The 72,089-nt window shown below is 37.1% G+C and overlaps 1 long non-coding RNA gene across 2 annotated transcripts; it reads right to left on the reverse strand.

Annotated features, from left to right (window-relative positions):
- Positions 1–22,876: 22,876 nt before the first annotated feature.
- On the reverse strand, positions 22,877–42,010 carry LOC310912497. 2 transcript variants are annotated; one of them, XR_014590677.1, is made up of 4 exons: positions 41,899–42,010; positions 39,748–39,906; positions 25,296–25,374; positions 22,877–24,689 (listed from the first exon to the last, which is right to left on the reverse strand). It is a non-coding gene; the product is annotated as an uncharacterized lncRNA (long non-coding RNA). The 2 variants fall into 2 exon arrangements; XR_014590678.1 differs by lacking the exon at positions 22,877–24,689 and having other exon boundaries at positions 24,712–25,374.
- Positions 42,011–72,089: the final 30,079 nt, after the last annotated feature.

Raw genomic sequence — 72,089 nt, forward strand, 5'->3', positions numbered from 1 at the left:
GCATGTTATTTTCAAACTTTCTTGCCCTAAAGAATAACAAGCTTTCTATTGTAGCTAGAGAAAGTAAATACACAATAATAAAACCACAGAAATGTCAGATGACTCCTTTCTGGTGTGCAAAAATAACACACTAGCCAACATTTACTGCTTTATCCTTATTTCTGAAAGGAAGTTCCTTCAATATAAAGCAGCCGTACAGCTTCTGCCACTTACGTTTGATAATTGAGACACAGAATACATATATAAGGTATGTATTTAATCTGCGCTCTCAGGGAAGGAAACATAGTTACAGGATGAACAAACCTCTAAGACCTACCAAATTAAAACAAGGAGATACATCTTGAGTCTTACAATATTTGTTATTATGTAGTATATTAAATGGTGTTACAAACTGTTTATACCAAAGACAAAACCAAACTATGTTTTTTTCTTCAGTCTTTCATTCTCACCAACATAGATTAAAACAAGCAAGCAGACATATGACAACACATAATTATATAATTAACTCCATTCACACCTTCTACTTATTCCCTGCTCCCAAAGCAGATTCTGTGGCAGCAGAATAGCTTCCCCTATGGCTCATGGAAGGAATTTAAAGATGCTCTTTCTGAGGAACCCAGATCACTTCCAGGTTCATGCTCATTTGAAGATCTTGTGACCCACCATCGTCATGTCCATTTTAGACTGAAAGAAAATGTATTGTAGTCATGTTTGAATACTGCTAGTTGCTAATTTTATTCCGTGTGGAACTGAAGTAGTCAAGCTGATGCTTGGCTCTCCTATTTACAGGCGGCCAATCAAATATACAGTTTTAATCTAAATAAAACACATTAAAATATATATTTTGTGTTCCATCATTATTGCCATCATTGTGCATAATGTTTCTTAATGAGACGGAAGGTATGAATGTTCTTTTCACAGTTTAGTACGAGGTTGAACAAAGTCACATTTTAGTACTATGCTTAGTTTTTGATGAAATGTTGCATTGCTGTAAGAAAAAAAAAAAGAAAAAAAAAGAAGTTGGACAAGTTTGAACTATTTTCCACTGAATATTACCTTCCTTTGGAATGGCACTTTCAAGACATCCAGATATGTCTAAGAAAAAAAATCACACAAAATATTAAAATAGTTTTCCTCAGTTTCAGTATCATTTCTGGAGTCCACCAGACTCCAGAAAAATGGCTGTGAATCATAGTCTTACAGCACAAAAAAAAAAAGAGTAAATAATAAAGAAGACTGGAGTAGACATGTATTTTGAAAAATGCTTTTCATTATGCTGTTTTCCTCTGATCATCAGTATATTTTTCTACATCTTAACAAGAGTCACAGAAATACATTAAGTAATATGAATTCATGATGAGGAAGTGGAGGGAGTTGAGTGAATTTAGCTGGTCATAACTGCAAAGAACAGCAGTCTTTCCTCCCTATTCAGTGCCTCTCTGGAATGGAAAAATCTGTCTCTAATTTTCCACTTACCTTCAGTGGTAGATTAGAAAACATTCCCAAGTGGAATTGTAAATCTTTGACCACACTCCTTAAGAAAGCAAAGACTTTTGGTTCCTTTCAAAAATGAGTTACCCAAGTTTATAGTGAAGAGAATTGATTTTGTCACATTCTAGTATGTGCTTAATCTAAGGTATTTAAAGATTGTGCAAGAGGAATTAGCAAATTTCAGTGTAATGATGAGCATGAATTCTTAAATGAATCAAATGCTCAGCTTTATGAAATGACTTTGTACATTATAGTTTGTTAGCACTGACAAAAGGCTGCTTCTTTTCTCAAAGGCATCACACACCCTCACATGCTCCCCTTTTAGCAGAAAATTATAAGATTTCTTGCACATAAGGAAGGGTCACTGTGCAATTTCCTTTTGCTATAATTTGAAATACTGCAAATATAATTTCTCATCATACTCTGGGGAACATAACAGTTTTGGCAAATTGCAAAGAAAAGGTAGAGTAGAAAAAGAAAGTTTAAAAACCCACACTAAATTCTGCAAAGTATTTAAGTGGTTTTGTTCTAGAAAGTCATTAACTATCACCAGACTAGCTTGAGATATTTGGATTTTATTGAAAGAAACAAAATTGTGTAAATATATGACCAGAGAATATTTGGAGTTAAAATGTTTTGACATTCTTCCAAAACCTATTTAACTTTGGAATCATACCTTCCATACATTAAATTTTCTTTGCTTGTTTACTGAAGCATGAGAACTACAATTTTAAATATCAAGTTAGCACTATGCCTAGAATTTAATAATACAGATTCATGAGAAATTTAGCTTACATTCACAAACTTAAAAGTAACTGTGTTATCTATTTTTGAGCATCTATCCTGAAAGACCTAAACACTGTGTTTCAAAAACATTTTACAAACAATCAGAGGTTGTTCATTGTAAATTATTTCCAAATATTTACTCAAGAGCCAGCTAGTTATCCTAGGATGCTGTAGCCCACTGTTTTTAATGATAATATCACTTCAGTGGCTAAAAGGATCAGAATTCTCCTGGCTATTCTGAGTTGGGTATCCAGAGAAACTGCATTTTCAGAAGTTTAAAACAGAGAGAAGGTACTATCCAGAAAATATGGCCATGTATGAAACTGGAGGACAGCCTCCTCACAATCTTCATATTGTGCTTCTTAAAGGAACAAGGATGGTCACATAATGAAGTCAGATATTAGTGGATGTAAATATGTTGAGAATTTTGTGTCTTACACATATAAGAAAGCTTTAGAAAATGCTGGTGTAGCTCATCCTTTTAAGACAGGTAAATGCAGTCTGCTAGTCGGGCATCCAAAGGTTCTGAATGTCTTTTCTTGGCAGTCATGTTTATTAGAACTACTTGTCCAACGTTCTTGTTGTGGAGCTGTGAAATGCTTTTTGTTTCTTAGGGTTGCAGAACTGTTTCTAGAAAAAAATCATCTTGCATTTTTCCACAATGTACACTACATAAAAAGAACAATAATGCAATCTGTGTCCAGTTGGTAGGAAGGGAGAGCTCTGTGTTATTCCCTCCTTCTCTGGTCTCTTCCAAAGTTAAAATTGGGAACACACTGTAAATCCACTCCTATCTATTTGTGAATGTCTTGCTAAGAGAATCGGGAAAACCAAAAGAATTCTTGCATGGTTAGGTCTTAATATGAAGAAATGCAACAAGAAACTAAAACAAAGCATGTCAGAATAAACAGAATAAACTTCTCTGGTATCATCATCAGTGCCTGGTGACCAAACAGTCAACTTCCTGGCTGATCCTCTAAATCCATGCCTGTTTTGCACACATTCCCAGAGTAGGACTGATGTTCACTTTACGTATCTTTTTGCTTTGTAACCATGCTGGAGGCATCTGCAATGATTAAATTGTCTGTCATACCTGCCAACATTTGCTTAAAATAGGAGATGAAGTGGGCTTCTGCAATAGTTAGGCAATAATCTTGCCTGTTAATTTGTGAGACCTTTCAGGCACCGCAAGTTTTTCTGCTTTTCATGGCTTTGCATCATTGCATCATTGTATGTAAGAAAATCAGCAAGAATTCTGACTATTCCATCCAGAATGGTTCTGTCCAGAAACCTTTGTCTATGGAGGAAGGCTGAAGTGTTAATGACACATATTAACTTTATTTGTACCTTAACTCATGCTTCCACTAACTCTTGTGATTTGTTTTGTTTGTCGCATCCTCTGCCAGAAACACTGGTTCAGATTACCTCAGGGTTCTCCTTGATCAATAATTTGTACAGCAGTTTGAGCAATTTTGGTAGACCTTTAGACCTTGTTCATAGCATTCAATCTTTCAAATAGAACCCAAAACTTTGCAAAACCATGCTTCAGAGTTGTAGGTTAAAAGAATATAATACTACCATAAGCCTGTATATGAGAACTGAGAGTGAAGTCAACAATAAGGACAAAGAGCTTCACAGTAATATGATGCCAATATTTTTCTTGATGCAATCACATATAACCTCTGGATCCTAGAATTATGTTCCATTTCCGTTACTCCTGCTTTACATCTTTGTATGGGACAGTTAGTCAATGATCTATAAAGCATAAAAATGATAGATAGCCAAACCTTTGGGAAATAGCATCTCACAGCGAAAATGACTGATTTTTCCGCAAGCTTTCAGGAGTTCCCAAGTCCTTTTGGACCTACTTGGATTCTTTAATTGGTCAGCTAAACTTCTAAATTCTAAGCTTCCTTTTTAGCATCCCTTCTTGCTTCAGATTAATGTGGGACAGGAGGAGCACTTCCTGTAATATCCAAGAGGCATTTATCCCCAACCCAACTCAACTGATACATCAACATCCTCTGGTGTGTTCTCTTTCTTTCCTAAAAAATGTGTCTGTGAGGTGTTGTTTTTTTGTTTTGTTTTGTTTTGTTTTTTTTTTTTTTTTTTTCTGTTGCTGAGCTTTGTAGAAAATATTTTATCCTGATGGGTTTCAGGGTGACAGCACGTTTCACCCTGCCCACAAATGCATTGTACAGAGCACTGGAAACGAGGAGGGTGGGGAAGGACACTATATACCTCAGGATGGGCAGCTGTTTCATCTCTAAAAAGAAAAATCAGTGTTTTGAAATCCTTCTCTGAAGTGAGAAACCCTTCTTTCTGGATACAGGAAAGAAAGCAGTGATTGTGCACAAGCCATGCCTCACTCAAAGGCCACTCTCCCCTCCAAAGGGTCTCTCTGCAATGTTCTGAACATCTGACTATGGTCACAATCTCTCCTCACCTGCTCCAGTGAAAATAAGGACCCACTCCTCTTTTTACTTATGGGATTTTGTGGTCTTAGGTGACACAGACAGTTTTAGAAATGCAGGATAAAATACTCAGAGCTTCCTTTTCATGTCTCCTTTCTTTGCAACATGTTTTCTTTAGTAACAGGCAGAGTATAGAAGGATGGCAGATCAGATATGAGAGCCAGGTGATCCCCTGGCTGATGAGGAGGTTTGGGTTGTCATTGCAGGCACCACTGAGTGGCTGAATGCCTGGCATTTCAGAAAGAAGCCTGACTCTTATTTTCTTTCCTTGTATTTGAAGGAACTTCACAGTATTTGACAGGTCTTAAAACTGTGCATATCTGCTGCCATGTAAGAAGCTTGCCTCTAATTTAGAAAGGTACAGTAGATAAATATTACCACAGTAGGGCTTACTAAAAGTCTTTCTTAAATCAACAACTATGCAGTGTAGTTATAACTATATGCATGCAGAGCAATTTTAGGTTTTTTGACATCTTCACAAAGCCAGTGGTGGATACCCATTTTCACTCTGAGAATGATTACATGATATCTTGGCAGGCCAAGATGACAGTATGCAGCTGGTAAGCTGTTTCTAGCTGTCATAATAGGTAGTGTTTGAAAAGGAAAAAACAAAGGCTTACTTTAATGAGGCCTACAGCAGCAGCAAACTGAAGTTATAAACACATTTGCTGCTATTTTGAAATTTTCAGTGAACTTTTTTCTTACTTCACATTCCTTTTTTAAACACATTTTGCTGTCTGCCTTTATAACTTCAACCACTGCTGTGTGCCGTCTTGTGTAAAACTTGCTCAGAGAGATTTAAGGGGGTTTTTTTGTTTGTTTGTTTTTGGGGTGTTCTTTTTTATCTTTATCCCATGTCTCCTTTGAATTTTTCCTTGAAGAAAGAAACTGTTTCCTCTAAATACAACCATTTGGTTGAGTGTAAAAGTGTTAATTGGGGCATTTATTTACTCTGCCGAAATAAATTCCACAGTGATTCTACACAGAGCTTCAGCAAATCCAGTATTTTTTCTTCTGAAAGCCTATGCAGGTGGCGTCAGTACTGGATATTCTGTTTACAAATCATTAATGAAGTGATTGTGGCTTTTTTCATTTGCTCACACTTTTGAACTGCTCAGAGCGACACATTCCTAAATAGGGAACACAAGAGTAGAGAGAAGCACACAATAGCCTTATTATGGGGGCCACACAAACACTGGTAGTGCTGAGGGTTTATATTAACCCAATCAATTAAAGATGTACGGAAAGAGTTCAGCTAGTAGAGGACTGGGAAAAAACGGTACACAGCAATGAGTTGCTAGGCATGCTAATCTGGACTCTGAAATTTTCGCTTAGTGCTATATCTGAGCTTTCTTCCTGCACAATAAAAGGTCCCTTTCAAAGCTGAGAGTCCTTAGCAGTGCAACCATTGGAAGTCACTGCATTCTCTGAATGAAATAAATGCCTTGCTTTAATTTCTATAAGGCTTGTGTAAATTTCCTTCAGTACTAAACCATTAGAATTCCGAAGGAAAAATGCATATATTAGACTATACTGTATCCCTATTGTGCACTAAACATCAACTCATGCTACTGATATGGACTTTAAAAGCTTAAATAAAGTGCGGAGCTCCTGCTGGGCAAACAAGCTAAACTGGCCCAATGAAGTAACCTTTTTGTTAAGAATTCTCATTTGAATAAACAGCATGGTAGAACTGCTGAATGCAGATGGATTAAGTGTTTGGGTTCTTCTGGAAAAAATAAGTCTTAGTAGTTTTACACTTTCATGAATTAAATCATATTTATGAAGGAAAAGTGCCCTAATTCTCACAGACTTTATGGCAGAAATGAAAGGAGTTTGTAGTTAACTGGTTCATTCTGAAGGCTGTATCAAGAAAAAACAAATATACAGATTTTATTCTGTAATTCTCCTGTTGCCTGTTTGTCTATGCAAACACACGTACAGACACTTGCGTGCAGAAAGACATAGCTCTAAAAGCCATCTAAATTCTCCAAGGACTAAATTAAATCCCTGTGCTCAGGTTTGGCATTATTTTTGTGTTCTGCACTTATCTGTGCAGAGCTATACTTTTTTAATTAGACGTACCATGAAGAGCTATGAAAGACTCAACACAGCACAAAGTCTGCTTTAACATAGATGCTTTGCTTCAAATTTTATTGCATTCCCTCTCATTTGCTAAGTAGGTATTTTCCTTCCTAACAGAAGAATGCTAGCCCTGTTTGCTTCCTTCTTCTCTGAGAGTGCACAGGTGATAGGGAATGCTGCTGATCATGCAAAGAGCTCATAGTTTCATCTTGAATGGAATATAACATCTCAGACATACAAACATTAATTTGGGATGCTATTTAATGGGATGACATTGTGCAAATAGAATTGAGAGCTGACTGTCCTCAGCTGTCCAATAGATACTGCATTCTCTGCATCTTTTATGAAAGGTGAATAAGCTATTAATTGTTGTGTGAAGCATCAACCAGCTATTTCTACAGGTTTCCCTCCCTGTACTGTAAGGGCAGCTTCAACAGACAAATATGAAACACTGAGAAGTGGGGAAACAATAAAAACACATGTCAAAAACCTATCTTTGAAAGGGTCTGCTGAGTACAGGAAATGTCTTATATAGGGAAAATAAAAAAGGTAATTGGCAAAAATTAGGGAAAAGAGAGGGAAATTTTTTCAAGAGTCAATCAGAATCAAGAGTAATCTGATTTACATGAGAAAATACTGTCTAGTTATCAGCATCTGTAAAACTAGGCACTTTCATGTTGGAAGAGAAGAATGGGCACTGCGCACCAAAACTCTTCAGACAGATCTTTCCTTAACTGTTTTGTTGCCTTTTTTTCCCATAAAGGTGAGGTAAATTTCTACCATGTTGCAATAGCGCTAATTTTTATGTATTTGTTATTATTCCACTTTTCTCATAGCACTTTAAAGAGTTCTGTAGGTCTGTGTATTTGAACTTGTCGTGGTTTAACCCCAGCTAGTAGCCAAGTAACCACAGATCCATTTACTTCCCCATGTGGGATCAGGGAGAGAATCAGAAGAGTAAAAGTGAGAAAACTCATGGGTAGAGATAAAAACAATAAAATAGGGAAGCAAAAGCCACACACATGCAGAGCAAAACAAAAAATGCTTCCCGTAGACAGACAGATGTTAGCTATCTCAAGGAAAGCAGGGCTTCATCATGTGTCATGGTGACTTGGAATACCATCATTCCAAATGTCCTCCCATCTTCTACCCCCCACTTTGTATATTGAGCATGATGACATTCGCTATGGAATGTCGCTTTGGTCAGTAGGGGTCAGCTGGACACTTTCCACCAGACCAGGCTGCTCAAAGCCCCATCTCATCTGGCCTTATTTACATCCAAAAAGATGAACTTCTGTTAGCCCAACCAGAGCTAAATACCTTGCCAAAATGAGGTCTGTGTCTGTATTAAAGACTTCCCTCAATTAAAACTATATAAGAACATCTGAGAACAAAATGTGTGTTTCTCTTTCAAATCTAGACACATAAATAAATAGTAGGAAATAAACTATATTAAATTCTATTGTGCATTATTGCAGATTAAAAACACATTATAGACCATATTACCCATGGTAGACCACTTTACATAGCAGAAAAAATTAATCTAATGACATTTAGCCTAAAAACCACTCTGAATACCTCAACTTCCATCAACTTTATTTAAAAGCTGATGTGAACTTATATAATTGCTCCTCACTGCTCCTCCCACTGCTCTCATTGCTCTGCTGTTGCCTGTATGGTCTGCTAATTTTTTGTAGGCAACAGGCTGTCCAAAGTTCACATCTCTTGACAGGGTCCACACCACTTGTTGGGTGAAGGAAAACTGTTAGCCCAAGAGCAGCAGGATATCCAACATTTTGAGGTGTGCTTTAAGCTGAAAGACTTTGGAAGAAAGGTATAAGGTAGCAATTTTCATGCCAGGAGAACATGCCAGGCCAACAAGAGCAGGAGCAAACATTCCCTAGCTGTCTCCCAAGATAAGAAACAGAAGCCCAACAATTTTAAATGTACCTATACCAATGCACACAGGCTAAGAAACAGACAAGGAGGAACTGGAGCTCCTGAGCCTATCAGAAATTTTGATATCACAGGAATAACTGAAACATGGTGGAAAAACCCATATAGGCTATAGGCTATATGGAAAAACCATGATGGATGGCTATAGGTTGTTTTGTAAAGGAAGGAAAAAAGAAGAGGAGAAGATGAACTCTATATCAAGGATAACCTTGAATGTATAGAAGTCAACAATGGTAGAAGTCAACTATGGTTGATTTGACTTCATCCCACTGGGGTCAGTCAACACCACCTCAAATCTGAATTCATTCAAAATAAGAAGTATAATGACTAAACTCTAATAAAATGCTGAGACATTTCAAGTAATTCAAAGAAATCTGAGAAATGGCTTAAATAAGGTCAACATTTCTGATGCTAAGCCTAATTGGAGGGGAAAGAGCAGCTATCCAGTGTGTCACTCATCAAAACACCTAGTGAGAAAGAAGCAGAGTTTGATTCTGAGGCTCAAGATGGGCTACTGGCATATTCCTTGTTCTAAGAGATGCTTTGATTGGACTGAGCCATCCAGAAGGTCCTACGTGACATGCCCTGGAGCTTTGAAATGCTAGACATCTCCTTTTATGTGAAAATTATGATTCTGCTGTCATCTTTTCCCGTTATATGTCTTTTTCTTATTCTTCTACCTGACCTCTATTTTTTTTTTCTGCTCTCTAAATATATCCCTGTCTTGTGATACTACCATGACCAAAAGGACACTGAAGTGGTCTGGCCACACAAGCAGAGAAGGAAGCTTTCAGATGTCAGTGTCTCAGGGAATGAAATACAAAATGCCACTCGGGACACAAAGGTCATCTTTTGGAATATTTCCCATACAGATATATACAGCCAGAGAACTGTGTGACAGCAGAATTCTTAGGCAGGGCAAACGTTTCTTCTCTCTGGTAAAAATTATTCACTGTTTGTTGTCTGTGTCTAGAGGGATATCAATTCCTTGGTTTTGTGCACATTTCTGTATTCCTCAGCACTCAACAACTCTTCATGTTTCTAATTCTTTCCCTGTTGCCCTCTGAAGCATGGCTGCTACCCCTTCCCATCAGGATCTTCACTGATACATAATGTTAGAACATTTATTCAACGAGAACTATACACAAAACAGAATAAAAAACTTGAACAATTCCTTCAATGGTAATAGATTTTACATAGCCCCCTAATATAAAAGTGAATGATATTAATATGCTACAGAACTTGGAAAAAGTCAAATATTATTAAAATATTGTTGTTGTTATTATTGAAAATAAATAAATACTCTTAATATAATATAATAATCTTAAATATAATCTTAAAATTCGCTGAAAATGCATTATTGGTTATTAATTAATACATATATATCTGTTCTGAAGTAAAGTTTCACAAACAGGCTTCTGTGCCACTATAACCTGGAATAACTTTTGCAAAGTGACACCAAAATAGTTCATAACCAAAGTCATCTGACAAATGGCCAGGACTCTTGTGAGCAGGGTCAGATATCAAAGCAAGATATGAAACACTTCACAAATCTGGCACTTTTGCTATTACATCTACAAGAAGTCTCTCCAGAATAACTCTCTGCTTCTTCCAATCCAAAAAGAGTTTTGAAAGGATAAGGAGTGAAGTATCTGATTTTTCCCACAATCACTACAATTAAGACATTTTTTAATGTGATTTGCATTGGGTTCCAGCAAGGGCTCATTACAAATCTCTAAATAATGCTAAACTTGGAGGTCATCACAGATTGGAAACTTTGACTTGTTCTTGAGACTGTGGAAGATTTGAGGAGATTCATATGATAAAGAAAGAGGATATCATTCTTTCACCTATGAATGAAATTAAACACCTCCTCCAGTGCTGATGTCTGTCTACCAGCAGAATAACAGAGAATCTGTCAGCAAATTAAAGGCAGTTTGCAGATAACCAAGAAAATGTGAGAAGACAAAGAAGACCTATGCCTAATAAAAGTATTATTTGGTTTTGTGGAAACACAGGTTAAAATGGTAAGTTGAAACTTGTTTAGATTGCAAATTGACAAAGAAATATTCAAAATACCGTTTTATTTAAAAATAATCAATCACTTTGATTTGGATTGAAATAATTTTTAAAATATGTTGCAGCATGGATTTCTTTCCAGTGAAGCAGCAAAATTATACCTGGGAAAAATAAAGAGTTACTTTCCTTCAGGAGGAAGAGACTAAAAAATTGAACACATACAGATGGAAGTTCAGGAATGTAATAGTGACATGGAAAATGGCAATTTACCTGGACATGTGATTTTTTTCTTGAATCCTAGTAAAGACTTGCATTAATAATGAAACTATATCAAAGGAATCTAAAGGATTATTAAACCAATTATTAAATAAATAACAAGGATCAAAGCCTAAATTATTTTTAATAAGAAGCTTTTTATTCTGACAGTTACATTAATTCATGTGTTACGGAGTAGAGGAAGTTCAAAAGACCCTTGGAATAATTCATCCAATGAGAAAACAGAAAAAAATTACATGAAGTGGTATGAGAAACCATTCATTAAGTACTAAAACCTAAGTCAGCCTCCCAGCCAACCTGGCAGAAGCCCCATTACTTGATATAAATGCAGCTCAGTTTCACCAAGATCTCACACCTGAGAAGATCTATTATCAGACTTTCTGATGTACAATTTTGCCAACACAAAAAGTTACTTCATGTGTTTGGTCTTGAAATTCTCAGCCAAAAATGAAGTGGCTTTAATACACAACTTGCTCTGGGTAATGTGTTGCTCAGTGTGAAATTAAGTTCACTTTCCACCACCTCTTTTCTGTTGCTAAAAACTGTCACTTGTTACCAAGCATACCATAACTGTGTTTCCAACAAAGATTACACTGATATTTCTGTTCAGCTACATGTCCTGCAGGGCTGTTCTGCGGTCTTCTGATCAGTAAAAATGTAATAACATTTTCACATAGTCAATATTTAATTCTGTAAATGCAACTGGTAGTTGTAATCTAGGTTATTAACCACACGGTGATTTATGAGGGAGGGCAGACAGTGGAGGGGTGCAGAGCACTAGGAAGGTCCTCTGGTGACAATAAAAAAGTTATAAATTTCATAGCTCTGCCTGAGAAATGTATTTATATCCTATATTAAGAATAGCTTTTTATAAATTTTAATGATCCGTGTTATTAATGGTGCTGTCATCATTACTGCCTGTGCAAGACTGCAGTCTTTTTTTTCCTCTTATACTTTTCCATCAGCTGAAGGTCTTACAGATTCTAAAAAGCTCTTATTAGCAGTTTGCCAAAAAATCCTAAAGAGTTATAAGTCTATCTTTGTTTCATTGGACTGCAAAGACTGCAAGGAAAATTTTGCATAAAGTTTAACAGCCAAGGCAAAGGTTGGGCTAATTGGACAGAAAACAATTGCTTCTCTATCATGTTTACAAAGCTTAGGTCAATACATAGGAATAAAAGTAGCACCATATCAAAAAGAGGAATTTATACATGAAAATTGTCCTTAAACAGTGTAGTATACACTGTTGGGTAACTATAAGATAGACAGTTATATAACAAAGATCTGATATAAATATGTGTGGCTCCACAGACTCCATTACAGTGTAAGTCAAGGTTAGTATTTACAAAAAAAGCTCTCCACATTTTTACTCCATTTACATTACTTTAGAATGCTCTGTCACACTTGGCTGGGTTTGCCAAGGGAAGGTAAGCTATGGCAATGCCTGATAGCTGAACAACTTTCACATTTTTCTGACCTTCATACAAGAAGGTCAGAGACACAAAAAGAAGTTTGGGAATGGATCAAAAGACACAAAAGGAAAAGAAAGCAGAAGTAGCACCATTTCATTTCTGAGTATTTCCCATTATCCACCTCTAAAAGCAGAAACAGACACCTACAGCAATCTCCTGATTTAGTGCTCTCAGGGATGGAGGCAGCTTTTCTGAAACTGTCAGAAATCTTTACAGTATTCAGAATCCCTCCCACTGTCAGAAGCCAACAATAAAAAGTGGTACACAAGCCTCTGATCTGTTGGCAACACAGAGGTGTTCAGTAGGGAAGAAACACAACCTTACATGATTGTACATGTAAGTCACATAGATCCTCTGATTTACAAGCATAGGTACTTTTAATCATAAAATCATGAAAATAAACCTGAGCCTTATGGGCTATCGGGCACTCTGATGCTTTGGTGATAGCAGCTGTACAGTTAAGGCAGGCATATTAAAGAAGATATGTGAGCTGGAGCAAGGTCTTGTGGTATTGTATGCCTTCTGTTTAATTTTAAAATATTCACCAAAAAATGAACAACAAACACTATCATTGCAATCTCCAGACAAATGTACCTGCTATTTTACAGGTATTAGTGTCAGTTATGATTTTTGCAAGGATGAAAACCAATCTCCGACACTGAGCCACTATTTTCCAAAATTATTCTTCTTTACAAAGGGCTGAATTATCATCTTTTGTTTTCTTTGTTTTTATACCTATTCTGTTTCAATTGATATAGTGAAAGTAATTTTCCCCCTTGTCTTTTGACTACTTATTCCTGGGATAGGAAACATGAATATTGCTATTTGGTAAAGCCAACATTCCACTGCAAACACTGCACTTTACTTTTGTGCTTCAACTTTTGAAAAGTTTTTTCACCTCACTACCTACAAATTATAGCTTGAATCCCATTCTTTAACTTTTATACTTCTCTGTCACATTGGCGTGAAGTGTTACATGCTCAGCTTAAAAAAAAAGGTAAGCCATGAACAGAGAACATAATTTCCAATAACTATGAATATAGAAGATGACTAAGGACAAATTGGCTTCCATGAAACAGGAATTCCCATGCCATTCCTAACTGAGGGGGAAAAGAACATCTTCCCTAGTTCTAAAAGATAATTCAGTCTCGCTGCAGCCTAGTTCTCTTCATTAAGCAAATTCTGCCAACTAGATCATAATATATTCCTGTAAACTCATAAGAAAAATATTTGAAATGCAACTGCATTTTTATTTGCTAGAAACTCCTTCTAATGAAATCAGCTATAGAACTTAAATAAGAAACCTGAGAATTATTTTTAAGAATAATTTTTCTAAGGGTTTTTTTTGATTTTGGCTTTTTGTTTGTTTGTTTTTTAAATAGGACCTGCACAACACTTAATATTTATCTGAATTTCTGATGATTCTTTACAGTAGGGATGCTGAAAACTATTTTGGGGAGATTGAATAACAGTGATTGTTAGGCTACTTATGTCACATATGCAGAATGCCTCAGCTCACAGCATCTGTCTCTACAAGATTAAGTACAAGACAGACTATGAATTACTGAGAAATAAGTCTGTTAGAACACTCTGCTAAATTAAACTTTTCACAAAAAATGTTTGCCTAAACCTCTAGAAGAGGGGAATTCAGTGGTTCTTAGGTAAAGCTAATAGAATTTGACATAAGTCTGGCTTAGAAAAATCCTATTTTGTTTTTCATGATAAGTTGTTTTAGGAAACATAACAATATGCAGTGTAAGAATTCTAAACAGTACTTTTCTAGTTCATGAATGAGAAAAGCTTTTATTCAAGGTGATTACAGAGTACTCTGTTGATGTAACTAGTGGATATTTAACTTTCCTTTATATTACTAAAAACCCAGGTAACAGCATGATTTCAAAATGTAACTGTAGAGTTCCAAGAATCTGCATCAGTGCACTGAGGCTATTATCTGATTTTATGGAATAAGCAGGCAAAAGAACAAATATAGATGTAAAGGTAATGTGCTACTACTGCTTATTCTGAAGACAAATGAAGGAAATCAAGGCAAGAGTAATGCTTCAGCAAAGAAAATAGGAATGCATCTTTGTGGGAAGACGTTTGCTTCCCCTGAGGTTCGCATTTTAGCTAACTTAAAGTACAACAAAAATTATACTGACTGATACACATGTGAAAGCTGAGGGTGGAAAAAGTAAAGGGAAAAGCAATTTCTCAGTTGTAGCATCGTATGAAGATAGTCTAGAAAGAAAGCATCAAACTGGAAAAAAAACCTGAAATGTCAGGGAATCTCATTGTAATTCTGTAAACTCTCTTTGAAAGCTTCCAGTAGTGTTTTTAAAAGTATGCCTAGACATAGTCACTGTCTCAGGGTGTAGTAGAAGACTTTCTATTCAGCAAGGTAAAAAAGCAAAAAATGTGACCAGCAAAAGCTGGCTTGTTTACTGGGAAGCTGCTGAAAGTGTTCAGTGTGAAGCATCAAGGAGAGTGTGACTTGAGGCCACTAAAGAAAAGTTTTGTGAGAAACAGGTGAATCCCTGATACTCAAAGCAATAACCTCTTTTTCCAGCCAACCTGGTTCTCATAAAGAATCTGTGTCAAAGGAGGTTGGTGACACCCTTTGTCATATCAGCCTCTTGGTTACACAACAGTGGTTCCTAAACCTGCTGGTCTGCTGTAAACTGTGTTTCTTGGTAATCATTGATCTCTACTCAAACTTGAGATTCAAACATTTCTACAGCCTTGATGCAGAGCTATACCATGGATAGTAAGCTAAGGACTACATCTGGAGGGGCTTATGGCACAGGACCCACCCAGGCTATATGGGGCTTTTCTTGGGTGTTGTAAGCATCAGGTTATACACACTGTGTTCCTCGATGAAGATGCTCTTTTTCCACCTCATGCTGATTACTGAAAGAAGAATTTACGTCTCTTCTACCAGTTTCTCAAACTATTGTTCACTTGGTTATTAATTTACTTTTCTCTTCTACTAACAGAGTCTGAAACAGTGAGGAATATGACTTATTGTCAAGTTGTTCCTTGTTGTTCCACGTGGGAATGCTAACAGGTGTCTTAGGGGGATTAGAGAAAAACAATCTATTCAAAAAGGGCTCTGAAAGTCTCACTGAAGTCTTGCTTTAGCTCTCAACCTTGCAGCCTTCCATGTCCTAATCTGTCTTGCCCTCCTGTATCTTTTAAGTTCATTTTCCTTCAGTCTGCTTTTTCTTTCTTTTTCTTGTTTTATTCTTCCTACTGCTTTCCTCTCCACCTTAGCTGTCCTAACAGAAATGGAAACAAGAAGTCCATTCACACTGTTAAATTACTTGTCTCTGCAACTTTCTATATGATTCTCTTCCATTTTATTTGCTTTTTCATTCCATGTGACTACAGTTACGAAAGCAGTTACACTATTTAGGGTATTGCCACAACCTAGATCACCTTTTTGAAAGAATCCTACTGTTACATACATATACATACATACATTTTCAAGCCCCAAAGGCCTTTCATTTTTTAATGAGAATGAAAATCTGGGGTGACTTCCAGAAACTACACAAGAACTAGACAAATAGTGTCAGATCCCATGTTGGCAAGTGAAAAAAGACCACCACAAATCCTCATCCTCCAATTAGAATGATGAAGGAGTTTCAAGACAAGGAAAGAATTGGACTGAACAAACTCACACACACTGAGGGTTGGGGCGAATGAGTACTTTTTATTGTTATTTTAATGGTTTGAGGTTTCAATAAGTAAGTAACTGAAAAGTGCAGTGGTTCGGCTTCTCCAATGGGTGCAGCTCCGGCCAGCCCTGCCGCCACTACAACCCGGGGGCCACTTTGCCAGAGGCGTGAGCAAACCCGACCACGGTGCGGATAGTGCGCAGAATAGAAAGGCGGGACTCTCAGGGTGTGCAACCAAGGGGTGCGTGGTCCCCAAGGCAGCGCTCCGAGGAGAGACGCTGACCTCGAAATGGCACGGCTTTTTATTGAGTGGGTTACAGGGGTGGGATTGCGTGGGACCAATCACAACCTTTTGCCAACGTATAATGAGGGAATGCACAACTTTTGAACCAATAATAAGTAACTTGGGGAGGAGGAATACATGATGAGGGGGTGGGGAAGTTATATAACTTAAAGATTGACACTTAACAGAAAAGTGGTAAACAACTATTATGGGATAGGGTTACCAGGACAACCAAGGTTTTGGCGGGAAAGTCTGGGGGAAGGAGAGAAGGGGAGAAGGAGAGGGAAGGAGAGGCCATCTTAAACAATAGTAATAATTACAAAATTATAAAACACAAATTATAAAACCAAACTGGAGCAGTGAAAACCCAACTGGAATTGAATTTAAGCACCACCACAGAAAAGACCATTGAGAATTAAAAATAAGACTGTATTAATAAATGACAAAAGATCAGGAAAAGAAAAAAGCAGCCTGAACCACAAAAATCTTGTGGTAGCCAGAAGGACCCACTACAATCTGTGATGGATCTCCCTTTGACTTTTTTGGTACACTTGCAATATTCCAAGAAACATAAAATGGAAAAGATTTTAAAACAACTATCAACTGCATGCTCCACCTACTATCATCAACATCCATATCTCTGCACTTCTTGCTGAAATCCATTAAAGTCCCAATTCTGCAAATATGTGCTGCATATTCTGCAGCTACAGAGATCTAGTGAAGTCTGAAATGCATGTCCATATAAACCATATTACTCATAATAGAAAGACCAGGACTTGAAGATGCAAGTTCTTTACAGCAGAAATCTTAACCAGCAACCCAGCCCTCAAAAATCTGAATTGATTCAAAGAACAGGACTAGGATAAATCCTTCAAATTTCATTCCTACTATTTTTAAGTCCTCCTCACCCCAAGATGATTTTTTTAAACAAAATAGAAATGCTAAAAAATGGGGTTTGTGAGGTATTTTGCATCTCTTCTCTAATACCACTCTGCCTAGAATTCAAGTTCATCTAAGACTTACGAGGCTTTATCTACTGTCTCTGCTTTTCTGATCTCTATGCACGTGGCAGCTCTCCTACTCCCTGAGTAGTAGAGTTTGGAGAAAGAATGACCACTGCAGAGCTGTGACAGACAAAACACCCTTCTAACCATCACAGATCTAGAAAAATAAGAAAGTAATAGAGCTCACTGACTAGTGCCATTCCATTCATCTTCAATGTTCTGCCAGTTTTAACCAGTTGTTTTATAGATCGGCATAAGAATCACTCAATGCACTGGCACTGCTGCAGTTTATCATCCAATTGAAAATGTCATAGCTCAAGTGAAAGGTGTCCCAGAAATTCCTCAATTTAAATTTAATGTGAGAGAATGAAAATGTAAAATGTGCTGCTGTAAGTGAAATTTTTTTGCTAAATTTGACTTTCTTGGAAATAAAGTAATTTACAAAGGAAATCTAGAAGTGAATGATATTTTATTATATTTATTCATATTTTATTATATTCCACCAAATTTTTAATTATCATTTTACTTACAGATTTTAGCAATTTACAGTATACTTGTCTTAAATTATGTTCTAAAAAATTTAAAACTAGTCCATCTATCCCAAAAATGCCAATGCCGTCATTCAAATCAAGTCAGATACTGAAAATAGACCTGAAATCCAAGAAAAATACATCTTCCTCACATATTTTTCTAGGGTGAAGACCGCATTTTGACTGATTTCGAATCAGAATGAATACTTATCTTCTTTATAACCATAAACCAAGAACTTTTCACCTTTATATCACAATAATGTTCCAGGAAACATAACAGATGTGCAAAAACACATCTTAAAAATTGAGTTGTGTTTTCCTTGACTACATTTTCCCTCTTTATGATATAGATATACTGTCTCATCATTGAAAAATATACATGCTGACTTTTTAAAGTCTAATGAACATTGGTTTTTTATTATCACTTAGGCAACCTAAAGCCTCACAGAATATGCTGTATCTCTGGATGATTTGGATGGAAAAGAACTGGAGCTTGATTATGCAAATCTGTTTCCAATGCTGCAAGGGCAAGAACACTCCACAATTCTCCACACAGTTCTCCAACCCCATTCATTGAAAGTGAGGAAGCTACATTTGTTCATCAAGGTAATAGTGGCTACCTGCTTGCCAGCTGACATGCATTTAGACCCAGACATGTTGCACAACATGGATAGTGACAGTGAGAAAACACTGAGAAAAAAATTTCTAACCTAGGTATTACAAGCAATCAAGTTACACCCAAGTCAACCTTACTCTGACCTTAAAGAAACATCCCAGTAAATATATGCAAAGTCTGATTTAGCTCTCACTGCAGTCAGGTAGGATGTAATCTCTCAAGTCAAGGCATTTAAATAAGTGAAATAAAGTATAAAGGCCAAACCAATGAGTAATGCTAAGTATAAAATTAAAAAAAAAAATTGAGACATTTCTGAGAATGGGTTTAGAAGATGTATTCTTTTGGCTTTGAGGCATACCTTTAAAGAAGGAATTCAGATATACTGTCACATCATTTATTTAAATTTGACATCTTTAGAGTTGGTAGCAAAACATGGAATTTGGTGGGAATATTGCAGGTTTATATTCTACTAATCCTAGAAATGCCCACTCAAACATTATCTGAGGAAACTTCAGTTTGCATAGATGCAAACAAACTCACACCCTCTGCAGCCTATCTCCTCTGAGCATCCTTCAGCTCCTCACAATTCTCACATTGGAAGAAGCCTGAGCACATACTGTGCTTACAGAGCAGTTATCTACCTTTCACTTCAGACTGTGGGAGCAGATTTAGGAGCAAAGCCTATCTTGAGAAAGTGGGAAGAGAGTGCCAGAAGCCTGGCAGGTGAACAGAGTAAAAGAACAGGAAGAAGCATTGGTTTGGGACTCAGACCAGAGCTTCTTCGACAGCTAAGGGCTCAGACCTCAGGACAAGGTCCATTGATAGGTAAGACAGTTATTTGTCAGTAGCCAGTGTCAAATAAAACTACTTTTTCTAACAGGTACAATTCATTGCTTTTACTCTTCTGTCGATGCTGCTGAAAACAGCCCTTTTTAAGCCTCATCTGAGGGCAAGCCATCCTTGGTTATATAATCCATGCTTACTGCAAAATATGACTAACACAGACATGTTACTTTTGCCCAAATGAATTAGCTTTTTAGTATTCTCAGATCTTAAAGGCAGGTATAGAGCCTCCTTGCACTGCCAGAAGAGCAGTTGTTCAACTCTACCAATGAGTTGAGTTTACATGAATATGAAGCCACATTCTTTGTATAAAGAGCAGAACTATGGAGGATAATCAGCTCTGCCATATGAAGAGACTCTGAACTTATCTTGAAGGCAGAACCTATTTTGATAGCTTGGCATCTCATTTTTTCACCCAAACAGGACTTCTCCTGTGGAATAACAACTCATTACTATGGGAACATAAGAGTTTTAGAAAGCCTTGTGCTGGATCAGCTACAACAGGGGAGTTACTGACTGCAAAAGAAACTCTGCTTCAGAGTAGAAAAGAATCTGAATAAAATGTATCTGCAACTTTTTTTTCTTTGCACTGTCATTTTTTGTCTTTGCTTGTTTCTGCATCTATTACATCAGTTGCAGAAATGCCTCAATGACAACTCAAATATGAGCAGCAGGGCAACCCTTTAAAGCTGGCAGAAGGACAGCCCATGGGTGACTACCTGAATGCTTTATAATACCCACAAAAATAATGAAATCTTTATTATTATTATTATTTGGACCTATAACCAAACCAATAGTACATATGACCAGATCAAATCGATATAATGAATCCTGCCTATTAATCAATAGATAATTAGAATATGCATAGTATTTGTGAGAACATTATCTCTTGATAATTATGATATTCTCTCCATGGAACTAGATAATATTAAAAAAATTTGGAAACCACTGTCTTCCACATGCATCCAGGTGTGTATAACACTGAGAAAATATTTTACAGATCTCTAGTCTTGCAAGTGTAATTCTTTATCTTTCTTCCCAGAACCATAAAAATGATGTAGTTCATCAAAGTATATGAGTGAACAAAGGAGCTCTTCCACATCATTGGTAAACCACATGTCAGAAATAATCTTTATTGATTAGAAACACTGAGATAACAGAGAAAGTCAGAGTAAAGGTGTCATTTTAAAGGCATGTTTCAGCATTATAAACATCTCTGAAAAACACCAGTGCTTGATTCTTATCCTCACACGACATTCTTACTTTCACGTGAACTTTCAGGCAATTATCATAAGAATTTAATGAAATAATTTAAAAACCGGTGTACTAGGTCAGACCAAAGGCACCAATTATATCTGGTCTCCTATGGCAAAGAGAAAAGAAGGCCTAAACATTGCTGAATAGTGACTCCACAGTGGTACTTCTGCTAATACCATTCCAGTTTTGAACAATTTACAACATGGGCCTTCTGAGGCAGAGGTAATATCTTTGTGCTTTACAACCTTTTTCATTTTCATTCACTCAGCTGTTCACCTCTTGAATTCTTGTAAATATTTTAGCACGTGTAGTATTCTTATGTTGAAGGTCCCTATGATGCTGTTTTACATCACAACGACACAAACTCCGAACTTCAGAAGGCTGAAAATGACTCCTTCATTTTTAGGACATGTCTCCCTCACATACTATTTTACACAGACCAATTTGATTGGTGACAAAAGGACAAACCTCTTCACTCACATTGGTCAGACCAGAGGGACATCAAGAAGAAGTCCCTCCTAGGAAAAGGAATGAAAATAAAGTACAGATTACAAAAACACCTCTCTTGTTTACAGAAAATTCTCTGGGAAAAGAATTTGAGAAAACCAAAACATCTCAGGCATGAAACCAGGGCTACATCCCTAGAGTAGATATATGTTATGACAATATCATGGACATTTCCACCATTTGTTTCTAAGAGGTCGCAGGCTGTTTTATACTGACAGACCTTAGATCTTGTATTGGAAGACTAAGCAAATAACCAAACCTTATTTCCCTTTTCCACGGTTTCATAGATGCCCACTACATAGCCTCGAAAAGTTCCTCCTTTTCTCTGAGCTGAAGAGCCCCTCTCAATTAATCTGTTCCTTATGCAAAGATATTCCATGCATTTGATCTTCTTCGAAGTGAGGAAGGGTGGCAGAAGGAATCTGACCACAGCATTCAAGACACAAGCCATCTACACATGTATTTACAAAATGATGCAATATTTTGAGGTTTATCTTGTATTCTCTTTCTGGAAATCCCTAACATTTGATTAGAACTCATTGCACTACTGAGCACTGGGCAGACTTTTCACAGAACTAGGTCTTAAATTCAAGATCTTCCAGAGTGGTAGTGGTCATCCCAGAGCTGGGAATCACATTTTATGTAACATTAGGACTTTTCACGCTGTCAATTTTCTCTGAAGAGTGAGCAAGAGTGATAACATTATCACAAAACATTCTTTCACATCACTTAAATTATTCCAATGGTTTCTGGAGGATATCCACATCTTTAATTCATTTATATTCTAAGGCATAACTCATCTTCATAAATCTGCACCTGATATCCTTAATGCATTTTGGAACTGGCTTTGGTTTGTAGGGGTGGTGAGGTGGATAGCACTTTAATTTAGTATTCCAGTCAAGGGTAAAAAAAGTGAATACAGGAGGATGAGATCTGGGCTTTTCTCAGAGGAGAGAAGAGTGTGGTAGCATGTGTAATGAGAAGACAGAGTGTCTTCTGAGTACTGAATCAGCTGCTACCATTAGTTAGGATCACTTATGAACAAGATCTGCCTTTCAAGTAAACAAACCCAAAGAAGAACACACAGAAGAAATGAATTATGGACAAATACAGTCTGTACATTGAATCTTAGCCTGAAAGGATTTTGCTAAAAATGCTAAGTCCAAATTAATTCTCTGGCACTTGAAAATTATTTCCCTGCATTAGTCACTTTAAAGAGTAATATCTATAAGAGAGCACCAAGATGGCAAAGAAACTAGATTTGTTCTTTGCCAATATTATTGCTCAAAAATTCTGAATTTGGGGAAAGTATGTTGCACATTTCATAGTCTTTATGTGCCTCACATATCTGGGGGTTGTTTATGTACTGTCATGTTAAGATAGAGGACAGAAAGCATTTGCCTGTGTTAAATTTATCATCTATCTTTATTCACTTGCAATCTGCCCACACCACTCAGGACCTTTCCCTGCTATTTTGGCACCCACCAAACAGTTTCAAACCCCTATTATTTCCAGAAAAATGTCTCAGGTGAAAAATGCAAACATCATCAAAATATCTCTGAAATACTCATAATAATGACAACAATCAAAAAGTAAGGTGAAATATAAAGATTTATTCCTCAGTTCCCATTTTGCACTGGATGAGAAGAATTTCTGAAGAGTTAATTGCAAGCATTCAAAAACCTTTACAAAACATTGCTGCAATACATAGTGCAGAGTACACAACTCTGTTCAGGATCATTCATTGCTCAAGGAAGTGGAGAGGAATGTGCTAAGGATATGATTGTATTTTTCCTGGTCTTGGAATAATTATTGTAGCTGATAATAACTCTTTATTATAATTGCACCTGAGTAATTATTGAGGTCACAGACACATTGAGTGAGGCATTGTATGAACACAGGGAAGCTGCCCCTGTTTTAAACAGCTTACAATTAAATTAAACAAGATGTATGAAAATGACAGGAAGGAATAAAATTCACAAACTGAATAGCATGATTGCAGCAAATGTCAACCCATGACTGCTTTTCTCAGGATGAATTGGAGGCTATTAAGCATGGGCATAACACATGGAAAGAAGAATAGAGCCATCAGAAAAGGTAGGACCACTAGTGACTGAATGACACAAAATAGTTAGAAATAAATTCAGGGAAGGGCAGCGACACACAAATGACAGGTGTAACAGATTTGCCGCACACCTAAGACACTGTAAAGCTATCCCCTATGAAAATGGCCATAGAGGAACTGCTCTCACACTTTTCCAAGAGGGGCTGTTTGGGCATGCCCAACCTGGCATAGGCCCAGCGCCCCACACTCCAAGGGCTCTTACAGCCTTCTTGGGCTACTCACATATACAACAGTCAATCATGCCTTCCAGCAGGTATAGAAAGGAGAGGAAAATATGAGCAAGGGATGCATGGAAAGCATTCTTGCCACCTGAACCTGCCATATCCTGCCTTCACTAGAGTGTCCACTGCCAGGACCCACTCCCATACCCATCTTCTTTCTCAGAGTCCAGAAATGCCTCAAAAAAAAGGTGCAGTGCCCTTGAGCACAAAGAGGCTAGGGTAAGTGCTCCAAATTTTTTCAGTGTCTGCGGAAGGTCAGAAAGCTACTAAGCAACCTGAGGCACACTGTTCAAATAATGCTACTCCACCAAGGCTGTCCTTGAGAATGTCAGCAAAAAGGGCCCAGCTGGCCCCATCTTCAACATGCAGCGATGTTTATGGCATGGACAGAAAAATTTTTAGTGCGAGTCAAGTGCCAAGTTTGCATCTTGGCCAGGTTCCTGAAAGAAAATTTCCCAGACCAAACTAATGACCTTAAGAAGCCAAGCCTATAACAAACCATCAAATTGAATCTATTCCTTCCAGGGTCATGGGCTTTGCAGTGTGCAGAGACACATCAGCTTCACATAGCAGGATTTTGAATTTCGTGTACTGCAAGGATCGTCCAACCTAAAAAGCTCCAGTGCTGTTCAGTTCTTATCTGGTTCGTGAATATTCTAATGCAGACTGGCTGCTCAGATATGCAGGTACAGCCAGGCCAGCATCTAAGCAGACACAAACACCACCCTGTAGGGCAGCTGGCAGTAGGTGTGGCAGGTTCAAGTAATCATGCACCAGAAACATGGATTAGGCCCCAAGGAAGGGAATATTATCTACCTTCATAAACACAGCAAATTTTAATTGCCTGGCAACATCAGTCATGATAACCAGCTGCTGGTATTAAAGTGGGAACTTCAGTGGTATAAATTGTGCCCAAACTCTATACAAAGTGGAATGACCTTAGTTTTGGAAGAGAGGGGCAGTGATGTAGAAATATTGGACTTTCCAGAAGCTTTCCACTTCTCACGATATGTGGCTGTTGCCTGATTCTGCTTCCAGCAGGTGCATGCACCTTCCCAATAAACATTGTCCTGTTTGTGGAACAACAGCATTTATATGTCTTGATTAGCACACAGTCAAGTCTTAAGAAAGATATAACCATAGGTTGTGTTAAGATGTATGTATTTTAAATTATTTATTTTTCACTTAATTTGTAAGTTACAACACTTTAGGTTTTTCTCCCCAGTAAATAAACAAACAATGCTTATTTTTCTACACCAGACAAAAAATATTGTTCTGAAGTGTTAAAATAGGGTTTTTTCCAACAATAACTAAACATGAAATTTATATTACTTTTCCATTTCCTCAATAATAATAATAATAATAATAATAATAATATCATCTCAGTCTTCTTTCTATAGTTTAAAAAAATCCATTATTTTTCTCACTCAAGATGACAAATATGGTTTCTTGCAAATGTGGGACTTTGTTTAGTTGAGTTTTTTCATTGAGATATTTAGATTTAAGTGGCACTGAGTTTAGCATTACATATTCAACAAACATTTATTAGTTTCGTCAAAACTGCAATTCTTGGCATATTTTCTTCAATTAGATCAACCATAAACACATGTTATGTGGGTGTGCAGTTATTTGGTTCATTTGTAAACATAGGTAATAAAATGTCTGTATTGCAATACCTCTGTGTGCAGAATATTCGTGTTATTTCTTCCACTGGAACTTGCTCATTAATCATGGTGACAGCTGATAGTTTTTTCACTGAAATGAGATATACAATTGTTAAAAAATTTGTTAGAAAGCTTAATATTGTCATTTATGATATCTGCAAAATAGAGAGAACCTTCATAGGAAAACTAATATGACAAATATTGATACCAGTGGTAGATGTCTTTTGTCTCACAAGTAGTGACCTCTTTGAAAGGCACTAAGGTGTTAAATGTGAAGAGCACAGACTTTTAAATGCATAATGCATGTATACTCAAGAAATTCTTCACACATAAACTCGAAATTATTTAACCGACACTAGATATCCTAAAGGGTGGGAAGGAGCAAAAGTTCTATTCTTATTAGGATGACATATGAATACAGACATGCAATAATTAATTTAACCAAATATGCTATGCCTTAGAAAAAATAACTAGAATTAAAGCAGCAGCTAACATCTGAAGAAAGGGGTGCGGCTGTAAACTGTGATCTGGTAAGGATATACCACCCTTGTGAAACAGGAGTAAAAACCATATCTGAAAACAGATAAAACTTCAGAGCTACCCAGCTGGACTGAAGGAAACAACCATAAAGAATAAACTCTCAGATCAACTGAATTTAGATTTCACTTTGACAGGATCCTCTATATTAAATATGTAGTATAATAGCACTACAAGAAGAATGATAAAACATTTGGATTGGTGATGTCCTCCTGTGACCTGAGGTGGATGAATACCAAGAAAAGCTTAAGAAAAAATCTAGTGACTCTAAGAGAACAAAAGTAAATTGTCGAAGGAAGCCTCAGGGTCAAATATGGAAAAGTCCTGATTTTTGTATGAGAAGTTGAGAGAGAAAAAACAAAAGCCTCTTTTCTATTTCAGTCAAGCTCTTGTCACAGATAAACTTGGCCACTCTAGAAAGACTTCAGCTTTCCCAGGCTGCTTCTGTGCTAGTGTGACTATGCATTTAGGATCAGAATCAATTTCCTTGGACACTTATAACTAAATTCCAACTCTCAATAATACTCCAGCTTGTATTTTCTTTATTTTAAATGCATTTTGAAGTGTTGCTGTATGAAGACTATCAGGAATGCCTAGGAAATTTGGTAACTGCTCATGGCGGTTTCCATCTTCAAAAGTCACCAGGAAGTTCCCGTTGGAGAAAAGACTGTTTTAATGCATCATGACCACAGGAGACAAAGTGCCTGATAAAGAAGCCAAGATCCCCATATTATGCATACTCAGAAAACTCAGAAATAATGAGTATGAGTTTTAGTGATCTGGCAAGGGAATCATTTAATTGTTATCAATTTCCTTTAGTTAAGAAATAGAAAGTCCCTTTGCAGATACCCCCCTTTCAATTTTTTTTTCTCCTTTTCTTTTCTTTTTTTTTTTGCAAAGAAGATTCATTGATATAAAGAGAGCTTTGGCAAGGACTAAGGAGACACACATCTCCTGTCAGTAAAACATATTATCTTAGAGATGTTGCTAAAAGACTCAAAGTAGAGTCTTGTCCTTGAATATACACGCCACTGCTGTTTACTTTAATGGGAGGTATGTGCCATATTCCAGTGATCAACCTTGGCATTTGCAGAGAACTCCAGCTAGGAAACCAAATGCTTATTTCATAGATGTGCTGCTCTTGCTATTGCTGGAGAGATGAGACACCAGCAGACTACACACACTTTCCATTTTACTTATTTTAGAGGCATAACTGGTTTAGGTTATGCTTGAAGAAACCTCACCTCCTTTATTAAACTCTCTCAGCACCAGCTCTTACACAAAAAACTCTGTGATTATCCCATCATCTTTTTTTCTTCAGAATGGTAGACTGACTTTCAGAACTCACTCTTAGATCCCTAGCACAAAATTCAGATGCACCATGTTCTTCAAACATAAAATTATATAAAGAATCAAATGGAAGGCTTATAAAAGTCTCTGAAATTAGTTCTGGATTAATCTTGTTTTGTTGTTTTTTTGTGAAAGCTCAAGGTATTAATAGCCCTAAGCTACTTATTTTATCATTGCAATTCTAGCTGCATTCATCCCTCTTTATTTCATATTGGTTTAAAACACCTAAAATCAAATATTTTTTTGGTTTTATCAAATTTCAGAGTCCATCAAGTTAATATATTAATTTGTTATAGGATGTAGAATATGTATGGTCAGGTAGGAAGAGACTGGGGAGTTAGTACAACCAATTAATTTTTGAAGGAGAAAAGCTTTATTCCCTGGAGATAGCATAGCAGGTATTTTGCAAGTGGAGGCATACTATTACTTACATCCTTGAATATTTTTGTCTATTGTCTTCAAAAGTAGAACATGCATTAGCCCATATTAATTCAACCTCACCATGACCCACAGCGACATATCACTGTCCTTAATCTTTATAAATGGCTTTTGCACTCTGCACCATCAAAAAACTTTCTTTTTGCTGATCAATACAAAGTGTATTTGAAAAGAGCATTATCTGCCTTTGAAAAAGCCTTCTGCACAATCAATGGTCTTCAGAAGCAGATGCTGATCAAGCAAGCATAGGCAACATTGTAGAAAGCTAGTAAATATTGATCCCAATTCAGAAAAGGAAATTGCCTTGTAGTTGCAGTGTCTGACTTCATTTAGCTCATAAGTTTACTGCAGGTCTGATTGGTTGATCTGGGAAACACTATAGTGCATCATCACTGATCTCTCTGTGCTTGTACGAACAACTTGCTTGTTTTCCCCGGTCACACTGTGAGGTAAAACTACCATTAAAAACAATTTCAAAAATGCTGATTTTTGTTGTAGAAAAACATGACTAATACTAATTGTTCACATGATTTCACAGTGGATTAAAGCAAGCAATACAAAAGCTCTGACACTAGCATTGTACTCCTTAACTAAAAAAAAAACCAACATAATATTCAAAATAATGTTTGATCATTTTTATATATCAGAGAACTACCTGAACTCAATTGGTTTGACAAAGTTACAGACTCAATTAATTTCTTTGTTTCCTAAGATTTTACTGAAGAACCCAGCATACATGAGAGCAGAAAGAGTAGGCCTAGATCCAGCCAGTACTACTCCACCAGTGCAGATAGAAGGAAAGATGCAAGGGAACCTCAGCAGATGATCCAAAGGGCCATGCAATGCATTACAATAAAACTTGAATTATTCTAGATTTATGAGGTTGTTTATAACAGAAATCTTGTTTAGTACTTCCAAATTGTGAGAGTCACATAATTAGCTGTCAGAAAAGTGCACTGATCGTCATTCTGCAAAAGATATTTTAGCTCACAGCAGGGTATAAATCACAAGAGGTGACGGTCATATCCTGTGTCACTGAAGTCAATAAGACTTAATTGATATTCAGCAGCCTATCTGAGCATTCCTTCAGAATATTGTAGGAAAGGCTGTCCCTCTAAAACAGAGGGCAAAAATACACTAATTGCAGGTCTTAGATTCAGAAGGAAATAGACTAGTAGAGGTGCCACAAATATGTGATCAGCCCAGTCAGCTTGCTTGCTCTAGTGTAATGACCAGCCCCAAATTCTCAGCAGTCAGAGGATGGATCACTTATCTTTGAGCCAGACACAATGCTGGGCAATAAGTGAAAAGAAAATATGACATAATAAGCATTTTATGTCAAATAGCTATTGTCCATCGTGGATCCTTGCTGGAAGATTGGGATGGGATTGATGAAGTCTATGAACAACACAGATATACTTTACTCAAAATTTTACTTAGAAGAATAAGGATGAGAAAGGCAATGGCCATTCTTCTTGTCCAGCCTGAGGCTAGGTAAATTCACTGGCCTTCACTGGCAAATCGTCTTTATAAAAAGGCCCAAGTGGACTTTTCACAGAACATGTGTCTTCTACTAAACAGAAAAAATAAATTCAAAATTTAAGAACTACCTCCTGTATCACAGAAGTTTATGATAAAACATTTTATTATCTTTTTTTTTTTTTTACAGATTTACAGAGATTACTTACTGAAAATCTGCAAAGTACTTTCATCTGTACTCTCAAAGATATATCACTACATGAATAAAAAGAACTTTTGGATTTTAATGAGTTTTAGGAACTTAAAGTCTGAAATAAAATTCAAAGCATACTTTGACCCCAGAGTTTCAACCTATCTCAGTTGAAAGTAATAATTACTACTAGTACTAATAATAATCCATATGCTTCAAACCTAGTTTTTGAACAACTTAGAGAGAAATTTCCTAGACTGAGATCCTAATTTTCTACACAAATACAGTAATTAGATATTAAACTGCTCAAGTACCATAATGCTGTCATAGTGTGACATTTGGTCTAAATCAGGAGGTAAATCAGGGAGCAATTGTGTGGTTTTACAGTCACTATATATTTGGAGGGTGGGAAGTGTAGTTTGGCCTGTCCAGATCATAGCTGAACAATGGATATGAAATTGGGTTGTTTCCAGTATATATGTGGAGGACAGAATATGACAGAACAATATTTTTCACTGTCAGTTTGTGGGCTGTTAAGAAAAGTGCTTGGTTTGGGTTGACAAGCCATATGTGATAAATGGTGCATAGTTTTGTAGGACAGTATTTTCTCAGCAAGAAGTGAAGGCTTGTCTTATTTTAGAAATGAAATGGAATGACTTTGTTTTTGCAGAATGGTGTTCTGATGCCAAGGATTATGGGAGGAGTTGTAAAAATCCACATACGTACATCCACCGTAATGATGTCAACCACTTTTTAGCGTTACTAGCATTATTTTGCAATAATGCTCACAACCCTCATTGGAATGAAGACCAAACTATGGTCTACATTTATTCCTATTTAGTGCAAACACATAATGAAATTGGGTTCTTTGCTTACTGGAAAGGGCTATTGTTGAATTTTTGCTGCTGACTCAATATATTACAAATATATTACCAGAGAAAGTCACATATAACTGCCATTGCCAACAGCACACTAACATACATGGCTTAATTTATGTCTTCTCTGGCACTGGTACTCATGACTTACACAATACATGTGAAGGAGGCCCATCAGAGGGCTCTTAAACTATTTTAGAATACTAATCAGTCCCTACACACTACAGCTTTTATGCTGTTTACAGTAAGCTACAAAGGCAGAAGCAAGCTGCAAGTGTAAGCCTCAGCCAGGGCAGCAGTTCTTAGTCCTGCACTGTTACCAGCACCCAGCAAACTTAATTCTAAGGTAATTACATTTTTGCTAATCATCAAGTATATGACAACACAAATCCCTAAAATAATAGCTGTTAGGGAAAAATAATTCCTATTGCATGGAAACTATTGCTTCTCTGCAAGACCCCATCTTTCTAAGCAGCACCATTCAGAAACCCCTCAGTGAGCTCAGCATACTCAGAAGAGCTTGCACGGTGCAGGTCAGAGAGCATCTCCACCACATCTCAGCCCCTGGCTTTGCCAGGGGGGAGGCACAGGGACAGGATGTTGACTTGTCAGTCCACCGACACTGAAAAGAGCAAGTAACAGCAAAGGACACTTTGCAGCAATATAAGAACAACTGAGAGGGAGTTTGCATCAAATCCATGTACTAGGGTAATGCTTAAAAGATCAGTTACCAACAATGCAACTTGAATAAATAGAGGCATGATAGTGCAATGAAAAACTGTAATTAAAAAAAAAAAAAAAAAGGCTAGGTAATTTTGTTATGTAATGTAATATTCCCATTTCAAGGATAACATCATGTCCGCAAGCCTCTAATTAAGAGTTCTATTTCTTTTGCCCTGAACAAAGTAAAAATGTGAAGTTTAGCACAGTAACTTTTTGCTTTAAACTGAGCAATGAAAGTTTTGATCCCTTGACATAAACAACAAAATCCTCTAGGCTTTTGCAGCTTGGTGGAAACGGCCAAATCTGCATTCAACTTGTTTTTCACATTTCCATCATTGTGCAGAATGAAACCTTGCAGAGCCCAAGGGACATGTGTTTAGCTGCCATTCTGCAGCGCTTGTAGCATTTTAACTTCAAGCCTCTGGGAAAAAGCCGCATACCTATTACTCCTATGGCTTTGGAGTTTAAATTGTTAGTTGATGTGTCCTGTTTATCAAATCCATAAAGCAGTTTGTGCCTGAAAAGTAGACCAGGGCCCTGCAAGCAGAGAAGGGTTTTGGCTGGTTGTTTTTTAAATATAAGCTTAAAGAAGTGGCAGTCAAAAGCAAGCAATCAAGTATTTGTCCCTCTTTTCTGTCTGTGGGTTATTTTACACTTAAATTGACTCACTGCTGACATTCTAAGTTTGGCAAGGCACGGTGCTCACCCATCTGACCTTCTCTATGAAATATGCTTATGAGAGTAAAAACGACATGAGCAGACCCATTCTTCTTTCAGGCAGAGTTTTTATTTCCATGTTTGGTCAATGAACCAAACTAACAAAACCCCAAGCCTAAAATCCCTTTCCACACTCTTATATAAACCTCACTATGAATACTCAAACATGATCAGTATTTTGCAAGTTTGAAGTACATTTCATTTTTCTCCATGGTTACTAACAAGGGAATACATATAAATCATAAAACTGTGCTTAATTTTATATGCTTTAGCGGAAAGGTGTGTTTCTGTAGGCTTGGATGGGTATGTTGTTGACTTTCATTAACATATATAATCTGCCATCTATTTATTGTATATGTTGTAAAAGAAGTAGTAGCTGACTTACAGTGCAAAGACAGTCAATATTCTATTTAAATCTTAAGAATAGCCTTCATAACTAAAAGGATTAACTTTTTTCAGTTTGTTTTAAAACACTCCTTCTTAAAACGAAGTCTGTTATGAATGAGCTTATGTTGGCCAGCTAGACTATTATCTGGGGAACAAATGTTTCCTCGTGAACATGTGACAACTTGCAACTTTTATTATTGTATTTCAAATAATGGAAAGTAATAGTAAAATTGCTGCAATAAACTAAAAGAAAATCTTGATAGGCAAGTCGGTTATGCAATATGTATTCCCCTCGCTGGTGCCAAAAGCATGTCACTCAGGTAATTTGTTTTAGACCCTTAACAAGACTTAGAAGCAATTATTATGAAACACTGACACAACAGATCTCACCAACAATTGAAGTTTGACAGCTTGTGAGAAAAGTCTCATGTTTATGTCATTGGAGAGGTGATCCTTGTATGACCTCCTTTTTCACTGCTGTGAATGATAAACTATCGCTTTCCAGTGGTTCACTATAGCTGAAGGCCCAGTGTACTGTACTTGTAAAGGAAATTTTCAGTTGGTTCTCTGAATCAAATGAAGCTGGAAACTCCTTTGGTCCCTTAGACCGTATCATAAAGCCTAAACTAGATCAGTCAAACTGTGTAAGGAGCTAAAAACCTAAATATATCCACACCGTGCGTTTGTAAAGGACTGTAGAACAAACATCAATAGAGATGTATGTGCAGGGCTAAAACACATACACTTAGTGACTGAAAATAGCTTCACATTTGCTTTTCTAAGGAAAACTGAAACAACTTGCATGTGAGAGGGGGAGAGAAATTCCAATGTATTTATTTGCCTTGTTTCAGAGTGAGGTTGGAGGGAACAGTTTATGTTTATTCCGGAATCTGCAAGCACCAAATCAAGTACTCTTAATCCACATTTCAGAGGCAAGTGGAAGATAATGTGGTAGGCAGGTCTACATATTCAGGCCGCAAGTGTTCCTCAAAACCCACCTGAATCAGTTGGAATTGCTGTGGAGCAGTGGAATAGAAATAATCTTCAGGCAGTGAAGTTTGCATTTAGTTTGAACAGCACAAGACAAAACCTATATTTCTTTCTTTGCTGTTAGGTAGCCTTCCTACTGAAGATAATTTTCTAAAAAAAAAAAAAAAAAAAAAAAAAAAACCAAAAAAAACCCACCCCACCAAACCCACAAATCAACACCACATCCCTCAAAACAAACACAACCCACCAACTTTCTGACAGTTTTATTTCTTTGTGTACTCACATCTTGGTTTCTTTGTTCTAAATAAATAATTATAATGAATGGCCATAGTTCTGCTCTGAATATTAGCTGAAGCTAGTTGGAGAGGGAAGAACCTCAACCTGAACTTATACAATGAGACTAGCTTAATACATGGATTGTGTAAAAGTTGCAGCTGGTAAGTAAGGTTAAGAATCCTGTGATTATAGAACACATTGACTGCATTTCATCACATCCTTTAAATGTGCTTAATCTAACATGAGTTACATTACATCCTAGCTGAGAGGAAACCCAACCAATACATCACTTGTGGTCCTCTCTGCCAGACCTAAGGAGAGCTTGGCCTGCATAACACTCAAAATCAGGACTCTCGGAGGTGGGACAGAGCAAGGAAGTAAGTGTAGGACTTCACATATGTTCCAGAAATCTGCTGGTATCCTCTGATCTTGCTCTGACACCTGGGCATTCAGTCATAGTTTTATATCGAAGTGTAATTCTGTGATTGTTATCTCTTGGAACAATATGGTTACAGTGTGCTTAATGCAATCATTCTTCTTCCCCCTGGAAAACTAAACACACATGCTGGCTATACACCCCACACTCTAAGACAAGTCTCACTAAACTTTGGGCCATCTGCTAACCAGAGAGGCCTGAACTTCTGGAATTATATTCTGTTTCTCTTTTTGTTTATATTTATACATATAGAAAGTCCTGCTAATTGTGTCAGAGAAGAAAGGGTAAAAGCAAGGGCAAACTCAGCTTGAATAACAGTTATCTAATAATCTGGGAAGTAATAGTGTATGCATTCTGCATCAGGAAGTTTCCAAATCTTTGGCTATCCAAGACTTTCCAAGAGCTGACAGAATAGCAAACTGGTGCAAACTGTTGTAATTTTCACAAAATTATATATTTTACTTTAGTGATAGCTTGACACACTTCAGTAGCATGTTGAAAAACTAAAACCAGTGTCAGGAACACAAATACCTTGCCTTGCAATTATTTTAGACTTTTAAGACATTAGTGCAGTTTTACCAGTGAATTCCTTGTTGGGAATGTAGCCTTCTGCTAACCTGGGGTCTTGGCTCTCTTATTACTACAGTTTAACATCTCAAAGGTCTGTAACAGAGATTCTTCTTCAGTTTCTCAAAAACACTTCAAACATAGCTGTTGGAATAACCCCAATGATATTGGCATACAGGTCCATAGCTGTGTTGCTCAATGGGACAGAACACAATTCTTTAGGTGCATGTAACTAAAATATTAAAATCTACAAATCCACAGAGGCATGATCCCTCCACATCTCTGTTTATACTCTATGATGAATCTTTGATCAGTGTCTCTCCATATATCTGCTCCCCTCCTCCCATTATTATTTATCTTTATTTTATTTATTGCCATTGAAACTGGCAATCTCAAGGATATGAGGTGTTTAATGTCTTGCTCATTACTGCAAAACAAATGCAGGTTTGTGTGAATCACCATCATTAGCAGAAACGAGAGCACTCCTAATTGCAAACAATTACTCAACAAGTGTTGCTCTTCCCCAAGAAACCTATTAAATGCTCACAGTGGAGCACCTGGCAGCCTTCTGAGACTTCAGTTTCCTATGCAAATGGAAACTGCCATGGAATTCATTGACTTCTATTCAGTTGTTTTAGATAGGTGGGTAGGACTCATTTAAACGTTGAGAAAGAATGTCCACAAATGGCACAACTTGTCAGACTTACCTGCACTTTTATCCCACATATTCCAAGTGGTTATATGTTTAGTTGGTTGGAAGTGTGTATGTTTTGTTTTATTTTTGGGTTAGTTGTTCTGTAATTTTTGGTTAGTTGGGTTTTTAACAACAACAAAAGAAACAAAAAAACCCCAGCAATCTATCTTCTGGTTCTAAAGATCTCTCTCCAGAAGTGATAATATAGACACAGCCTAGCCATGATGCCCTATGGACAAACAAACCATCTTTGTTTTCCAGGGGCAATCATGTCTTTTATCAATAATTGACGCTGAAACGGCTTAGGTTCTGTGCAATTTATGATTGCCTCCTTGGTCCCAGGTATTTCACATCTGGAAAACTGCATCATAGTATCACACTTAAAAACCAAAAAGTTGTGTTTTCTATTTTTGTATTCCCCTAAGGAAACAAGTCCTAAGAGCAGACTTTCACCCTCAAGGTTACAGCAACAGTTGTATTCTTCTTCTGCAGCACCTCAATCAGGTGATGGACACAGCAAAGCTTCTGCCATTTAGGAGTTAATGCAGCTGGTGTGTGTGTCTGGGTGTGTGGATGCACTAATTATAGATCACAGCATGCACTAGGATGCTAAGGAAGTTCAAAGAGAATATTAGATCCCTGATTCCAGCAGATGCACAGCTCTGGGGTATAAGAAAAAAATGTGTGAGCAAATCACACAAGCTTCCTGAGCAGCTAGAAACAAACCTGGAACCCTGCAGGCTATTGTTGGATTTGTAAAATTGACAATAGCCTCTGCAACTTGTAATTTAGTCTTGTTTTTCATTATTATTAAGATTATTGTTTCAGTTTACTGAGCTCATGAAAATGTAAGTAAAGAAGAATGCAGGGATTCTCTGCCAGTATTTATGCTATAAAATATTAACCTGTTGATGCCTTGCATTAAAATTGATTCATTTTTAGAGAGAGCATAATAGTTCTATCATCTTTATGTAAGCATTATACACTATTCTGAAGTACCTTGAAACTGCTCCTTGAGTTCTGCATTTCTAAACTCAGTTTATACAATATTTAAGATACATTTAACACACACAACCCTTGTTGTTTGAAGACAACCAGATCAGGCCATAGAGCCAGTGGCTGCGATGTTGCCTTACAGCTGTTCAGGCAGAGCAGGGCAGGACAGTTAAGGTTAGAAATACCCAGTGAAGAGTTCTTTCACTCCTCTAATGTAAACCATAGATTTTAAGGCCAAAACCATTCATTTTGCTGCACCATCCAGTTAATCTTAAAGAATTTCACACAGTCAATAACAGGATAGAGAGCTTCATTCCCCAGTAGGGCATCCAAGATCAGGCAAAACTGACCTCCTGACCAATCACGAACCTGCCTTTCATCTTGTTTTCATTGTAGGTGGCCCAATAGCTTGATGAAACATTTTCCAGAAAGACATCCAGTCCTGAACTGAAGATGCCATGAGAAGGAAAAGCCACCACTTTACTCCAATAATCTTTACGCCAATAATCCAAGGGCTTCTCAGACCTACTGTGAAATTCTGTGCTTGATTTCTCAGATGACTCTGTGTTGCCTCAGCCTCCAGCCATTGGTTCTAATTATGCCTTTCTCTACTAGATTAAAGAGCCTTTAGTATCCTACGCTATCTCTCCTGACATTACTTTTACAGTGAGATCAAACCACCTCTGACATTCTTAATACAATAAGCAGAATGATCTTTAATGTTCTTGTAGTAAAATGTCTCCTCCTGGGCCTCAAATAATTGCTGTGGGTCTTCTCTCTAATTTGGGCACCCTCTAAGATTAGGATATTAGAACTGATTGCATGGATATACCTATATATTTGTTCACTGCTTCCCTGTTCACATATTGAAGGAGCATATTCTTGGGGTTCTGCCTCAGTTTTGCTAATTCAAACACTCCATTATTTGGATCAGATGCAACTCCCCATACTGAAGCTATACACTGTGCTCCTTGACATGTGATTCTGTTTGTCACTGCCCCCCACCCCCCAGGGATGCATCTTTTTCACTCATGCATCCCGACTTGATTACCTAGACCCAGCACTGGTAAACTCTCTGTTAACACTCATCAGATATTTTCAGCTGCAGTTCTGTATGCACTTTCAGATCATAGTCTTGAGGCTAGACCTGGAATCTTTTCTAGATACAGGTCTCTCAACAACAATCTCCCATTGACATTTTTGGACTTTTGAAATCCATGTTAGTTATATTCATGTTACATACACACCAAGGAGGAGCACTGTCCAAATATGACATGTTCATATAGTATGGCACAGCACCACTCAAAACCTCTGTTACTGTAGATGTCCTGTTGTGGCCCCTAGTCATCACTACCATGAGCAATACTCTCCTGAGTAGCACACATAACACTCCCTTGCTTTCCCATGCAGCACTTCACTGAAGCTACTTCTCAAGTGGGTATAGCTGACTATTCTCACAGAATCACAGAAGCTTCAGGATATGAAAGCACTTCTGGAGATCATCTAGTCACCATTACAGTGACTTTTTTTTTTTCTTATTACATTTAAGTAGAATTTTCTGTGTTTCAGTTTATGCCTATCACCTCTCAGCTTTTAGTGGATATCATCAAGAAGAGTCTGACTCCATTGTCTTTGTTCCTTTCTATCACACATTACTCAGATTTACTTCTGAACCTTCCCTTTCCTAGCCTGAGTGATCCCACCTCTCTTAGCCTCTCATACGTCAGAGGCTACAATCTCTTCAGCATCTTTGCAACCCTTCATTGGCCTTGCTCCTGCAAGTCCATGTCTCCCTTTCACTGGACATCCTAGACTCAGACACAAATTTCCAGATGTGCTCTCAGCATGGCTGAGAAGAATCACTCCCTTAACCTGCTAGTGAAGGTCTAATGCTGGATGGCTACTGCTGGTGTCTGCCACAAGGGCAAATTTGTGGCTCACATCCTACTCAGTGTCCACCAGGAGCCTTTTCTGCAAAGCTGCTTTCCTGACAGTCAGACCCCAGCCTGTTCATGGGGGTGTCTGGTGTTTCATTGTTCCACAGGGGTAGGACTTGGCATTTATTTTCTTTCATTCATATCTGGAGATTCCCACTGGCCCACTTCAGCAACTTCTCATGATCCCATTTAATAGCAGTGCAGCCACCTGGTGTATCAATCACTTCTCATGTGTAAATATGCCAAGGGTGTACTCCATCCCATCATCCTAGTTGTTAGTGACTATGTTGAAAAGTACTGGCCTAACTAGCAACCTCTGGGTTAAAGAACTAGTGACGAGACTCCAGCTGGCCTTCATGCATATGACCCCCACCCACCTTTTATCAACTGTCCTTTTATGTCACTGTTCTGTAACACGTTGTCAATGAAGAAGTCAGAGATGGCAACACTGGAAACTTCAGAGCCACTGCTTTCTGCCAAGCCAGTCATCTAATTACAGAAGGCCATCATGCTCATCAAGCATGATCTCCCCTTACTAAAGCCAGGCTGACTACTCCCAATCACATCTTGTCCTTCTTATGTCCAGAAATACTTTCCAGAATTATTTCTGCATCACGTTGCAGATAATCAGCAAGGCTGACTGGTCTGTAGCTCTCTAGAGCCTCCTGCTTGCCATTCCTGAAGATAAGGATGACATTTGCTTTCTTTCAGTTGTCAGGGAACTCCCCAAAGGCCTACAGCCCCTCAAAGTTAATCAGGAGCAGCCTCATGATGACATCAGACAGCTCCCTCAGCACTTGTGGAAGTATCCTATTGGGTCCCACAGGTTTGTTTATGCCCAGTTTATTTAATGTACTCAAGTTGATCCTTCACAAAGGGTAAGGTTTTCTTTCTCCAGACTCTCCTTAGTGTCCTTAGGGACCTGGTATTCCTGAAGGGTAATTTTACCAGTAAAGGAGTGAGGCAAGAATGGTATTCAGTGCCTTGATCTTCTCCATGCCCTTGATTACTAAGATCACTGAAAGAAACAGCTACAACCCACATAAGGGCAAGAAACTTACTATCCCTTTTTCCTTCTTGATTCAACAACCAACCAACCAACCAAATATAGGGCGTGACTTTAGTAAACCAGACTGCATAGCACGCTAAGAAATTATGGAGAAAAAAAATAGAGAAAAGCATTTGTAATTTAAAATGGCAAGTATTATTTTTGTTCTTCTGATAGTTTATAATGTTCTTGAAATGTAAGAGAAATGAAAATAGGGAATAGCAGAAAAAATACACTGGAATTAGATAAACAAATTACAGTATTTGGGATACAATGTTCTGCATTAGAAACCATCCCTAAGCTGTGATATGATCAGCAGAGTAGCCACAAGGCTATGCTAACATAAACTTTTTTAAAAAATAAATATACAATAGAAATATATAATAGTGGTTTATATTTCCTTTCTTAAACTAGTAACACAAGTAGACCCTGACAGGAAACCATGATGGATTAGAGTCTTAGAAATTAAAGCAATTTTGAGTAACCCATACCGAAAATGCTGAAATCACAAAAGGAGCATCAGAACCATCATATTGAGCACCCAGTTGGTAATAAATATTTTCTCCAACTAAAAGGAGTGGTGGGCACGTGGCAGAAGTTAAGAAAGGCCGGACAGTTTCTAACATGAATGGACCCATGTTTCTTGAGTGTATTCACTCTTTTTCTATTCTCTGGTTAAAGAGTCTGTAACATTCTTTTTTTGTGTAGGTGGTTTAAATCTTCTGATATCTTCTTTGGGTGCCCTGAAAACATTACACTAAAATGCTGAAAGCTGCTCCCTATCCAACCATCTTCCAGTTATTCACAATTTTATCAATACTTACCATTATCCATTTCCTCTTGAAGCTGAAAGGAATAGTGTCTACTAGAGGCAAGTTGCTCCATTCTCTTGGCAAACGTTTTCCTTCTCTGCTACATAGCCCAAAAATGTGGCCAATTTCAAAAAGAAGATATTCTCATGGAGAAGATGCACATCCTGATTTCTATTACATAATATAAGCAGAATGAAACAAAGCATCAAATTTTCAGCATGGGTTCAGGTGTATTCAACTTTTTCAATTTTATCTTCTGTCTTTTTGCCTTGATTTATTAATCTTTCAAATAAATGAGTCCATTTGACTGAGTTCCCCAATATCCTGGCATGCACATACAGTTGCTGGGAGAAGGGCATTGTCTTTTAAGTCCACCTAAAAGTGTAACGTCTGGCTCTAATTCACTATTCTCCCATAAAGGCCATGGGGAGGATTACATTTCTTTCTTCCCTATTCCCTCTTTCCTAGCTAATGTCTGCTGCTGTCACACACTGCTGATAGCAGCAGAGCGAGATGGGTAAACCAGATCAAAGAGAAATGTCAGCTCCAATTTTTGTCCAGAGGATTGCAAAGTAACAAGGAGTTAAACAGTCATGCCATTTTTCGGCATTTACATTTCATAGCTGGTACTTTTTTGCCACACATCTCACTTTAAACACCTTCCTAGTAAGTAAAAACCAAATTTCTTACCCTCCATAGTGTCACTGAGTTCAAAAAGGTCTGAAAAAAGGTAGCACAAGGCTGAATTTGGCTCTGTGCTTCAGAACTGACAAGCTGGTATAGCAGCCTGCAGCAGCAGCACATACAGGAAGAATTTCTTTCCCTCTGTGGATTGCTACTGCAATCCTTGACTCAGCCTTTGCACAGATTTTCTCTGGAAATCAAATGGGAATTTACCGTATGGAACCAATGCAGAATATGCAGCTGCGATTTTCAGGTTAGATAACTGAATATAATCAAAGAAGGGAGTTTTGCCTTTCCCTACAGCCAAATCTGCATTCAGCAATGGAAAGGCTGTCCTAGTTGCAAAATACGCTGTAAAAAACAGAATCTATCATCACAACATTAAAAATGTTACTTGATATTCACACAGTGAATAACTTCAAAAGGAACAGTAAAGAAATAAAAACAACCTCAGCACCTACAGCATTTAATGGCAGTGGTACTCGACCTATGGAATTCATTCTTCAGAGGCCTATATAGAGCTTTTATCATGGGTCTGAGTGAGAAATCGTATGACATGCTGGCTCAGCTCTGTTTCTTTTCAGCTATTCTGCAAACTTGTTGGATGATATCTTTCACCATTTCCTTCCATTTACGTATGTAAAGTTTCTTTTTTCCCCCTTGTAAAAACATACAACCTACACAATCAATTACTTTGCCACAAGACACAAATTGCACAGTGCCTTCAGGATTTCCTTAACTGTTTTTGATGAATGCATTCATTCATAATTTTTCATAAAATGGTCACACGCGGTTTTGTATTTTTGACTTGTGTGCCTCTTGTGATTTTAAATGGCTCTTCGATTGTTAAAGGTCAAGTGCCATTGCTCTAAGGGGCATATTTTCATTGCAGTGCACCAGGAGTTATGCACGTCAATCTTTAATCAAGATGAAATTCCCCCTAATGCTTTCTGCTCACAAGCTCAATGCAAAGCAGGAGAAAACTTACAACAGAATGAAAGTTGCAAGTTTAAAAAAAAAAATCTATTTTGGTATGTCTTTATCTAGTAAATCATTAATAACTTCGTTATTCATTCTGAATTATTTTATTCTCTGAAACCAATGTCATTAACATGAGTAGTTCCTAGAGAAAAGCTTGTGTCGCCTCTTCAGAAACTAGTTTTATCATGAGGCAACTGCTTTTAATAAATAAGACTTGAATGTTCTTTATGGCAGCTTGTGAGGAAAAATTACGAATGAAACTATGCACATGGGGATCAATTCTAACTTCCAGGAAAAAAAACCCACAAAAAACCCCAAAAAACTACAGATAAAATTCTGGGATGTATTAAAAGCCATACATTTGAAAGCAGCCTTTCTCCCACACAAAACCAATAAAGAAACAGACTCTTGATCCAGCTGAGACCGTGGCTGTATATGCTAATGCATAGAGCATCCCATGGATCTGTCACAGGTAACATGTGCATGCAAAAACCCTACTTCACACTGCAGCAGTCCTGTTGATTCAAATAGACAGACTCAAGAACTCCATTCTTCTTTTCATGCCTTGCCTTATCCTCCTGTCTATAAATGGATCAAATTTCTTATTTACCTAGGAAGGGAAAAAAAAATAAATCTTTAATGGATTTGCAATCAAGAGGGAAAAAAATTCCAATGGTTTTGCTTAGTTTTGAAAATCCAAAGAAACTGAGTATATAGTGATTTTTTATTTTCTGATTTGATATCTGCTTTTTTATACAAATGACCACAGAAAACACATTTAAAATTTGTTTTCTAGTATATGAAAATATGCTAGATTAAAAGATATGAAGCTTTTTGAAAGTATTTATAAGAAGAGAATATAGGAAGTTTTTGAATAAAGCAAAACAAGAAAAAACATGTTGAAGTACAGGGGGAAATTTATTTGGACTATTCACCTAGGTTTTGGTCTGATGAGGTTTGTGAAATTCCATTTTCTGTGATAGAGACAATAGAACATTTAATGTAAAAGTTTCTGAGGCCTCTTAATGTTAAAGTAAGATCTCCCTTGTTCTGACAGCCAAAAACTGTTCTATTTTTTTGACTTAAGTTTTCAACAGGAATCTTGGAAAACCTGAAGGCACTACAGATTTGCAGAGATTACTCTCCCAGCTTTGCTTACCTACAGAAAACTAATTTCAGGAAGCTTTTCTGAATTCATATTTTTGTTCTGGAATAAAGTTAATAATAACAGTGAGGAGAAATTGACTGGCTTTTGTTAGGGTTTTGTTTTTTTTTTTTTTTTTTTACCTTTTTCCAAGTAGAGTGGATTGATACACATTCTGAAATTCACTTACTTCAGAGAAAGAATTACACTTTAGACCATAGCAAATATTAAAGTTAGAACAGTGCAAACAATTTTTTTTGGACTGAAAATATTTAAGAAAATTACTATCATCTGCCATCACAAGATCATCAATTTTGTTAAATATGTTTAATTGTGGAAGTCTTCCTTATATAATGTTTTTTAACCTTCTTCCTAAATATTTGATATTGTATCATGCAATGCAAGTATTGAATTAATTTTCTCCCCTGATGCTTTTGCACTTCTGTGGGAACAAAATGATTTTTTCAAGTGCCTCACACAGCTTCCGTTGGCTTTAGTTCCCTTTAAACGTTGCCAACTCAGGCTGCACAGATTTGGATTTTCCCTTTTGTACCTGTTATTTACAGGCTTAACCCTAATTTCAGCGTTACAAAATTCAGAGCTATAAATAATCAGTCCATACTTTTAACTGCAGAGGAGCTCTGTTAATCCTTTGAGAGCCACATCTTTACGTGCCCAAACACTTCTTCAATACTTTATTTCCTGTTGTCAAGCTGTGCTACCCAACGCACAAAACACGCATGCAAGAACAAGCAATAAATACCAGTTTGCTAAATCTCTCCCCCTCTCCCTCTGGTGAGAAATGCATGTGTCCCGACTGGATGTACATGTGTTTTCCCATGTGAGAATCCCCTCTCTGACAACAAACAATCCATGTTTGTCACTGCCATTGAACTGACTAATCCAGGCAGTATAGAAGGCGACTTATATATCACAAAACAATGGGACTAATTTGAGTGACAATCACTTAAGCGGTGCGGGCTCCTCAGCGGCATTAGGGCAGCACGGGGTTCCAACCTGGAATGTACCACTGCTTTAAAACACAGGAATAGCAACGGTAATACACAAGGGAAAAGGAAAAAAAGAAAAAAAAAATAGATATTTCTCATAGGATTGCCCAGATAAGAGAAAAATACTACCTGAAATTATAAACAAAATACTCATCGAATGTACTTTTTCATTCTAAGTATATATGTATATATACAGATACATCTATACACACTATTTTCCCCCCTTTTTTTTTTTTTTTTTTTTTTTTTTTTTTTTTTTTTTTCTTTTTATTCCCCCTGCATGGTCAAAATGCCCTTGATCACTTTTTCCTGGGGAAGAAACTAATTTGCCACTCCTTTCCGGGGCAGATCCCCTTTCCCGCCGCCCGCCGGAGCGCCCCTCGCCGTGTTCGGGCCGGACAGAGCCGCGGGCTGAGCTGAGCACCGCCTCGCTCCCCTTCGAGGTCTCACTTACACCTTGGGTTCAGGAGGGCGGCTGACGCCGGCCCGAGCCGTGCCCGAGCCGTGCCGGAGCCGTGCCGGAGCGGTGCCGCTGCCAGGGCCGGGCCCGGGGCTGGCCGGGCCCCTGCGGGGCGGTGGAGGCGGCTCCGGGCGGGGGCTGCCCTGAGGGGCCGGCGCGGCTTCAGTGGAGCTCTTGCACCCCCTACAGGCCGCCCGCGGCCATGGTGGGGACAGCGGCCCCGCGCCGGCCCTGCGGAGAAAGAAAAGAAAACTCTTCAGTGGCATTTCCTCCAGCCTTGTCTGTCGTGTGGGGCGAGCTTTTACCCGCGTTCTGAGTTAATTGCCGGACAGCCGAGGGTTCTTGAAGACGGGGCGCACAGAAACTTCTCCTGGGCGGCGGGGTGGCTCACAGCTAAACCCGCGCTGACAGGCTAGGAAATGAATAGAAGGCCGTTCGCAGTTTAATTAATAAATAAATGAATGAAAACGGCCAGCTTCCAAGCCAATGTCAAGGGAAGGAAAAAAACAACAAACAAACAAAAACAAAAACAAACAAAAATTGTCAGTCTAACACAGGGCCTGTGTGGAAAAAACCACAGGCTGGGAGAAAACTGATTCCTAAACTGATTCCTAAACAGGCGTCTCAGCAGAGCAATGGTCCAGCAAAGGATAAGGAGGCTAGTGGAAGCAATTCCCATCCTTCCAGTGAATCCAAAATAAAGGTGTCTACCGGTGGGACACATTTAAAAAGAAATTGAGTGTCCCATCTCAGGCTGAGGTGGCTGTAACCCGTCCATCCATGAGCCATCTCTCTCACACACATCCAGGGCACTCAGCGCTCATCCCTGCTGGGTCCCCCCGGGGCGTGCAATAGGCATCAATGCCAGGAGCAGGACAGACTCACCGGCTTGAACTCCACTCCAACTGAGCAGCCTCTTTGCAGGCATCCTAAAGCCATTATATCTGTATAAAAATTGGGTTTGAAACGTTTTATAGCCTCAGTTGCACCGCATAAATCCTGTTTGACTCAGGTAGCTGCAGTCAAGTTACTGGAGATTGACATGGATTAGCGTACTGTAGAGAAAAAAAAAATAACATCAAAATGAGAGAGGCAAAGGGAAGGCCTCCAAAGGGAAAGTTCACTGGACCAGTTTCCAGATTTTAGGCAAGTGAAATTACAGGTGTTTAGTGTGACCTTCCTGGTTTTGCTCATTGTGCCCTATCCCTCACCCAAACTGTAGTCTTACTACCATTTTTATTGTGTGCATATCCATTGCATATGGCAATACGATTCACACCAGAGTCCTAATTTTATACAGTCAGTTTTTAATTTTGAAAGCTGAGAACAAATCATTGATGCCATCTCTTCAGATCCGCAGGTTTCGTATCTGTCAGGTTTAGAAGGACGTGAAACGAAACATAAGATGTCTCCCTTGTGCTCCCTTGTCTCCAGAGCTGGAGTGGCTTTTTGCTTCATGATGATGTAGGGAGACGGAGAACCACCAAAACACCATTCCTGCTGAGACAGCTGTAAGGGACATCCACCACACTCCCACAAACCAAGCAGTGAGAGAAACCATAAAAGTACTCCATCTTCTCCTTACAGTCACAAAGACTGACTTCATGTATCAATAGGTGGGGGCAGGACTTTTTAAACTAAATAGCTCTATGTGCAGGGGGTTTAGTTAAAGCAATAAATACCATTCAGCTTCTCATTTAAAAATTCAGGATTGAAAATACTACCGTCTCTTACTCTTGGCTTACTGGTACACAAAAATGTATGAAGGATTCCTTCCCTCAATTACACCTCCTCAAGATAACATTTCTTAATTAACACCTTAATTAGCACTGAGAGGGTATGGCCTGTAGTTTATTGGATCTATTTCACTCTCCAAGCAGCTGCATTGCTTTTAATCAGTAGCGATATTTCCCAGAAAGCAGAAACAACACTCCTGTTCTAAATATGCTGCAATATGTTTCATCATTTATCTCCCCATCCACCAAGGGGAATACTACGTTAAAGGCATGCTTTATACCTGGGCTTTTGCTTCTCTGAATACCTGGAGTTTACGTTTTTCTTGACTGGCAGTAAGAAATTATTCTCAACAGCGAAGGCTTGGGTGAGTGAAAAGACTCACCTCAGTCTTACTTGGTATCCAAAGGTTGTAGGAACTTGGGGTATTCAGGTAGTGAGTGATAGGGTATTCACATGCTCAAGTGAAGACAAGATCTCTTCAGGAACCTCATTAAAAAATTACTGAGAAAGCATGTAAATTAATTGTGCAGCACAGCTGGTCTTTTAACTTCTGCTTATTTCCAATTTAAACTGAAGACACAACAATAATGTTTTGGTATTGCCTGTATGAGCAAGTTGATATTACAATTTGGCCTGATCAGCACAGAGAACAGAGGGCTGCTACTCTCAGCTAAGCAACGTCTGCTCTACGCTTGCAAAAGCAGGATATGCCTCCATGCTGCTTGGCTTGACAGGCTATCCTAGTTCTTAAATTACAAGTGAAGTAGGATGCTGCTGGTGGGGTGGCCATTTTCAGAAGAACAAATTACAGTCTGTGTCTGAAACACAGCTCTTCTGAAATCAACCAGTTTCAACAGGAACACAACTGAACTGTATTCCTGCTGGTATTTCAATGTAATGACATTCCCTAATTTTCTCAACCACTAGAGCACTAAGCATGTGCCCTGGTAATTGTCTACTTTTGCAGCCAAAAAATCCCACAAAGTCAGCATGAGATGTGCATATACAGCATTCAAGAGAGTAGCAGACAGAGGAACCTGAGAAGTGCTGAAAACAGTAAGAGCCTAAAAACACTAAATTAATTTTAAAAATGCTCAGCATTCTGCCTTTTTCTGAGGCATTCCCAGACAAAGTGCTTAGTAACTCACTGTTGATAAAGCACTGACAAGTGTTAAAATCTATCCAATCATTTATGACAAAAGTTTAATTTATATTTTTATAGTATATTTCAGTATCATTCTTCTTTCACTTTGGCTTACACCACTTTCATTCAGTTAGCAACTGTCCTGACCAAATCAGCGTAAATGACAGAAACCAGGTAACAATTTATAAGGTTGGGTTACTAATCCCATAGGAGTCTTACTTCAGCTGCCGTGCTGAGAAATTACCTCTCAATAGACCCACATCAGAAATACTGAAAATGTGACAGAAAACACCAAGCGAGAGGGCAGAAAAGAACATTTGAAAGGAACGTGTACTGCTAGGATTTCTGGAACTTTAATAGCTTTCCACCTCAATTTTGGCCATCGTGAACTCAAGCTAAGAGAAAAAATATATCTTTTTAATGAGTTTTACAACATGCAAGTTGCTTTATAATATATTACATAATGATGTAAGTGCCATAAAGACGGTTGTGTGCTGCTCTGTAAAACGTATTAGATCATCAATATTTCTAGTTTCGTACTGAGGAATTAGAAATAATGATGAAGATTAGAGTTACAAGAATTAAAAAAATCCTTTGAATTGAACCATTCAGCCATCCCCAGGGAAATACTAAGGAATTTGTAGGCTGAGAAAATAAGTAAGTTTATAGGTTCTCCTTAGGTGAAAGAAGTCATGTTAACATCATAAGTTTTATACAAACTTTCCATATGCTGTAGTACCCTCTCTGCTTACCCCCAGGTTTCATTCCCTTGCACCCTTATTGTGTAGCCCAGTTGGAAGCAGATTTATTAAAAATGATCCATCAACTTTTACACAGAAGGAGGTCAAACATCTTTCAGTAGCATGATTCAAAACAGGAATATCCATTTAATCCTCCTGCAAATGACGGGCCAGGAGAGTTTACATCAGTAAGAGCAGAGGCAAAGAAAGTTTGAAGAAGATTAATCCTTCCACTTAGTGCCATGTTTTCTTGAAGTCACCCCCACTCTGTCCCACTTCTGCAGATGTTCTGTGTTCCTGGAGAGGAATGCAGACACCTGGAGATGTCTTCCTTCCAAATATTTTTTTCTTGTTTTTCCCTTTGCTCAGGCATGTGTTTTCAACTTTTGAAATACCTGTACAACTGCTATGCACATTAGGCAATCAACAAGCTAGAAAGGAATCTTTACTGAATGGGTCTAGAAAGTACTCTTGTATAGATTTTTGACAGTTTGATTAGAGAGGTTCAGTATTTAGCTACTTCTGAAAGGCTAGCTTGGCACATAAGTGCCCAAATGCAGCTTCAAATCTGACACCGAGCAAGCTAACTCGTGCTGGCTGTCAATAAGACATAGATTTCTGTGTTCTTTCTTTTTTAAATGAGACTTAGATTTTTAATGATATTATGCAAAAACCAGACTGAGTCTAAAGTGACTGAAAGTGAAAATAGCGATTAATTAGTGAGCTAAGTGTAGTGATTTTCATCGTACACAACTCATTGTGTACTAACACCAATGACCATAGTAGGTGCATGGAAGAAATGCTGTCTGGACCTAGGGTCCAGGGTCAGAAACAAAGCTATATTAAAAACTATGCCTACTTTTCAAGTTAGAAAGCAGCCTCTACCACAAAAGATTTGTGTTCATTATGACATAATGAACAGAAGTTGGTGAAAGCATGTGACGTATAACACAGCCTAAAGAAATTATGTTTCAGTCTGCACTGTTTTCATTTAAAATAACGGTGATTTCCAAATTCTGAAGTTTTGTTTAGAGTGAGAAAGTAAATCAACATAAAACTTCTGAAATGCTCATTCATGTGGAAACATGGGAAAGGAGATCTGAAACTCTCAGCATCTATCAGTGAACAAATAACTTGATCTGGCCTGGTAAGTTTTCTAATTTTGATAAGGGGCAGAAGTCACTTTTGCCATATTTGAAGCACTTTTCTTTGTGAGTCTCTAATTTTTGTGACAAAAGATGCAAAGAAACTGCAGTAGGTAGAGAAGTCTGACTGATGCTGCAGAAGCCTAGGCATCTAAAATGATCAAGTTAAAGAAGACCTAAGAGGTACAGAGAAGGAAAAAATAAACATTAGTTTAGGAATCAGAAAAATAAATCTTTTTGCTTTCAGCAGGGAGTGCAGTCTCCAGGCTGGTATTAAGCTCAGAAAGATAAGGCTGTTATGGATATATTCCTCAGGCATAAAAATTAAAGGAAGTAGGAAAGCACTGAAATGGCCCTTTAATGTCTTATGTGATTATAAACTTTGCACCTGGCCTGACAAATTTTTCTTCTGTAGTCCTTTGGCTAAATCAAATGCAACATAACAGCTACATACTGTACGAGCTTTAACTGTCTCATTTCAGAAGAGTCAGAAATTATATAATTTATATATATATATATATAAAATTCAGTTTATTAGAACTTAATTAGTGAAAATCAACTGGATCATTATCATAGTCATCTATGATCAAGGATTCTCTAGACAGCAGCTGTTCCATACCTGTCTTGCTGTTCCCTCCCAAAGTGAAGTAAGTTCTTAGAATAAGTGCATAAGTTCTTAAATATGAAACAATGCTGACATTCAGGTGGGAAACCCACTGCTGACTTCATTAACATTTTCTTGGTTCATTTTACTTTCTAATGAAAATTAAAATCAAGATCCCCTAACACACTAATATTTTGTCTTGCTACCGAGTAACTTAGAAGCAATGTAGGTCAAAAGCAATGCATTATTAAAGTTGTCTGAAATGTCATTTCTCGCTTCATGTTTGTAGTCATTTTTATGCGTGTGCTTTCAAGCCACTAAAATCTCAAGGATTAGTTTTGATGATGTTGTGTTAACCACAGACCTACACTAAAGTTTTTGTCAAATCAAGCATTAGGTCAAGCAAGTTCATGAGAGAACTGGGAAGTTCTTTCTACTATAAGCACAGCCACAAGATAGCAGTAAAACAATTCCTAGTCCTCCCTGACATTTTTCAGTGAGTTTTGAAAATGCGTCATTATCTTCATCTATCTTTGGGTTTAATTTTTTAATGTAATATACTAACTATTCATTACAAGGAAAAGAGAGATACTTTAAGGTGAGCTGAATTGCCTCCTTGGTCTCCACTGGCCGTGGTGGCTGAACATTAGCCCACTAGGGTAGGAACTTCAGACTCCTGCAGTACACTTAGCTACCTTCTAGCCAGTTTTCCTTCTGACACTGAAGAATTTTAACCCAGAGAAAGGTCCCACTAATGGAGTCCCAGAGTATACTCGGCATGGCTAAAGTTATACATTCACCTTATCAGTCTGGCAATAACAGAAAAACCTCTGATCATCCATCTGACAAATTATATTCATATAGTTCAGACATGATTAGTGGAATGGTCCTTCTTAGGGGTTCTTTCCTTAAAAGATTGCATTATCCATGGGACATGTTGCATTCAAATAGAGTTTTTCTGTCTTGGGACAGCCAGGAGATGAAACATGACTCTAAGATTAATAAAATTAAGCCAGTCCTTCAAGTGATATGATCACTGTTCTAGACAGGACGTTCCACTTTGCCAACTCCTAATGGTGCTAAAGCAAGTGCTGAAAGAGTAGAACATTTCTGTCAGAGGTTACATATTGTGTAACAAATGAGAAAGGAAATGCAAAGCAAAAAATCCATATAGCAATGAATTTACAGTAATACCTTTAATGACTAATCAATTAAGTTGTACACACAAAAGATTTTCTTTTTTAAAAAAAATTGGTTTGCCATCTCTGATATCATGCTGCAGGGGCTGGATGGCTTCCATCTCAGTAGAAGAGAAACCAATGTTCTCAGAGGAAGGCTGGCTAGACTAGTCAGGAGGGCATCCAAAATGCAATATATGTACTTGGTGCTTTTAAAGGACCATTTCACAAACCTGAAAATAATTAAAAGACACATCAAGCCAGAGAGAGGAATCAAAGAGAAAAAATTAAATGGCAGTTTGGAACTGTTAAACAACGTTTTACTGGGTGTCCAAAAATCATTTCCATACCTGAGAGAAAAGGCTATGTAGATTTTAAAAAGAGCCTGGTTTAGTGGGGAAAGGAAGGCAGCTATAAAGAAAGGGAAATAAAAAGTAATACAGAAATAAGATTAAAGTGAAGGTGAGGAAAATTGAAGAACAATGAACATAAACCAATAACTGCCCTAAACTGAGAGAGATGCAAAGAATAATTTTATTTTTTTTTAATTAATTGACCAAAAGAGCTACAGTACAGATGGAAGACCTTGTCTGATAGGAGTTTTGAAATAAAGGGAATCTTAGTAAAGGAACAGAAACATTATCAGATGGTAATTGGGAGGTGTGTAAATATTTATACAGTAATGCACTGTGTTGTGAGGAGTAATAGAGTGAAGTCTTAATCATCTCATGATCATTACATATATTCCACCCCCATATTAAAGCAAAGAAATGTTAAATGGTCTCTAAAGCTGGGCATTTTGAGATCAGTAGCCTCAAATATTTGCTTAAAATAATCTGAAGGCATTAATTTTTCTGTATTGTTTTTGTTGCTTTTCAGCAATTCTTAAAATACTGATGTTTTCCTGAAGGCTAGAAGAAGGCCAGTGAGGTACTGATATTTAAAAGGGAAAATTGGATGATGTCAGTAACTGCAGGCCTGCTGTCATAATAACACTGGAAAAACATGATGGGATTGCTGATAGGACACTTAATGTACAGAGAATCAAAAGATAGTAAATAAACCCCTAGTCTCAGTCAATATGGATGTATCAGAAATAGATCTTATCAAGGTAACTTAATATATTTTTAATAAGATTAGAAATTTGGTTGCTAAAGATAATCAAGTTGATATAGAGTACTGAGGTTTCAGTGAAGCGTTCCATTTATTACAACACAACACTTTGATTAAGAAATGAGAGCAGTACAAAATCAACATGTAATGTATTAAATGGATTAAGAACAAGCTAACCAGTAAGACTCAAAAAATGCTTCTGAGCAGAAATTATAATTAGCCTGTGCTTCTAAATGAAGTCTGAAAAAAAATAGCTCTACCCTTTATTCTATTTTTATCAATGATATAGAAGTCAACTTCAAATAGCGATCCATAGAAGTTTTCAGGTGGCAGAAAAGCAGCAGGTACAGGAGTTAATAAAGAAGACAAGTCACTGTTACAGATTGATCTCACTTGCTTGGCAACATGAGATCATCTTAATGTAGCAAGTTATAAAAAAACCTACATATACTCGCAAAGAATGAAGGACATATTTATGGCTGGGGGACTGTACTGGATAAGGTAGTGACGATGAAAAAGATTCTTGGGGTGAAGGCAAGGTCATTGGGAGATAATCAGCTGAACAAGAGTTCCCAGTATGATGCTACACCAAGACGAACAGAAATTTGATAGCACAGTGCTCTTTGATCAGACAAAACTATAATAAGATCAAATGGCGAGAAGTTAAACCTTAGTAAATTCAGGGTGGAAAAGGAAACATTTGCAGTAGTGCAAGTATATATATCTCCTTTAATGTATACATTTTTAAAATAGTGCTTGGTGGCACAAAAAAAAAAAAAAAAAAAAAAAAAAAAAAAAAAAAAAAAAAAGTGTGATTCAGACATGGCTTACATGGCTTATGTTACACAGAAGACCATACAAATTAATTTCACTCTGTTAGTATTATTTCTGAATTTTACATGCACTTGGCTAATGCCTTAATTCCCACTTTTAGCAATGGTGAAGCCACCATCATTCTTGTCAGCTAACTCCATTTAATGCACCTCTGAATAACCACCATGGTTCATCACAAAGGCTGTATTTTCAAATTTAAGTGGATATTTGAAGTGTTATCAGTAGTGCTACAGGTGGCATTGTTCTAGCCATTCCTTGTATAAATTGAAAATAGCAAAATAATCAACTTCATAAAAAATTATTAAGGCCTCTGTTTCTCCATTTAAAAGCTTAGCATTAAGTCTAGGGGCCTTACTTGACTTCTTTGATCTGGGTCTTGTCTTCAAGACCATCCCCGGGTGCTTGAAAAACATGTTGGTCCTGGGCAAAACCCTCGCTGTAGACTTTGTTCTTTCAAAGTGCTTTGCTCAGCTTGCAATTCACAAACCTGTGCCATTTGCAGCAATAGACAACTCACTATCTTCCCATCCAGACAGGAAATACTAGAAAAGTTTGACTGAGACTAGTTTTCCCCAGAAATGGTAGGATCTTTTCTACCGAGAGTGACTGAGTCCCTGCTCTTCCTTAGCTCCCGGGAAATCACAGTGCCAGCCCTGTGTAAAAGATAGCAGTTCAAAACCTTTTAGCAGAGTTTCATCTGAAAATTTGAACTAAGGTCCAAATTAGGCTTTTCAAATAAGGAATAAAGTTTTAATCAGCCACAAGTACTCTAAGTGTTATTAAAAATTATGACCTATTTACCGTATTAAAAACAAGAGATTGAAAGCATTTTGAAGTCATATTTAAGCTTCCTGCTGACATTGCTATTCTCAAATATGGGGACTTTATTATGTTACTTGGATATGTGTTCAGGGACATTAAAGATATTCTCTATAGTATATAAAAATGGGGAAACAGCTAAAAATGTTTTGGTTACCTTTCAGAGTTACAAAGAGAAAGTATTAAAAGTTAACAATTAAATAAGTATTTTCTTATTAGAAAGAAAATTAAAGTTGTTTTTGATCTGCTATTTCAGCCTGCTATCTCAATTTAGGGTGAGGGGAAATTAATTATTTTTCTGATATCTGGAATCAATTTTAATAGAAAAAGAAATAGAATGAAAGAAAATAAACAATTCTGAAATATCAGTTAGAAATAAGATGTGACGTAAACACCAAACAGGATTCTGGGGTCTGACCATACCAGGCCCTCCTCTAATACAAATGAAAGGTAATCCGCAATTATGGGCTCTAATTATTTAATAAAATGTTTATTTTTATTTCTAATTCTCTGGGTGAAATTCAATCTCCTGCACTCTTATGAGGCCAAAGTAATTGGGGGTCTATGCACTGGTCGTGTAAAGGGACTGGTGAGGTGAAATTCATCCTTCCCAATCTGAGGCTCATGACTACTCTGTGCCGCTCCAGTTTCCTGGCCAGCTGCTTTCATGTGTGCCTTTGCAATGCTTGGTTGGGAATGGCAGTCACCATCACTCCAGGTAGTTTATAAGGGTTGGAACCAGTTTGAGTGTCCGCTGAGTGCAGTTTATATTTTCTCTTGCCCTTCCTTGGTGGAACATCTGTCCAGAGAAAATAATTCTTCGTACTGCACCAGAGACTTAAAAAATATTCAAAAGGAGGACATTTTTCTGATTGTATGACAGGTGATGCCACTGTGTGGTAATAGCTGGAAACATCCCTGGTCTTCAGGCATCAGACATGAGGGCAGAGACATTTTATTTTCACTCACAATGGAAAGGAAAAGAGACATCTAAACAGAAAGCATCTGTGATATTTGTAATGTTAATTCCTTCTCTGTATGTCAGAAAGAGACAATCTTTAGTATATGTATGTGTAATTCAGCATTTTGTTTTTGTAAATATTTGTGAAAGAGGAAAAAGACCAAATCTATCTGAGCCTGGGTTTGGATGCATGTGTGTGTATAAAAATTGCCAGAGTCAAGAAGAGCTCTGGAGATGAATGATGAAACTGAAAACTTCCATTCACTCTTCCATTTACAAAGAGGAGATTTGAACAGAAATCAGACTCTAATGCAAGTAAAGTTTTGGTCAATTTTACTGTAAATTGTGCAAGAGTTAAGGCTACATTTTGGATGCTTTGGTGAATGTAGTGGCCTAAGACAATCATGTGCTATCAAGCCTGCCAATTATGAAATATTCTTGTTATCTTGCACATGTGAGGATTCCAGTCCAGATACTGTTTCAGAGTATTGCTGAGCATTTTCTCTTGAACTTCTAAACCCCCAAACAACAGAATATGAACAATGCTGTGGGACTGAACTATATCTTGTTTCAGTCCATGTGTAAGAGTCTTAAATACACCCTATCAATGATTTTACAAATCTCTAACAATGATCTATACATTTATATTCTGCAATAAATAAAGCACTTCTATCAGCCCATCAGAAGAAAACATTCAACTCGACCATTTATTTTAAGGTAGATTTAAATTTAAAGCTTTTAATATGGACTCCCCAATCTTGAAAAAATCCCTCTCCTTTTTCTATTGGAAAGAGTGGAGGGGAAAAAAATGTGACTGCGTACTTTGAATGAAGACTTTGAGAAGGCCCTTCTTAGGGAAAGTTGTTTCTTATTGAAAGCCTTGGTGAGTGTCTAATTATTTCCTTTAGAGCCACTTTGAATTGAACCATAAGATTCCAATGTGTATTGAATTTAAATTCTACTTATGGGCTCTGCTTCCTTTGATTCTGCATTTCTAGCAAGGGGAGCTCCTTACACCATATTAATCATAATATATGGAAGGGCTTCTGTGTTTGCTTCTGCAGTGCACTAAGTTGTCCCTGAAGATAAAAAAAAATCCCCTTGGAAGAAAAATCTCATTCTAAATGAAGATTTAAATTGAAATTATTGGAGAAGTTAAGAGGAAAAGATATGCCCAGTAAAATTAGAACAAGCATTTAAATGGAAGAGGGTATCTTTAATTATTTTCTTCCTTGGCATTGCAGAAAATCCCATGATATGATAACCAAGGATACTTTGGGGGGTTAAGAGCCCAACAGCAGAAAAGCTAATGGGATTTTTTTTTCAGATAGAGGTTAAAGTGATGGTGCTGTAAGTAGGCTGTCAAACTATCTCAGCTCACCATCTGCTACATATTAATTTACAATAGAGAGATAGGTGAAGTGGGTGTTACTCTTCAGGAGCTATATAAATGTGTAACTTTCTCAATTAGTATTCACTTCAAATGAAGAATAAAATCCCAGGAAATTCAGACCAGAATACAAGCCGGGCAGTATTATATTTAAATGGTAATAGTATATCTGTAATACACAGCTAGAGCTGCAATGTATTGCCAAGAATAGAGTCCAAAAGATAGGCTAAGCCATTTACCATTAATGTTATGAGATGTCTTTGTTTTGTATAGGTATGCAAAACGGGATGAAATAATTGTGTTTCCAGAAGGCTTCTAATTTTTTTTTTTTTTTTTTGCCTTTTATTGGAAATAAGTGTGACAGTTTTAGTTTAGAGAAAACTATTTTTCCTTTAGAAATATTGATTCCCAGCTGCACCAAATCAGATCAAGAAAAGGAAACAGCTACTTAAGAAAACCAAACTCGACTTTCTCCCATTCCTTTGTGAACCATATACTAGTTGAAGAGAAATGGAGGAGAACTCCTAATTTTTGTACATAGGAAGCCAGAAGCTACTTGTGAAAGTGGGAACAGATTTCCCTTTCTCACTGTAATGGCAGCACGGAGCCCTATCCCATCTCTTGGATACATGGGACTTCCTGCAGGCTAATTCTCTTCCTTTCTAAATGAGACTGAAAATTTTTTTCTTGATCTCAAAGGAAATGGATCGAACACTGAGTGTGAAAATGTGGGCTGTGTGCAGTTTATAACTCTGTTAGAGATACTCATTAAAATATAGTGCAGTTTTTCTTTGGTAATTAAAAGGTTTGAGTGTATTATGATATATAGGATAATGTGTTCCTTTAAATTCATAGATATTATTTTTCCTGGTCTCTTCAGCATTTACTGTAGCATCAAATATTGGTTAACAATTAGCAGTGCTTAAGTGAAAATGCTGTTTGGGCTTAGGCTAATTATAGCAGACCTGGCCTTGTTTTATGTAGAAAAATCTCTTAAATCTTTATCCCAAGTTAGAAGCTCTGTTGTTTTCCTCATTCATTCATTGTGCAAAGAGTATGTTATTTCCCACTGTGACAGGATTTTTTTTGTCCCACAGCCTGAAGTTTCCCTGGACCTCCTCTTCTTCTTCCCTCATGAAGAAAAAATAGGGAATTCAGGGAAAAGTAGAGCTATGCTCTAGCTTTCACTATTCTGTATCTCTTGTGTAAAGCCAGGGTGGTGACAGTGAGTGAGCAGCAGAAGGCAGGGGACATTGCTGTGACACTGGAGCGTGGGGGTACAGCACTCCTGCAGACCAGAGCTGTAATGGTGCATCCACCGTGGAGGCAAGTTTCTCTATAACACACAGCCATTGAGCTAAACGTCAAGAGCAGAGGTGGTATGCTCAGCCATAATTTAAAGGACTATGACATGAAGAAAGGGTTATGATGTTTAAGTTATAGGCCATCCAAATGTTATAGGCCTAAGCAAGTTCCTATTAGCAGTAACTCAAGTCCACTGAGGAGATTTGACATTCAAAACCGATGAGCACTAATCCCTTGAGCCTGCTCCGACCCAGCCACACTCAGGCCACTTGGTAACCTGAGTGACCCAGGAGTCAAACCATGATAACCCTCTTCAATTTAAAGAGCGGCTTCTCCCCATCTGTCTGAGTTCTGACTCTGCACAATAAATTTCCCAAAGAGCATAAAGACCCATCTAGTGTATATCAAATCAATATCATTGTGGCTTGCAGCGATATCTGAGGCTACAGTTCACAAAATAAACTAGGCCAGGGGCTGGATTTCTGCCCTTGGCAATCAATCAGACTCACTGGGTCATAGATTTTAGTGTAAATTAACACAGCAGAAACAATCACGCTCCCCAGATGATGATATAATACAGTATTTGCTTTTCTTTTTCCCCCCATTTCATTGCTCATGCTCGGCGGCTAAGCTGTACTGAACAAGAATAATAAAAAGCAATGATTAGAAAGGTGGTGGTAATCATAAAGCAGAACATTAATATTCTCCTGACAAATGTATATAAAATGCACATAAAATATATACACAATATTAAAAGGAAAAAGGAGAGGGGAAGTGGTGTTAAGTCAGTGATGTTTGAAAGGCGTTATTTTTGCTTAAGAATTGTAGAAGTGATCTTGTAAATCAGTGTGAGTGGTTATAATTTTCTTTCATTACCGTATTTGAATCCAAAGATGCTAAGTGCTCCGTTATTGTCTGAATATACCACTTCCCCTACATGGTGTGGAGCATACTGACAAGTCCTTTCACCACTTACAGTTTGGGCTTTCCCCAAAGTTTACATGAGCATTGCAAACACTTTTCCCCAGAGGAGTCTTAATTTTTTTTCTCTTTAGTATGCCATTGTTGTGGGAGAAGAGGCACCTGGTTTTTCCTGACATCCACCTTTATGCAAATCTCATCTTTTGAAATTTTCTCAGAATGTGCCACATATGAAAGCCTTGCAGGAATTACTATAATCTCTAATTATTCAATTGACATAAGACAGTGTATTGTATTTTCTGTCAGAACCTCAGGAAGAAATGTCAATACTTTCAGCATTAGCAGGACATTTTTTGAATTATAAACACCTATCTTCTCATGTTATGCATCTTCACAAAATATTTTATAGAAAGAAAATGTGATACATGTGAAGATGTTAGCTGGATTTAATGCAACAGAAAATTCTGGTAAGCAACTATTTCATTCTTTAAGTATTCAAACCTTTACTTTAGTGTTCAGATAGTGTAATTCCGGTCTATATTTATTTGCAAAATACCTAATTAGATTATACAAACAATATATAGTTTATATGTAATAAAATACTAATCTGTGTACAAAAGCTACATGGTATGGATTAGAACTCTGTGAGAATAATAACTACCATGCAGGAGTGGTTTCTGTTGAATAGTCAGAATAATAAGATTTATCAAATAACAGTTATAAGCAGGAATTAATTTCTTAGATTAAATTTATAACCTATTTTCTGCCAGGGGCATAAAGAAACAGAAGCTTTAAAGGTGGCTCTCTTCTGAGATGATTGAAGGCAAACTGCACCTCCTTAAGTGACAAATCTACTCTTCTGTTCTCTGGCTAAAGAAAGGAACTGGATTAAGAGTCTGTGGAAGGGGGAGAATCCCTTATGTGTGTGTTGGTGTGTCCAACTCAGGAAAGCTCTTAAGTGGTGGTTACAGGGTAAAACTGAGGTAGAACTGAGGAAGAACTGAAAGATCTGAAAGAAACTGGAGAATGACACAGCAACGACGCAATATATAATCCCTTTCCTATGCAATGGGGATATGAGCTGGACTAGCAAAATATAGTCATTAATGGGTTACACAATGTCCCTTTGTGGTAATTGTGAAGGAACCCCCTTTCTCACTGTCTTAGTCCTTATCTTACTTGGTGGGTATTTCCTGTGTGGCTGAGGACATTTCCATGGAGAGAATAAAATTTCTGAGAAAGAATAAGTGAAATGTACAGGATTAATAACAAATAACTGAATTGTTCGTCTGAGGTGGAGCAATATTCTCCCCCTCAAATAAAACCTCAAAAGCAAAAATCCCACAACTGACCCAGTCTATAGGCTGAAGAAGTGGATTTTCCCTTTTCACTATAGTCCACCTATGAACAGCTGAATTACAAACTCTCGCAAGTTATTATTTTGAGTTTTAAGTTTAGATTCCTCAGGAAAAGTCTGGTTGTGTGCCACTAGAACAGTTGATGTATTCTGACAGCAACTAGATTACCCATTTTTCTAAAAGCTGATGTAGGCCACAATTACCTAGAGGTAGCAACCACCTTATGTGGATGTTCACAGAAATTCTATGTTTAGCCTTACTAGTTAAAAATAATTTCTTTATGTGCAAAATGTAGCAATTAGTTCTATGTTCCGTGGAGGTTACTGTTTAAATAAACTTCTGATTTTTATTTCTAAAAAAACCCAAAACAAACCAAAACAAACCACAAACATATAACTTATATGTAGAAAAATTTAGCTGAAAATCTTCATAAGGCTCCATTTCAGAAGGAAGAACACAGAAAATGTCTCAACAAATTTTATTTGATCTTTTGTGAATCTGTATTATGCTACAGACCTTAATTATATTGTGGTAGGGTATTTTTTCATGAGACTGCTTCTTTCAGAGCACAGACTGGATGCACACAGGAGCAGAATTAAGATCTCACAGGGTACCATAAATTTCACCTCACCCAACTCGCTCTTTCTGGAGTTTACCACATAAGCATCTTTCCTCTGACCTATTGTCAAGCACCTTAAAATAATAACTTTCTCTGCATTTTTTCTTCATTTTGTGATGTATACATGAGATACCTCTGGATCTTTGGAGTGCTGCAATGATAGTATCCCCTTAAATGAGGAGCGAGTGCTATCTATCAATATGCTGTGTTGTGCAACACAGTAGGCCACATGAGAGACCTGCATTACATCATTCGTGGACTTTCCAGGCTTGTAATGTCCTTTCAGTGAACCTGAACTGAGTGTTGAGCTTATAACAAAAACTGAAACCCAGGGAGTTACTTGTGGTTTAGGATTTTTGCACAGCTTCAATACACACATACTGGGAGTCCTTGCAATAGGCTAAAGATGTGTTTCAACCACTTGTGAGGTAGTAATGTTAATAGGTAAGAAATTTGCTTCCTCACCTAAAAATTCTTAATTTCTCTGATTTAGAGGTTTTGTGTTGATTTTGATCGGGTTTTTCTTAAACAAACACAGGGCATCTGTAATTTTTTTTGCAGTTCTCCAGTTGTAGGAAAAAAGCATATGTTGCAAAGAGTTTGCTTATAGATACTATTCTATAGATGTGTGAGTGTACGATTCTCTGTGTTCGTGTATAAAAGTAATGAAATATTCACTGGGCTAGAAGAAAAAGGGAAATTACAAATAAATCCTACAGTCCAATGGTCAGAGTACTCCCCTGGAATGTGGGAGAATCCAGTCACAGTCCCTGCAGAGATGAATGTTAATTACGTACTGGAAGTAGAGCACTTCCAGAGGGAGAGATTAAGAGGTACCTATTCACTAGCCAATGGATTAAGTCACCTTTGTGGGAGATTTGTATTCAGTGCCAACTAGGATTCACTCTAAAGGTGAGCGCTTCTAGGCAGTACAAAGCTCATCTCCATGGTCTGAGACAGAAGCTCTCCTCCTGGCCACCAAGTTTTGACCTTTTAAGTGAGATGAGTACACCTTGCTTTTTAAACCCGTGATGTTTTAAGACTAGCACTACAGCTCAGGTCTAGCAAGACTGTGACACTCCTTTCTATGAAATTCTGGGATCTGAGGCATTTCTCTGATAGAAGCAGACATATAAGAAATGCAGATACCTACAACATGAAGGTGGTGGTGAGATAGCATGGAAGGAGGACAACAGGAGAATGGGAATCTGAATCTTGTATTTGAGTCTTCTAATAAATAGATGGTTTTTCTGTATTCACCCAAGATAACATAGTATTATTTTTTTCCCTTTCATTTCCAGTATACACTTCTGGCCCTGTCTTCTCTGTTTTCCTTGCCACAATTATTCCATGCCAGATCTTGGAAGCTATTTTCTTTGAAGACCATTTTCATGGAGCTCCCTTTGTGATGATGCTGCCTTGAAAGCCATCTTGGTATGAGGCTATTCTTAGGTTTCAGCAGGCCTAAGGGCCTTTGCCTTTGCTTGCTCCAGGAAAGTCAAATGCCCATCATGAGGGGTCCCAACATCATGAGCCAAATGATAAGTTGGGAGAAAGGGTGCACCAGAAAGCAATTATTCTTTCTCCCACCCACAACTGCCATGTGTCAGCATTCTTTTGTTACAGACTCAAGTCTGAAAGCTTTCTCTTCTGTTACTATTTCTGTGTTTTGTGCTTCATGAGCAATTCTTGAGATCTCTCTCCAAGCCTTTCCTACCTGACTTCCAAACACAGCTATAGAGAAGCTATATTTACATCTAATGTCACACCTTGATAAATATGTAGACTTGCAGTCTTTAAAAACAGAAAGATCATTCATCTTTTGTCTTAGATTTGGCATGCATAGGAAAACTTTATAAATCCAGATTGAAGAGCTGAACAGGAAACACAATGGAAGTCCTCATTTTTTCTACCAAACTACCCAGGTATCTTTCCTGTTTGGATTTATTTTTAAATTCACTGAAGTGTTTAAAATATTTAACTGATTAATGGAAAGTAGTTTATCCAAATGATATTTTTTATTTGCCTTTAATCAGGAAAAGTACTTCTTAGATTACAAAAGAAAACAGTTTCTAGACTGTATAAAGGCAAGTTGATCTTTAAATCTTGAGAGCAAACCTAGTGCTCTCAGCTTTTAATCCTATTTTCAGAAATTTAGTTATATTCAGATAACTTGGATAATCCTTAGGAAGAAAAACAAATGCTGTGTTCCTTACAAGACCCAAACTTCCAATAAATCATTTGGGACTGAGGTAGTGAAAGCAAGTCCAAGCTGAGTTAATTTGGAGATTGGCCCCCATAGCTAATTTGACAAATGGCACTGAAATTTAACTGGTATTTTTTTCTATGCATGCCATTTTTGTTTGGTGGCTGTAAGGGTTATTAGCATGACTTGTTTCCTTCATGTTACTGCTTTTCATAAAGTTAACTAGAAGAAATGGTGCCAAGAAAGAAAAAAAATAATTCAATTGGTTCATGGTTTAAAGTAATAAAATGATACAGTATTAAAATGGCAACAATCCTGCCCTTACAAAATTAACTAGTACAAAACTAGACTTGGTTACAAACTGTATGCAAAACATAAAGCAATAAAGAGAAATGCATATTTGCCCATTATTTTACTGAATGTCATAAACAAAGCCAACTTAAATTCTGGGAAGTAATGCTGTGCTTGTTTTTCTAAGTAACACTAAGAAGCTGCTTAACTTAAATGGTATACCATGGGAAAATAATTTCTAATTATTTTAAGTAATATTTAGATCAATTCATAATAATCTTATTATCTTTCATGTTTATGTCAGTATTAGATTACTTTCATGTTTGTTTAAGCTCTTTTGCTTTTTAGAATGTTGGTTTCAAAGGCAAATTGAGCATAGTTAAAATAATCAATGTCCTTTGTGGTTTCAGCATATACATAGAACAACAACAGTTGAAAGGAATCTAGTGCTTTCTTATACAAACTATTAAGCTTTTACTGAAGAAAAACAGAATTATCTAGCTAATTATATCATTCATTATTGCTACCTGCATATAGTCAGTAACTTAGAGTCTATTAAATAAAACTATGGTGAAAGAGAGATGCTGTGAGAAAGAATAGCAGCTGGGCAGCCTCAATCCCCATACAGCATTGCTCAAAAAATGGTCTTTGTTGGCTCATGTGAATGATTGGGAGTAAACAACAGTGTGGTGGTGAAATTACTGGATTTCACCTGGGAAGCTCTGTATTCACTTTTTTGCTCTTCCACAAACTTTCTGTATGACCTTCAGCTGATTATTTCACTGTCTCTGAGCTCTGGTGTGGAGCTAAAAGGAGCCAAGGCACTTCCTCTCTCCTATCCTTTGCCTACAGCTGGACTGTAAGAAACCTGTGGTGGGGGTTATACCTGTTCTTTGTGACGTGCTGGCATAGTCCAATAGCCTGGTTAGGGCACCTGTCTTGGCTGCAGCCACCCTCCAGGTTGTACAGTGAGTAATGATACTAATCCAACAGGCCGTCTGTACATGAAAGCACTCATTAGCTTCACTAAGATTTCCACTGGAGCCATAATTGCAGCAGTGAAGTGCTGACAATTTCTCAGCATGGGTCACCTTCTGAAATATTTAATGGGAGTGAAAAATACCTGAACTAATTGCTAATGTCTTATTCTTTGTTGTTTTTTCTTCACTTCATCCTCCTGTGCTTTATGCCTTACTGTCATGAAAGGAAAATTAACATTTTGCAAGGATTCTGGGGGCTCCATTGCAACAGAGAAGCACTAGGTGTAAAGGGTTGGCAATACTCAACAGGGTGCTCTCTGCTCCTACTCTCCTCCTGAGAGAGGTGCCTGGGGTGTGCTGTTGTTCCTGCTGCTTTATGCATCTATGATTTTTACTCATAGGAGAAACTGAAGCATGGAAGGAGAGGGATTAATTTTGTGTACGAGGCACAGCTGAGCTTTCCTCAGATCCAGAAATACAAAAACACTATATTGGGACTAGTGTAATTTTTTTTAAAGGTCAGCGTACAAATTTTTGCTGTTTCTCTATCTCAAATGTGAGAAATGTATGTCCATTACAAGATACCAAACTGTCATAACACCAAATGTCTCTGTGCAGAGAGAGCATACATGAGACAACACTCATAAAAATATATTAACCGATCCTGCTCAATTTTGAGATTATTTTGTTGTTTGTGTTTTGCAGTAAGAAGACACTTCAAATTGGTCTTTCCAAAATGATAATAGAACATTTTTCTTGTCTTAGAAGCCATCTTTTTAAGCTTCCTTAACACTTCAGCTGTCTTAGTATAAATCACTCAGAAAATATTTCTACTCTGATGAAAGCATAGAGCCTGCTTTGCAAGGTGGATTTGCTAAAATGTGGCATTTCTCTTCTTAATACTGGAATGTGACATATTATTGATATGTGGCAAATTTTATTGGCTATGTTCAGTGGCAATACCAGTGTAACATTGTGTTAGCAGACTAGTGCATTTTTATTTTAGAAAGATTCTCTTTTGCAGTTTTAAGTTCCAGGCAGTAGCTCAGACTTCCCGACCATTTGGTAGCTGGAAATAAATGCAAGGAGAATATTCACATCAAGGATTTCAGTATGTTTCAAAGAAGACAGCTTTTGGGTTTGTATCCCATTTGCATCTTTTTGATGAGCCTTGCTGTAAATTGATTTATGGAGTTCAATATTTCCAGACATACACTACATATGGGCAGGTACTGATGCTGAGTTATTTAACAAATATTTGCTGCCTTCAGTTTCTGATTCTTCCTCTGCTCATCTCATTCTCTATTGGCCAGTGACACTTCCTAATACTATGTAAGAATGGGACAAATTCTCCACTTTCTTTTTAGAAAGGGTGTTCATGTGAGTAAAAAATCTACTTGATAACTGTACCTGTAATTAGCCAAAATGTCCATGTCTGGATCAAAATCACTCCTTCAATATTCACATGTATTCATATCTAAGGTTTCAGCTCACACCACTGAAAATAAAGAGGGAGGTTCCTGATGTGCAGAGGATTCCCTCTTCTTTTGAGAAGGGCTCCACAGAAAAGTGCGGATAGTAGATTCTGGATATTCCTGTTGAATTGTACGTGAATTTATTTCTCGCAAAGCTGGAAATATGTTGATCTGTAATTAGTGAAGCCCAAAGGAAATCATAATAACCTAAGCATATATCAAAACACATGAAAACTTGAAGCACTTAGCAGAAATTAACTGCATGTAGGAGTCAACAACTACACTTAATAGGAAACTACATCTCAAAAATCATAAAGGAGAGATTTTTGGAAATTTTAATTTCATCATTTTTGCTGTAATGGATTGTAGGAAAGTTATAAATACCATGAACTACTCGCGTGAGATTATGAGGTGTGACAGAGCTGAAAAAAGTAAATGAAACAACCCAAAGAGTAGATTTTTCAATAACCACTCAGGCTAGAAACAGATGGTTATTAATATAGAAGTCAAAATAAGTAAGTAAAAACTTTTTATCATAAAATATTTGTAATATGCCAACATAGCAATCTGAAAATCAGAAAATACTGATTACTTTGTAATATCCAGCATGCAATTTGAACTTATTTAGGAAAAAAAATTGCAATCATACTTAATATGATATGGATATTCTAAGGAAAAAACCTAGAGGGGAAAATTTATACATACAGGAATCAAAAGGGAAATTATATTTATTCTGATAAAAAATATTATTTAACTACAGACTTAGTAGCCAAAAGGCAATTTTGAATCAGGAAACAAAGAAAATAAATATTCTGTGAACTGGTTATTCTAGATGATAAAAAGAGGTGTAAAAGAGGTGAAATTTTAGCACTGACAGACTGCAACAGTACATTTGATTGAATGAGCTTCAGTGGGACCAAGAATTTATTTCATGTCCCAAGGAGCATTACCAACTGGCAATGAGATTCCTTAAGGAAAATTGTCTGCAGAGGAACAAAACTTTTAGGTCATGCCAGTTCTAATGATTTTGTTGCAAATATAGAAGTATTTATTGTCCCTTTCAAAATTTATCTTCCTGAGTCAGATAGTTTCCTGAGACCCTCATCGACTAATTAAAAAAAAAAAAAAAGTCACAAGCGCAAAAAGGTTTACATGTTGACTTTTTTTTCTTTTTACTTCAATCTCATGTGTTCTGAATACTTTCATTTGGCAACGAGGGAAGAATAAGAATTCAATAAACGGTTATTTGAAAAAAAAAGAAGACTAAGAATCTTATAAATTATTAGTATGTAATTTAATAATCGGCCTAATTCCAGACAAGAGTAGCTAAGTATGATATAATAAAGAAGTAAGGGAACCCTTGCTTTCTTTGAAACACAAGTTTTAAGCAAGTGCAAGGACATAATTTACTACTTTTATAATAAACTTTTGGGATCCACTTTTGCAGTACACTTTATCCTAAATAAATACCATACTTATACATATAATTATGATGCATAAAATAATAAACAGTTATAAAATAATAATTTTATATTAAAATGCTCTCTTGTATTGCATTAACTAAGGTTAAAGTAATAGTGCTAGTCATACTTATAGTTCAAAAATAAAATGTCCCATTGCCTCAGAAGGATTAAACTCTTCTGTTGTGATAGAATTTGATAAGTATAGGTATTTTTTATGCATTAAATCCTAAGCCACTTAACTTCACTTAATGTCACTTAACTTCAGTTGCTGAACTGTGTTACTGCTGTCTTCCATCAATTATTAAGGAAAGAAGCCACAGATCATAGCATGTGTTAACTTGCACTGTGAAGGTGGTTATTCCTCTCCACTGCCATACATCTAGGTTGCCAGCTTAGAGGGTTTGACTAGAGGACCTCTTGATGTCTCTTCTAATCTAAATTAACCTACAAATTATTCTGTGTTCTTTAGTCACCTCAAATAAGAACCCAAAGGCTTTCTCCACATTAATGATTTAGTTCAACTCCTAATACTTATCTCTGAGTTTTCACCATCCCTGTGCTTTAGTTCACATTGGGACAGACAACCTGGGTGATACAAAACTCTTAACCTGCACCTGTGGGAGTACACTTATACAGGATTACAGTTGCAACAGAGCATTTGGTCCACTGGGACCACAGCAGACCTAGTCCAAATTAAAAAATCCACTCTGGAAATATGTACAATGAGGATATTGGTCCTCAGCACCAACTACTGTGCTCCACAGATCCCCCCTATTGCCCTGTTATTTGTTAATGTGGAGACAGACAGGGCTGGCAGTAATGAGTCCAAGCCTCCAGGCTCAGTGTGCAAATGCATCCACACAATGCAGACCAAATATTGTTGTTATCTGAAAGTGAGGAAGATTCACTTCACTAGCAATTTAGAAGAGCTTCCAGTCTGTTTGCCCACAGAATAAAAAGCACCAAAATAATCATTATTTAAAAGAGTTCATATTGGACCACAGAAATAATCTGGAAAAATTTTGCTAGAGTTGTGAAGTTTTCAAAAAATTAATTTTCCTTTTTTATATCTTTTTCTTGGAAAGTTACACAGACTCTGTACAACTATATAAATACTATAAATATCAAGTATAAATTTACTTAACCTTCTAAAACAGCCATTATTTATGCAGAGCATAGCCACAGTCATGATAAAAAAACCCAATATTGACAGCATTTGAAACAAAAATTCTTCATATTACCAGCAAGACTAATTGCTGTTTCTGATGAATCTCCTATTTTTTAAATAGCCTAATCTACAGAAATAGATTACTAGAAATCATGCATGGTGCTAGTAAACATTTGAGATTGCAGGCATTCAAGCCTCATCTGAAAAAGTCCATTCTTAGTGTTGCTTTTCAAAAAGAAGCAGCAGTGCTGAACATCTTACTATTTCACCTCTAAAGTTACTGGACTGTGTCACAGTAAGAGCAATCAATATTGGTTAATAGGCCAGATCTGTGTTATTAGTATTCTTTACAACCTTGACATACTTCATTTTATGTACAGATTGCCTATGAAAACTTGGGCTTATATCTTGTCTAGACAATGCCTTACATGGCCATTCAAATTAATAATGTGCCAGAATTATCCTATGCTTAATGCAGCTGTGCTCTGTATTGACTCTGAAAATTAAATTTACTTCATGGTGCCTATTGACAGCTGGGTCTCAAGCATATTTAATGGATTTGAAAGGAGTTTGGGCTATAGCTTGTGCCTCCAAGCAAAATGTTAATAGCTAATAATTTTCATTAAAAGTGAGAGCATTTATCTATAAATGTTGCATTTCTCAGTATATGAAGTCAGCTAAAAACAAGTTTAAGATCACCTTTCAGTTCACTCAAAGCACCCAGAAGGAATCAAGAGAAAATAAAAATAACCTGTTTGCTGTCTTTAAATGCATTTCATTGGCTTATTAACAATGTATTTGCAAATATGTGTTAAGGGAATCTTATTCTAGTTGAGAAAAATAGCTTTAGTTCCAAGAAGGCAGAGACAATACCTCAAGTTGCATCTGAACATAATGAAAAACCTCATACATAATATATTTATTGACAGCCCTGGAAATTGAACTTCTTTATTTATTGACAGCCTGCACACAGCATAGGCAGTGCAAGTTTCTCTCACTGCTAAGCAAACATACTTTTAACTTGGACAGAAGAAACTACTCTTTATGAATGAAATAGAGTTTATCCACCATATCTATTTTTTTCTTGGAATGTCTATGAAATGTCAGAAAGGGTTGTTAACTATTTTCAATACTGCTGGTCACTTTTTCTGCTCTGGAATATGTTCAAAAGAGAAACAGAAACACATTTCAGTCACTACTAATATAAGACTGAATTCTGCCACAAAATACAGAGTTAGGCCATTGCACGTCTAATTAGGCAGATAACCAATCAACTTCCTGTTTTTAATTAATATCCAAATTGTTGTTTTGTTTCTAGTAGGCAGAAGGTAAGCAGATATAATTGGCAGATTTTGCCATGAGAATTTCTTCCCACAGATTCTTTGTGGTGTTACAGTGCGAATTGAAGTATTTGTTTGAGATAAAGGCTGCTTCCTGGCCTCCAGTCAGGATAGACCTCCAGAATGTCAGGATGAAAGTGCAATATATTTTTTCACAAGACTGTTTGCTAAACTTGGAAAACAAGCAGCTTAGGAGGGACTACACTGGGCTTTAGCAGAAAGGAAGGCCTGAAGTCCAGATAAAAGTGCCGCGTTCTACAGCAGGCATTGTGAGGTCCATAAGCAGATACCCTGCTAGTTCACCTTACATGTAGCAAAACTGTCTCTATTTAGGACCTCCCAAAATATGTTTGTGCAGTACAAACCACTGAAAACCCTTTTTTTTTGGTTGATTTTCTCTCTTTCCCTACAGACTCTTAACACATTCAATATAAAAGGCTGTGGTAAGATTAAGTGAAAGGAGAAAGCATATATAGTCTAGATGTAATATCTATACAGATACATAACAGAGACATGTTAGACATACACACACATATATACATATATACATATATTTATATGTATATATATGTAGAGATACATATGCACATAAACTTACAGAACAATCCATAACCCAGAAAAATATAATGGAAAATACATTAGAAAACAGAAAACAAACACCTGTCTCAGCTTCCTAGGAACTATCAGAACAAATGCAGTATCTGATAGGCATTGCAGGCAGCAATGATCAAAACCAAAATGGAAACAAACAAAAAAACCCAAACCAAGCAAAAAAAAAAAAAAAAGAGTAGTAGTTTAATGTGGAAGAATATTAAAAAGATTAATCAAAGTGTAGAGTATGTTATAGATAAAGATTAAGGTGAGCAGTGACATGAAGGCCAACACATCAATGAGTTGCAATTAAAAAGAAAGCAAGAAAGCAAATTACCAGCTGGTACATCCTCCAAGGAAAGGAAATTTTGTGTGATATTCCATAGTCTAAGGAGAGACATGCGATATGAAGCAAGTGTACAAAGGCCTCACACAAAACCTTAATTTAATTATTTTCTTGTTTAGATTGGTTCACCTTTGAGTTCAAGAATTTTAGGGATCAATAATACCTTTTATTGAAAATGACTTTTTGAAGACAAATTTCGAGATTATTCATCTTAGACTTCCCACTAAATTTGGTCCCAATGAGAATGAAATTTTGTCTCCTTACAGAAGGATCTTATTTTTTGTGACGTGATTCTTTCATATACCCCAAGATTTGAGAGATCTGATTGAATTTAGGAGCTTTTTAAGCCAGAATCTCATGCCTGCAGCCCCATGTCCTGATGAAAAAGCTGACTACAATTTGTCTTTCCTTCTACAGCTTTTTTTTTTCTGCAAAGAACCACGGCAATAGTGTGCCTCACTCTCTCAGCCGTGCTTGGATTTGTCTTTTATTCTGTCTGAATTGTTTTGATTGCTGACAGTCCTGCCACACATTTTGCCTTTCCAACAATCTGCACAGATCCCAGCTTCATGGAGAAGTCTGAAGGGCACAATCCCTCACCTCTTTTGTACTGGTAACACTATTTATAACCTGAAATGTATGGCTTTTTCTGACATTAAACAAATCTAGAAACTGTTAATGTCCGTCTATTGAGAAAAGAGAAACTCATAAACACAAAAGTGAATTTCTTTCAAAACTCCAACTAAAACACTGGCTGGACAATGTATTTTCATGCTGATAAAATGTTGGTATTACTAATGATGTTTCTTGATGCCAAAAGTTTCTCTTCCTGTAACTCCGAGCAAACAAAAGAACAAAGATTGTTTCAGAAATGCTGTCAGAACTGTCCAAATTGTTCAGTTACAGTTTTTCGTTTTTCAGATAAAACCTAGGAAACTCAGCTAGTCTCCCCTAAAACAAAAGAAAGTCACTATTTTTTCCCTTGTTATGCACTTACCTTTAGAAACGCATCAAACTTTTCAAAATTGTCGCCTTTAAATTTTTTGCTGGTGCTGACGATGGATAAAGTACATCACATAAAAGTGAAAATGTGTCCCAAAAGAATACTTCAATAGCGGATTCCTCCCCCTCACACACACAAAAAAATAATCAGCAGGTGTTTTCCTCCTTTCTTTTCCTGTTCCTTCCCTTCTCTCTTCTTTCCTTTCTTTTGATGGGAAAAAAAAACCAAAACAAAACAGAACAAAAAAGCCCACCCTTTACTCCTTTGGGGCTTACCTTGTAAGGGAGTGGTAAAGCAGGACGAGACTATAGATTTCACACATTTTAAATGACAGGATTTGGGAGTCGTATTTTTGGTTCATGGAAATAAGCCTGGTTCCTAGATTTTCCACAATAGCCAAAGTGTGACACTCTGTGACTTGAATTTTCCATGACACATATACTTTTAAAGTAGAGGCAACTAAGACATTCCTTTTATGCTATTTTGCTCTTCCATAGCTACAGGAAACAATATCTACAAACTTTTAATTAATTTCTATAATACATATCCTGATAACATCCACTCATAGGCCATTTTTAATTTTGAAATAAAAGAAACTAAATAAAATAATTTCCTAATAGCTATAGTAGACTCCTGCTAGAATACATAATTTAATGAACTACTAGCATCACTGAAAATTATGCTAATTGTTAGCAGGTTTTTCTTCCCAATACAAACCAGTCACTAAACTATGAAAAATAGTAAATACATAAATCATATGTATGTTTAACCTGGCACAAATTTCAATAGTTTAAGGAAGATGGATGAAGCAGCACTTCTGAAAAATAGTGACTAGGACATGTGCTGGTAGTTTGGATTTTCTAATGAAGTGTGCTTTTATATCCCTTTAAATCCTCCTAAAAATTAAGTATATTGTTCATAATTTTACCTGCATTACTTTCAATCTCCAGATGGATTTTATTTGCATAAGAGTTCCCAGGAGGGCTTTGCTATAAAGAAGCCTTGCTGAACACATTACAGAACTAATCATTTTTTTAAACAGACATTATAAATAAAATAAAATAAAATAAAATAAAATATCTATACAATATGTCATATGTGAAAGGTTAGCCACTGTGCACAACAGCAAAATAATTTCATTTTAAATTAATTACTTTGCCTTAATTAATTATGAGGTGAACTGAGCCTCAATTCCTAACATAGTTAAGGAAGAATACTCCTGCCAAAAAGCAGATTGTAAAAAAATATGAGGCTGAAAAACACTTTCCCTTCACTAACTAGTGTGAACCTGAAGTTTCTGCAAGCTGGGGAAGCTCTTAGAGTCGGCTCTCGAGGCTGCTTCGT

This window comes from Zosterops lateralis, assembly GCF_965231275.1.
Source record: "Zosterops lateralis genome assembly, chromosome: 1".
NCBI lineage: Eukaryota > Metazoa > Chordata > Aves > Passeriformes > Zosteropidae > Zosterops > Zosterops lateralis.